This window comes from Phaseolus vulgaris, chromosome 7 (assembly GCF_051622355.1).
Source record: "Phaseolus vulgaris cultivar YP4 chromosome 7, ASM5162235v1, whole genome shotgun sequence".
NCBI lineage: Eukaryota > Viridiplantae > Streptophyta > Magnoliopsida > Fabales > Fabaceae > Phaseolus > Phaseolus vulgaris.
In genome coordinates this window covers 2,423,358-2,492,709 of record NC_143504.1, presented here as the reverse complement: position 1 = coordinate 2,492,709, position 69,352 = coordinate 2,423,358, and the positions used below count along the sequence as shown (strand labels likewise).

General features: G+C 28.0%; 3 protein-coding genes and 1 non-coding gene across 4 annotated transcripts; 2 read left to right on the top strand and 2 right to left on the bottom strand.

Moving 5' to 3' along the window:
- Window positions 1–6,577: 6,577 nt before the first annotated feature.
- LOC137828625 (uncharacterized) lies at window positions 6,578–7,633 on the top strand. Its single transcript, XM_068635272.2, has one exon. The coding sequence runs from the start codon at window positions 6,887–6,889 to the stop codon at window positions 7,343–7,345; it is 459 nt and encodes a 152-aa protein (XP_068491373.2). The 5' UTR covers window positions 6,578–6,886; the 3' UTR covers window positions 7,346–7,633.
- A 14,907-nt stretch (window positions 7,634–22,540) lies between these two features.
- On the top strand, window positions 22,541–22,612 carry TRNAC-GCA (transfer RNA cysteine (anticodon GCA)). Its single transcript has one exon. It is a non-coding gene; the product is annotated as a tRNA-Cys (tRNA).
- Window positions 22,613–34,255: 11,643 nt separating this feature from the next.
- Window positions 34,256–35,952, bottom strand: LOC137828821 (zinc finger protein CONSTANS-LIKE 16). Its single transcript, XM_068635543.2, has 2 exons — window positions 34,811–35,952; window positions 34,256–34,638 (listed from the first exon to the last, which is right to left on the bottom strand). The coding sequence occupies exons 1-2, from the start codon at window positions 35,795–35,797 to the stop codon at window positions 34,387–34,389; spliced, it is 1,239 nt and encodes a 412-aa protein (XP_068491644.2). The 5' UTR covers window positions 35,798–35,952; the 3' UTR covers window positions 34,256–34,386.
- A 13,438-nt stretch (window positions 35,953–49,390) lies between these two features.
- Window positions 49,391–51,436, bottom strand: LOC137827653 (3-ketoacyl-CoA synthase 6). The gene has a single exon (XM_068633871.2). It carries the CDS (start codon window positions 51,276–51,278, stop codon window positions 49,788–49,790), a length of 1,491 nt encoding a protein of 496 aa, XP_068489972.1. The 5' UTR covers window positions 51,279–51,436; the 3' UTR covers window positions 49,391–49,787.
- Between the last annotated feature and the right edge of the window lie 17,916 nt (window positions 51,437–69,352).

The following is a 69,352-nucleotide window of genomic DNA, read 5'->3' as shown; positions in this document are numbered from 1 at the left end:
ATTCAATAGATTTTTAAAACTGGAATAAAATTGTTTCATTCAATAGATTCTTTTTAACTGGAATAAACTTGTTTCATATCTTGTCTACTTTATCTTGTCTTCTTACAAAATAAAATGATTAAGCAGTTCTGAATAATAGTTTCCTGTTTGAAATTTGAAAATGCAACCATAAGTTGTGAAGTGTTATCAACCACAGTTTTAAAATAAATTCAGGCTAGTTGCAATACATTGCATAGTTACAGAATATTTTTAACAATCTTAACTTAAGCTTGAAGTTATTAGTTATTACCTAGGATTATGAATCCATGTGTAAATATTAAATATATAAATTTTTGTCAGATAATATTCTATTAGTGACTTTTTAAAGAGGTTAAATTATATCATTAATACTCTTTATAGATATATAAAATCTAAAAAGAATTTCTAAGTATTTTAACTCGAAGAACCTTTGCAAAATTTAAGCATAAGTATTATTACGGTGTAAGATGTCTTACAAAGTCTATTCCACTAAACTATACTTACATGTTTGACATGATGAGAAGTAAAGATGACTATAGTCAATTTATAATTTATAATTAAATTATAATTTTTTTATATAAATGAGTATATTTTTATTATATTATAATTATTTATTTTATAAATAATACTATTTTAAAAAATTATTAGATAATTTTTTTTAATATTTTTATTTTTAATATTTTTTATTACATTATATAATTAATTATATGATGTATATATACTTACAAATTTGACATATTAATGAGTATAATTTTTTTTATATTTAATAATTTTAATTATAAATTATTGAAATATAATAATAAATAAATAATTTATTTTAATTTAATTTCTTTAGATTTTAATTATTTTTTTGTTAATTTTATATTTTTAAAGTAGAAAGAAAGTATCTACCTTTGAACTAAATATGTACAAATATAAGTAGGGACATATATAGAAGACATCAATATCTGTGAGACATGAGTGATTATTTTTGTTTATTTTTTTTATTTTTATTTTTTATTTTTTCTTTCAAATGGAAAGTTAATTTTTCTTTTATTTGTAATTTTTTATCGAATTTTTAGGTTTTGATCAATAATTTTTTTAAATATTTTTATAACAATCAGGGTTTAGGTGAAAAAGAAGTTTTCTTATTATTTGGATATCTTGGTTCAAGTTGTGTGTTTCATTAGTAGTCGATAACTTAGTTTTCTGTTTGATTATGGGATAACACATTTGTGTCACATGCTTAGATGTGGAGGCTTTAAAATTGTTCTTAAGTTGTTGTGGTTCTTTAAAATTGATTTCGTTGTTTGCTAATAACACTCTTATATATTGCTATGAAAAGAAACCAATCTTTTGGATTTAAGCAAAATGTATTTGATTTCAACACAAGCTATTTGATATCTGTTTTTTTTTTTTATGTAAATACACAACATCATTCTCACACACATCAAAATACTATTTACAATAATAGTTATTCTATATATTTGTCAAACTATTGAAATTCATCATTGTACGTGATAAATAAAATTTAATGTAAATTAAAGTGTTAAAATATTTTATTCTAAACTGTATTTTGAAATAAAGGAAACATATATCTGAAATTTATCTAAGAATTATATTATTTTATTTATTTTCGAGAATTTAATTCTCTAAATCATCTAACAGAATACTTTTAACTCTACTAATTATAATTTGTATTCAACTTAATTATAATATTATATTACATAATATCAAAAACATATTTAATTCTCATAAGTTGAGATTTAATTTAACCACAAGTAATAATAATTGCAAAGTTATAACCTTTCTAAAATGCTTTTGAACAAGTGATGTACTGGCATCACATTGGTCCCCACTCGGAAGAAAATTGTACATAATGGGCCTAAACTAAATAAGGGTGTGACAAAGAGAAGCCCATAATCTGACAATGTTATTCGGTCCAACTCAAATTCATTATAAGCGTCCCTTTCTGTCTGAACTGTTTTGTCTGTAATAAATGTGGCCCACCTATGGCCCACCTCTGGCCCACCTACTGTTTCATCATTCATGGTTCTGAGGAACAGAGAGCACTATGATCTGTCAGAGCATCACACATACTATGATTACAACTTTGATACCATATTGTCACTGTTGAGTACCATAGAGCCATTTCCATTAATTTCTTAAGGGCAAGTGTCTGTGTCCAACTTTGCTCATTTATGGTGTTTTGATCATGGTGCCACCATGGTATAATAATGCTACTCTATAGTCATCAAATAAAAATGCTACCATTTCTTCAATATCATCATTAGTGGTCGATCTGTTCCATTTAACTCTCATAATTTCCAATCCCAAAAGGGCAATCATAAAGAATGCTAGCTACTTATTAAAAGGAAAAAGGGTAATCAAAATTTAAATTGTTTACTATTTGATTTTTGAAAAATTGAAAATGTTTAATGTTTTATTAGAATGTAAGATACTTATAAAGATTTTCGTCACAAAAATTATAAAAATACTCTATTTTTTGTTACGATTCTTCAAAGAATGGGAGATCAATGATGTTACAAAATGAGTAGAGTTCTTCAAGTAAAAAAAGACATTATTCTATGCAATACATATTACACATTAAGATTTTTTATGTTTTCACTTGCTTGATCGTTAGACTATTGTCAACTGGTGAAACTCTCATCATCTCACTGTGATTTCAAATCGTTCAAAGACTATGGTTACAAAGAAATCTTCTCATAAACTACCTCCAAGTTCCCGACTTCTAGTTCGACGAGAACAACCTATAAATTATCCTTAAAAATAATTATTTTATGATCAAACAAATCATACATTTTTTTGTTTGATAAAAATAATTAAGTTACACTAAAAGTTTGTACTCATTCGTTAACATGTTGAAGTAAATACGAATGAATGAAAATATAAATTACAGATTGAATAGGTGAAAGAGAGAGAAAAAAAAGAAGTGGGTTGTCGGAAGAAAAGTAGATTTGAAGATGTTGTAATTAGTTGAAATTATTTTATTATTGAATAACACATTGTTAGATCTTAATGTTAGGTTCAACTACTAATTATATACTAGTTATAATTATGTATCTAAAATGTTTTAAATATGTGCTTGAACAAGTTAGGAAAAAACTTATAACAGAAAATAAATAAGGATTCTCGTGAGTTACATGAAACATTTGGTTTGTGGAGACAAATGAGAAGATGTATTTTAGGTTATTGATGAATATAATTTTACTCATACTTTAAAACTTTAATAGTAGATTATTGGAATGTAATTATGTGTTTTTGGTTTTAACTATTTTTTTATGCTAATCTTGTGTTTTGTGTTTTTAGTTGCAGTAAAAAGTATAATATTTTATAAAGTGGACCGTCTAACTAGACGATCTAATAAAAGCTTCTAATAGATGACATGATGAGTAAGGCTCATCAAGCGAAAGTCCAAGTTATTTATTTGAATTAAAACAAGAAACAAAAATTGAGTTAAAGAATTAGAGAATAAAATTTACAATAAAGAAATAGGATTAGAAACAAATCATTTGCACATATATGAATAAACAAAATCGCAATTAAACTAGAAATAAAATTTGAGAATTTTGAAAAGTTAGAAACTATGAACAATATATAAGACATAATATATTTCCAAGATCCTTATACTATAAAAACCTACAAAAAGATACAACTTCAAAGAGAAATCAACCCGCCTCACAATATTCAAAGAATAAAGCATCATAGTTTTCTTATTTTCTTCTTTGTAATTATTTCATTTTGCCTGGGTTGATTCTCTTATGATTTTGTAATGAATTTTGAAGTTTTTGTTCAATAATTTTTTATTCTTAAATTCTTTGTAGCAGTGTTAGAATGTTTGATTTTTTGAACTTTGATTTTTGTTAAGGAATTGTCTTTTAACACTTGTTAAAAATTCAATTATTTTCTTTAATCAAAATTATTGATTCATTCACTTAGTTCTAATCAATCTCTTATTCGTTTAGTACAAAGAGTAAAAGTTAAACATCTCATAAGTAGACACTTAAAAATGAGTGAGATATTAAACACATTAGTAGTAAACATTTGTTTTATTAATAAAATTTTGTTAAATTTAATTTATGTTTGTTTGATTATGACAACTGTGTCACAATTAAAAAAAATAAAAATCTTAAGATATTCACTATTAAATTCACTAGTATCGTATTTTTATATTAATCGTTACAACACTGTTATTAAAGGATTTCTATATTAAAAGTGAAATATCTTTTAATTTAAATATAAAATGATTGTTATGAATTGTCTTTTTAAATTTGAGTCAACCCTAATTTCTTGTGTTGGATAAAGTGTTATTACTTTGCCATAATGTATCCCTCTACCCATGACAAATCATTTTAGCTAGAGGGTGTAATGAAAAGTTAAATAATTGTTTGGTAGTTAAAAAAAAACAATTTTTACAAAAAAAAATATAAATATAAAAAATGTATGACTTTTTGCACAATAAGTTTTATTCAATTTCTTCTGTTTATACACTAAGAGGAGAGTTGACAGAGAATAGTGCAAGTGAGTGTAGGGAATGCAAAAAAGTCCAAAATCCTTACAGCTGTATAATACTTTAATATCTATCTACCTATATAACCTTACTGTACATACATGTCGCGCGTTGAAAAATATTATTTATTATACAATGTCTCGTAAAATAAAATAAAAAATATCTCACATCAGTTCAAAGTTTAGAATATATCGCACGTTTATTGCAAGATTTTTGTTTTATTTTTTTACGAATTCGAAATTAAAAAGTTTTTCGTGTTTACTTTTTTACAAATGAATGTTTTCAAGAAACAATATTTTTTGGTGTAATATTTCTTCAATATCAGAATATTTATTAATTAATATTTGATATTGTGTGTTGTAAAAAAATATGGAGAAGAATCCATTGGTGTGTGCATGGTTGAGAGAGTAAGATGAGATTGAGAGAGTTGATAGCAGTAGTTATGAGAATGATAATAATGAAGTGTTTGTTGTGGAATATTAAGTAAGCATTAAAATATAGTAATGAAAAGACTGAGTTGAGAAGGAATTGATGGTTTCCATCTACTTTACAGCTGCTTTATGAGAGATGAGATGAGATGAGAAAGTTGGGAAGATTGTTTGGAAAATGGCCCACAATTGAATTTGGACTTTATGCCGACAGAGGAGCAAAGAGAGCATGCATGTAACAGTTGAAGTTGTAGGACTAGGCATGCTGTTGCACTGCTTCCTACCTACACTATACTTCTTATTCCAACACTAACCCTTTTGTATCTGCCACATTCACTCACCTAATCAAATGCTTCTGCTACCATTCCATATTCATTTCTGCTCCTCCTGCTTTTGCCGCTTCCCCAACATGCAAACCATCCTCACTTTGCATTAATCACACACCATCATCACCTACATCACACAAAGACCTTTATCCCTTCTCTTTTTCACTCTTTTTCCTCTTCAAAACTACTGCAACAGAGTAAAATGACGGATTAATAGTAATGTTCTTGTATAGAAAAACCAAATAGTCCATAAGAACAATTTTTTTTTCGACAGACGATAAATCATGATTAATCATAATTAAAACAGTAAGTCACAAATAGACTTTAGTCTAAATTCAAAAACAGATCCAGATAATTAAACTCAACACAAAGTTATAGGTATCAGAGGGGACAATATTAGAGATAATTTTTTCTGATCCTAACACTTACATATTTTACTTGGACTGACTTGAACGTCGGATGCCTTCACAGATACTCATTACACATTTTGGAGGACTAGAAAGTATCAAACACAGTAACCATCGAAAAAATAAGATGATATTATTAAAGTTACTATAAAAAGAATTCCAACCTTAAGAACAAGTTCTTTAAAAAAATTGATAAAATTAACTGAATTACAATTTTATTTGTCTTATTTTAGTTACTTACTTAATTACTTATATTGTTGTACAAGTTAGTTTTTTTTTAATCAGATATAAGAGTATTTTTTAAGTAAGCTTTACAATTTCAAATACTTAAAGTCATACTTTAAACGTTAAACTATTCTCTTCCCGATAGTTGCATAAGTTTTTTTTAATGAAATTAAGAAAATTTATTGTAGTTTTAAATGAATGATTTGCTAAATCTTTTGAAAATGTTATTTTCTTCTTCTGTTATTTAAATGATTTTTTCTCTGCATTGATAAAATCAACGGTATAATTTAAAAAAAAAAACAGATAAGAAAATTAAATTTTTGTGGAAACGGTGATTGTTTATTGAAACTTGAAACTTCCATCCGAACAAGATTTACCTTCCCGAGAAAAAAAAAATGACAGCTCCTTCGATTTCTTGAAAGTTTTAACAAAGTATCTTTAGAAAAAGGTAAAGAGAGGAATTTAATGAAAGAGAGAGGGGCAAGTTGCAACAACTTGCAACAGCGTCATGTGGATGCATGATTCCAACACGATTCGTAAGGCAAACAGTGATAACCGTAAAAAAAGAAGAAGTAAGAGAAGGTTTGGGTGATTAAAAAAGAAACAGGGACCTCATTTTCACCGAAAAATTCATTGCACTAGGCCTACCTATGAAAACAAATGGACCAGATCAAGAGTTTGACTTGCTTCTAACTTACTTACGGCACTTGGTACTTCACCCCTACGTTGTCTAAAAGGTGGGATTTTTTTGTCGTTATGTTCCAAATTAGAGCAAAAGGATGGTACCGGTAACCCAAATGAATATGCATTTTATCACCCCAAAAAATCCATGGGACTGCTCACATCACATCACACCACCACAACTTGATTACAAAATTGTCCACACTCTACATTTCCATACCCTCTATAAATACCATCAATTTCAATTCACTTTTCCATCGCTCCACCACTCCTTGTAATTTCTCTACCAACATGAAGAGGCAGAGAGGTGTGACTGTGAATGCTGTTGTTATGCCCACCAACAATCCCCCCAATGTTGAAGATGTGACGGCATTGGGGAAGAAGAAAGTGAAGAAAGAGGGTGAGCAAAAGGTGGGGAAGAGTGTGCTGGAGGAAGAGGAGAGAAGGGAAAGCTCTAGAGACATGGTGGGTGGGTTCTTGCAGCAGCAGCAGCAGCAACAAGGAGCAAGAGACGGTGGCGTGATGGGTTGGAATTGGGAGGAGAATAATCAGAATATCCCTTGGTTGAGAGGTGTGGTGGATGAGCAAATGTCATGGGGTTCCACCTGGGTCCCTGCTTGGGACATGGACTTCTTGGGGGGTGATGCTTTCACGGAGCTCTACAATGATGTTGTTTGGGATGATGATATCTGGAATCTCAACAATCAAATTCCAATTCCCCTCGATAGAAAGAGGTCTGATTGGGGGTAGAGATTGTAGTACTCTGCACTGTTTTCGAAGCCTCGTCGTCCTTATGTTTCCCTTAGTTAGGAATGAAATTTCAGTGTTTTCTTTCAATTATATATGTTTAGTTCTCTCTGTTTTCTCAATGCTAATTTGGCTGATCAAGGTTCGTGTCCACCTGCTGCAAATTTGTTAATTTGAGTTTGTAGATATTTTTATTCGCAAAATCTTGTAAGTGGGTGATGGTTTGAAGATAATCAGTTGGAAATGAAAAGTTCCCCAAATCTGATATGAACAGGGGAAAACGTTCACGAATATTGCTACCATCGGTTTCAAACATAAAAAGCGTGATCACCCAGATGTGAAATATCGGAAAGTATGTCAAAATGTTTCTGAAGAATATTTGATATGGCTTTTGTAAAAGTTGGCGTGTATGTGGGATAATAGAAAGTTACAGAAAGCATTAAAATTTGGAAAACGGTTCCTCATCACAGGAGGAATGTGGAAATAGAAAACTCTGGCATTTCTACTAGAGAAAACTTAGCTAGAAGAAGATTGTTTGTTGTTGGTTCAGATTGTCCTGTGTGTGGCTTCTCAACAAAACCAGTGTCCCATTCATTGCTCTCTGTCTCGGTGTTATTTTTACTATTCGGTGGTCATTTTGGTAAAAGCAGCAATGTTCTTTGTTCTAAAGGTGCATACGTCCAAATCCTATGCTGGCTCTTGAAAGAGCATAATACTGTAGCGAAGAATATCTAGCTTTAGCAGTAAACGAATCTCTAGAGAAGTCAAATCCTGGAAATGCTACTGGATGGAGTCAGACAACATGACCCTTGTTTTAGACGTATAGCAGAAACATAGCTTAGAGACATTATTCCTTATCTTGAAGAATCTTATCTTTAACACACGATCTCATGATTTTATTAAGCAAAACACTAAGTATAGGGCTCAAAGTCTACTTCTGATTATTTTAGTATCGTTGACGGAAGACCCGTAAGGAAACTCGTTGGAAGTTGGAATAATCCAAATTGCTAGTTTATTTATTGAGTTTTGCTTATTTTGTAGAATGAGTCAAAATTATGCCAGTTTGTCATTTCTATACTCGAGTTATTTCACCGGTGAAAAGAAAATGTCATTCCCTTCCAAACGAGTTATTTTTTACTCCCAAATTCGTGCTTCATTCATTCATCAATAACATAATAAGCAAGCATGCTAGTGATCACGAATCTAACTTTTCAGAAATAGCCTTTTCTTAGGGTGGAATCCAATGAATGAAACATACATCTAGAAGATAGCTAATGGATTCCACCAAAATGTAAGAGCTAATGGAACAAAAGCATGGTTGCACAACTTAAGAAACATTTGAAAACATTGACAAAAACATTACGGTACTCTGTCTAATTTTCTGTAATTTCAAAAAGTAGTCAAAGTAATACACATATCAGATTCACTAAGCAAGCCATTCAATTTCTTTAGCTAATGGATGATACAGGAAGGGAACAGAGGTACACACGTGACAGATGTGGCAAATAAAACAAGTTTTAGAATTGTATATAGAATAAAAAATTCAAGTTTCTCGATATTCTTCTGGTAATGGTTCAGGACTTCAGTGTGGCTGTACGAAATTTTCAATGTTTAGTGCCCTGTTTATTTGGCCAGTCTAGTGTGAATGTGAAACATCTGACAATTGATTTCATATTCTGCAGTAGTTATAAATTATTTTAATGTAATTGATGATTTGACATAATCATGTTTTGACATAGAAGGTGGAAAACCGATTACATTTAAAATGTTCCTCTAATGAAATCCAAAATCGTGGCTGTCCTCAGTTCCAAATGAAATCATCAAAGGACCATTGCCTTTGCAAGCTGCTGCTCATCGTATAATGTTTGTCTTTTGAGGGTGTGTTAATATGTGATGGAAGGCAGTGAAAGGAGTTTGTAGCCTTATCATCAAGCACTACTCGTAGTACCATACCATGTGGGAAGGGTCATTGTCTTATCTCATGTGTTGGATGGGAACATGAATGCGACTAGAATTGTTGGTTTATTCTTGTGTGTTCTCAGTTCTTGACCCTTCATTCTGAGATGCGGATTATTGGTCGGAAGCCTCGTATTGACAGAAACTCAATTATGAAATAAGCCACCAGTGACGAGACAATGATTGGATCAACCACCCTTCTGTCTGTAGCACGTCATGGGAAAATGATAGGTACAAGAATACAATCACCAAGCTACAATTTGATGGGTTATGTTTTTTGCCTCCAAATCTTTATACCATATCTGGCAAAAGCCAAGCGAACACTTAATACAGAAGCTAAATTCAAGGCCACAATTATTTGTCGGCAGAGATAGCCATGCAAGTAGAGCAACTTCTTTAGGAACTATTTATTCACTCACGCCGTTTTAATAACTAGGCAAGTAGTTGGGTGCGTAAGGTCGACGAAACTTAAATATATGGACTTCGTTTGCACACGTTTCAAAAGGTGTGCACTTTCTCAAGTGTGAAATTTCAAATGGCATAACTACATCTAGAATCTAAGATTAACACGGATCACCCATTATGCTGTGATCACTAGTGGACTTAATCACCACATCATGCACGCCACTTAACACATATTTCTTACTCCATCATGGACAATTTTTATCCAATATACTTTTCTTAAGATTTTTGTTTCTTTCGATGAAAACAAGGTTCATCTTACTGAAGAAAATCTGCCATATGAATAAGAAACAAAATGTGGTCATTGATTACCACTCCATTCGTACTCCTACCTCGGAACAACTTCCCAATATGTTGCTTTTCTGATCCTAAAAACAGTACCGATTCAAAATTATAACTATATATAACAGTACTCCTCTGACTCAGGCAAACTTCGAAAACCTTTTTTCTTTCTTAGATTTTCACACTTCCCTTCAAATGAAGGCTTGATAAAGATATCAGCTATTTGTTATCAGTTCTACAATAGTTTAGATGAACTTTCACTTTGGACTTTCCTGAGAAATAAATAATTATACACACACATATATATAAAAGTGCTTTGTTCTTCCTTAGATATTGCTTGATTTTCAAAATTGCAATAGTAGCTTCATAGTCTTGGTCTTTCTTTTACTCCGTTTGCAAATAAACCAATAATTGTCTGACACAAGCTGCTTGATAGCAGTCCTGCAATAGCTATAAATTGTACTTCTGTTGTTGATTATGCTACAACTTCTTGCTTATTTGAACTCTACAAATATTTCAGATCCTAGTGATAAGTAGTATCTATATGTACTTTTCAATATCTTCAATTGGACCTGCGCAATCAGTATCAGAAAATCCATGAAAGTTAATTTCTTGCAATCATTCGTACTTGACTCCATAATTTGCAATGCCTTTGATAATCTCAAACAATCTTTTAGTAGCTTTAAAATTCTCCGCATGAGCACAGTGTTGGTAATTGGTAAGCACCATGAAGAATTTCCACTCTGGTTGTAATATACTAGAAGACACATCCAATCAAACTTCTATAAAGTGACTCAACAACCTTCTTTGAACCACCATACTTGATTAGCTATTCTTTTATTCATATGGGGGTGGGTGTTGGCCTATAATCTGAAACCTTTAAAGAATTTCTTCAGCATAGTTCAGTTGACAAACAAAAATTCCTTAATCATGTTCCTTAATTTCCTTTCCAGTAAAGATTCCATCTCACTTCAAAAGATTTTATCTTCTTCATTTTGAACTGAGTAACAAGTTCATCGCTGCTGCATGTCACTGAAAAGATCATGACACAACAAGAACATAGGTATCTGATTTCTTCCCATACAATATATATTGGTATGTTCCCTGTATCTGTGTGTATTATGGTGGTGTCTATATTCCTCTGAGTCAAGCTTCGGAACTTCTCCTCAAAGACATTCTTGAATAAATACACTTTAATCTTTTTGACTTTTTCTAGAATACCTTGATTGTTCAACATCAATTTTTTTCTTATACATATCATTTAAGAAGGCAGCTTTTATTAGGATGCCTTTTCTTACTAAATTACTTAGTGGCATTTTGTCAACTAGTACAAATATTAATTTTAACACAACACGAAATCTAAACTAATATTTTTATTTTTTTAAATAATAAATGATTTTCCTGAGTATATAAATCTTAATTTTAACATATGTGTAAAAAATATATATTTTTAAAATAACAAGTTAATATGTTTTCTTGGAAGCCTTCCATTAATCTATCAAGACTATCTTTATGTGTTTTTAAGGAGATTTCACATCAATTAGAAATAAGATGAATTTGTGATATATTAGTGGGATAATCATTATCTTACAAGTTAGTTTTGTGAGGATGAATTAGGTTTAAACTCAATTCTTTAAAATGGTATCAAAGAGTCCATTTTAGTGAGGTTTTGTGGGCTCATTGTGTAATTTGCTATTGAATTACTATTTGACATCCTACGAAGGCATGAAGGAGATGTATTAAAGATCCTACATCGACTAAATATAAATTCAATTATATAATGGGGACAGTCCTCATCGGGGCAATTCTCACCTTCTAAGTTAATGTTCTACATCAACTAAAGATAAAGTTATTTTTTTATATATAATGGACAATCCTCACCTTATCCTATTTTCTCGTTATCTGACCTTGTTATTGGCTTAATTTAATAATAAATGTTGTCTCTTATTTAAGGTTGATTATAAGCCTTTGATTTGCGCCGATACGAAATTAATGTCTTTAAATATAAATATTGATAGGCGATCTGTTCATATGCGATATCGGGCTCCATGACGCTACAGCCTCCTAGCCTAAGCCAATGAGACTAAAAGTTAAGTTTATTTTGACAATCTCAAATCGATTCTCATATCTCTCAATATAAAATTCAGCTCATAATGTTACACTAAATAATTGTTACCTTGCAAAGTCCACCTTACAAATTCATGTTGTACATCAATTAAAGATAAAAATTCATGTTGTACATCAATTAAAGATAAAGTAAATCTATAATATATAATGAGAGCAGTTTTCATTTTCAAGAAGTCAAATTTGTAAGGGTTGATTACGCAAACTCACTTTTTTTTAAAGAGTTTCTTTTAAGAATCTGTGAAAAATTTAGTAATTAATTCAGGATGACCTCTTTATTAATTTTATAATGTTACGCCTGAATTTGAATTAAGATATTAGGAAAAAAAAGGAGGTGCGGTAGTACAATACTATCACATATGAACATTATAATCTGAGGCTTTTAGAAAAAGTTAATTATTTTGTTGAAGTTGGTATTAAATATATCGGATAATAACACTCCTTTAAAAAAAATAACATGAGGCATGAAACTTTGGAACCTAGTATAAGTTTGTCCAAATTATTTTGAGTTTATTATAATCAATAGATTAATTACAAGCAATTATTTTTTTACTTATATTAATCTATTTTTTTTAAAATGAGCAGTAAATTTTTTTAAAAGATATTAAGTTACTATTTAATACAGAAAAATTAAAATTTATTTATTTACAACTGATTATTTTCCTAAAAAAAAATTACGATTCATTTCATCAGATTTCGAACGTGGTTAATTAAACAATAATAAGCGATATACTACTTTCACTCGCTGAATGCGTGATATTTTTCAGAATTAGGGTTGAAATTACGTAAACAGTGTTGGACCTTCAAAATTTCATCTGCTTTCCAAAGAAATAGTGACATTTTTTCTTTCTTTCTAAGAGTTCCAAACTGTGGGCCTTACCTGTGGATGCTTAAAAGTTGGAGGATTACTTCGTGCAACCGATGTTTTTGAATCTGCACCGCATAAATTTTTTAAAATTTGAAAATTACTTTTCACTCTGGAATTGAAAATTGGAATATATTTTTTGCATTTCGAAAATAAAATTCTAAAGAATAAAATAAAAAAATTATATTCTAGAAAAGAAATTCTATAAAACAAAAAATACTTTTCATTTCGTTATCACCTATAAAACAAAAGATATAAATATATCATAAATAGTTAGCTTAATTTTTCTAACCTAAAAGCAAAATAATTAAGGATAACATTAACATAAGTGAGCAAAATTATAATTTCTTAATAATACACTACAAGAAATTATTTATTTATATAGCGATTATTATATACAAATCTAAGTTCGTGTGTAAAGTAAACATTACATACAGTTATTTACATACAAATTTAATTTAATATTTAAATAAACATTACATAAAAATGTTTTCATATATAATATCTATTTACATACTGAAATAAATTTGTATCTAAATATCCATATAAAATATTCACTTTACATACGAATTATATTCATATATAAAGTATTGCATACAAAATTAAAAAAAATAAAAATAATTACATATAAATTGTATTCGTATATAAAATATTACATATAAAATTAAAAAAATAAAGTGTTTTTTTAAATATGTGAAACAAGTTTTATATGTATAAAAAACACAACCGTTTGAGATGAACCCAAATCCATTGTATAATCAAAATCTATTTTGAAATGGAAACTCATTATGAAATCGAAATCCAAAGCTTGTTCTCAAAGCCAATCCAAAACCATTGTCAAAATTTCCTCTTATCTTTCTGAAATCGAAACGGTCAAAATCAAATCCCTAATATATTTTGAAAAATCTACACTGAAATTTAGAAATTGTGATTTTAATTTTTGAAAACAAACCCTAATATCTTGATCGAAGATAAAAACACAATTGAATACATACTGTTTTTTTATCTTCAATCACTCTTTTTCCTTTTTTTCTAGGTTTTTAGCTATATATTTCTATTGCTCGTGCGTGCGGCCAACAATAAAATTGTGATATTTCAGAAAAGTTCCTTACAATTTTGTCTATATCCCAAAATTTATGACTGTAAAATTTGGCCTCTTCTACCAGTAAATACAACTATAGTATGTACAATTATTATTATAATAATTAAGAAGACAAGGTAACGTTTTGTAATGAAATATGTTTTTTAGAGCAAGCAGATTTTATCCAGTTCATAATTTGCATAAATAGAAAGAGAGTAAGTCCAAGGAGAAAAGGTCGAACGTAGCTATGAGAAGCTATAAAACATAAAACTTACATTCATTAGTCTCTGCCTGAAGTTGCCGTGCAGCGTTCAGATTTTATGTATCTTTACTTCATCTCACTCAGATTTTTTTTATCAATAATAAATATAACAAAATTTTACTTTATCCCCCACTTACTAGACTGATAAAGTAAAGTCACAAATCATAATTATTATTTAATTTTTTTATTCTCTTTAGCGGTTTTTCTATACCTAACATAATCACATCCATTACTTTTTTTTCTTTCTAAAAGGGATTTTCTCTGTCTGTTTGTACAGTTAGTTCAATATATTCCATAATAAAGAGAGTTTTCTGATGGATAAAGAATACAAATTCACGTAAGAGTTTCTTTTACTTTTAAAATACAAACACTGTTTTTTTACATGGTAGAATCCTGTTATGATTTCGCTGCGTTTATCACCGTCAATCCTTCTATTTCTTTTTTGTGTATCTTTGTTCGTTCTTGTTTTTCCATGGCAAAATAAAATTTGCAATAAAGACATCAAGAAATCAACCTTATACAAGTTAAAGAATACCAACACCAGTTAAAATAAGATAAATAATCAAAACAACATTTTAAATAAATCTAAGATGAAAATCTTTACTTGAATCACGAGAAAACAATCATATAAGATGACATTATTATTTAAAGATGACTTGATCTTACTGAAATATCTAGCACAGATGGTTATTTAAATGATTAGGGTTATACTTAGTTTAATTAAGCATAAAAATAAAGTTATAAGTGATGGAGAATTGGAGGGAAGGATCTAGGGTTGGTTAGGGTTTGTACGTGAATGTATGTCAGTTAAATAGTGTTGTTGCTGTGCAGACTAGAGACAGTGAAAGTGAAGATGGTGTGCTTAGTCTAATCACAATCTCAATCAGAAGTGACGCATCCTATTTCGCCTGCTATACCTGCACCTTCTTTTCATCTTCCCTTCACTCTATTTTTTGCTACACATCTCACTTCTAACTATTCAACTTTACTTTCTCATTATCTTCTTTTTATTCTCACTTATGTCAGGGTTTATTTTTTATTTTTTATTTTAAATTAGAAAATTAATTTGAAGTTATTATTGTATTTTAATAGTTAATTATATTATGTAAAAAAAATTGAGATGAAATTGGAGTATTTTATAAAATATATACATTTTACTTGAAGATGAAGAGTATTGAAATTCATTTTATAACAAGATAATATTATACTGAAGTTGTTATGATATCAAAATATCAGAAACAAATATTTGTTTTTAAGTCGACTATTTCCATCTGCTATTTGACTTAAAATTGTATAATTTTTTTTTACAAGACTTTGAAAATAATAAATATTACAAAGTCTACTTTCATAAAACCGGTTCATAAAACTGGCTCGATTTGCACTTACTAATATACAATAAAATATGTTAATTCCTAATCGATGTGATCTCTAAAATAACATTATTTTTTTAATTATTTGTTATAATAACTAATTAGCAATTTTATATGAAATTGAATTTGTATGAATTTGAAGATATTAACTAATTATAGTTTATAATTATCTATATATTAGATTGTTAAGATTTTGTTTAAAACGTGTATTTAGTATGTAAGATATATAATGTAAGTAGAAAAATAAATATTATATAAAATTAAAAAAAATATATTTTTTATGACAATTATTTTTAAATTTATTGATTCCACGTAAAATATTGTAGAAAATAACGTATTATATAACAGTTAAAATATCATATATACATTAAAAAGTATATTTTATTATGATTATTAATATTTTAGAATCGATATAAAATGTGAAATTTTTATAACAGTTGTATAATCATTATTAAAGAAATTTATAATTTTTATGTCACTCAATCATGATGGTTGTAGAAATTAATATAAAAAGTTTATTTTAACAAAAAGTATTTTCTACATTAATATAATTGTTTTGCTTATATAATATATCTTTTGTTTTAAAAAAAATTACAAATATATATATAATTATGTATGTTTAAAGTCTATCAAGTACTAATTTATTATATCTTTTAATAATATTTTTTATTACACACAATTTTATAAGGGATCATTGAGGTTCTTTTGAATGGGATATGCATCGTCCATGAACTTGATGTAGTAGAAGAGTAATAATAATGAACACCAGTGAGAGAGAGAGAGAGTAACATGAACATGGTAGACGAATCTTAAGTTGTGGGTCCTTTGGCACCTTAGAATTGGTTCTGGTATGTTTATTATGATTACCAAGTGTTGTACTGTAGCCATATTTTTTTTTTCTTCTTTTTTCTCTAAAAACAGTGATCTTATGTTTTTGTGGTGCACCTCTCTTGACGTCTGCCAAATCTTAACATAGAAATCTCCCTTTCTAGAATCTACATTTAAACGACATGTAAGAAATATCCAGTAATCATTTCTTTGAGTCATATCACATATTTATAGTCTCACTCGCACCAAAAAAACAAACAGAAACAACAAGAATGTCATATTTTAACTATTTTGTATTGGATTAGTCATAGTAACGGTTAAATAAGGGTTTATGTGAAAAACATAATCATATGACTTTTTACTTATAAAACAATAATAGTTTTCGGATGTTGTTACGGGTTTTATGATGTGAAGTAATGATCTAGGAATGCTATGAAATGGTGAAATCATTTTATGATATTTTAGTGTTAAGAATTTGTATTTCTTTCTTATACTGGGTGGGAGATTTTATAATCATTTTTTCTAGTTTCTATTTATATTTTAGATTTTTCATTTTTACTGTGTTTTGCTTTATTTTTTCGATGGGCCAATCCCATCCCAGAGAACCATAGCGACGCAACTCGTCTTTGTACTAATTATAAATAGAAAAAATAGTCACATTAGACAAAAAATAGTAAATAAATAAAACCAAAAAGGTGATCATTCTCTTTTGCAAGTATTCAGTTTCTTTTTTCCTTTTCAGTATGTTGCATTTTTGTCTGCCGTCGTGCTTTGTTCTTGTCCGTTCATCATCTTTGCCTTTTCTTTTCATCATCTTTGGTTCTCACGCGAGTCTCTTAGCCATGTCTTTATCTATCATTGTGTGCTTGGGATTTTATAGACGTTGTTCTATCTCCTTTTTAGTCCACAATCACTCTTTATTTCCTTGGAATCAGTAATGTATGTTTCTTTTACTACATGTTCCTAGTAAAAATTCATTACCTTGATCGTGTTTGTTAACACCACTCAAATATTGAGTGAATCTGGACTTTAAGAAAAACTAATCGTAATATCAATAATTAAAAATATAATTAATCTTCATTATTACCCTGATTAGAAGCATTTTTTAACAAATTATAAGACCAAATTTCCTTTGATAAATTTGCACCACTCTAAAAGCTACATAAGTCTCATTTGCCCAAATTGAACCTTTAAACTAAAACTTATCTCTTTTCTAAGTTTTTTAATACTTCTTTGTCACCTCTTCTCTCTTTAACGGTCCATATATCAAAACGTGTAAATTTAGTTTTTTGTTAAGTATTTATGATATAGGTTGTAGTTTTTCTTACATTCAATTGTTTATTTTTTAAAAATATACTTTATATATATATACATATTATTTATTTGAATATTTATATATTTTTATGTTTGTATACCTGTTTATATGTAAGATTTTTGAATTACTTGCAAAAGAGTGTGAAAAAGTGAACAAGAGAGAGAACAAAATATTAATATGACGGCTTAAAAAGGAACCCAATATAGAAAGTGTATTCACGTGGATTCTTTAATCGGCATACAAAGTTCAAGAAAACGGATATAAAAAGGTTCTGTCGTGGAAGTGTGTTCTGCAAATCCTCTTTAATAAGGTGGATTATAAGGATTTATTCAATGGCCCGTTGTATAAGAGGATTTGTGCTTGAGAAAAGGATATGAACTAGGATGAAAAATAGTTACACAACCAAGGAAACTGGAAGCAGGTTTGGATGCTAAAAATAGTTTAAAAGGTTAAACTAATGCCTACACTCTTTTTAATTGAAAAATGTTATTTTTTTAATTGAAAAATATTATTTTGATAACGATAAATTGAAGGGCATTAGTTTACAACTATTATTTGATCAATACAATTTTAAATTGTTCATTTAAGTAAAAAGTTGTTTCTTTCTTCCACTGTAATCGGGTGAATGATTGTCAACATATCAACACTCTTTCCAAATAAGAAATGTTACATTGACAACTGCAGATTGAAAGACACTAGTTTACAACTGTGATTTGATCAATATAATTTTAAAATTGTTTCATTTTAGGAAAAAAAAATGTTTCTCTTTCCAATTGTAATATGATTAACGGTTGTCAACATATCAACACTCTTTCCAAATGAAAAATGTTACTTTGATAACTACAAATTGAAAGACACAAGTTTACAACTGTGATTTGATCAATATAATTTTAAAATGATTTCATTTTAGGAAAAAAAATGTTTCTCTTTCCAATTGTAATATGGTGCATGGTTGTTAACATATCAACCCTTTTTCCAAATGAAAAATGTTACTTTGACAACTGTAAATTGAAAGACACCAGTTTACAACTGTGATTTGATCAATATAATTTTAAAATTGTTTCATTTCAGGGAAAAACTGTCTCTTTCTAATTGTAATATGGTGCATGATTGTCAACATATCAACCCTCTTTCCAAATGAAAAATGTTACTTTGACAACTGTAAATTGAAAGACATCAGTTTACCACTGTGATTTAATCAATGTAATTTTAAAATTGTTTCATTGTAGGAAAAAAAATGTTTCTCTTTCCAATTGTAATATGGTGCATGGTTGTCAACATATCAACACTCTTTCAAATGAAAAATGTTACTTTGACAACTGCAAATTGAAAGATACCAGTTTACAACTATGATGTGATTAATATAATTTTAAAATTGTTTCATTTTAGGAAAAAATGTTTCACTTACCAATTGTAATATGGTGCATAGTTGTCAACATATCAACCCTCTTTCCAAATGAAAAATGTTACTTTGACAATTGCAAATTGAAAGACACCAGTTTACAACTGTGATTTGATCAATATAATTTTAAAATTGTTTTATTTTAAGAAAGAATGTTTCTCTTACCAATTGTAATATGGTGCATGGTTGTCAACATATCAACCTTCTTTCCAAATGAAAAATGTTACTTTGACAACTGCAAATTGAAAGACACCACTTTACAAGTGTGACTTGATCAATGTAATTTTAAAATTGTTTCATTTTAGAAAAAAATTGTTTCTCTTTCCAATTGTAATATGGAGCATGGTTGTCAACATATAAACTCTTTTTCCAAATGAAAATGTTACTTTGACAACTGCAAATTGAAAGACACCAGTTTAGAACTCTGATTTTATCAATATAATTTTAAAATTGTTGTTTCATTTTAGGAAAAAATTGTTGTTTCATTTTAGGAAAAAATTGTTTCTCTTTCCAATTGTAATATGGTGCATGGTTGTCAACATATCAGCGCTTTTTTCAAATGAAAAATGTTACTTTGACAACTATAAATTGAAAGACACAAGTTTACAATTGTGATTTGATCAATATAATTTTTAAATTGTTTCATTTTAGGAAAAAAATTGTTTCTATTTTCAATTGTAATATGGTGCATGGTTGTCTACATATCGGCCCTCGTTCCAAATGAAAAATGTTAGTTTGACAACTGCAAATTGAAATACATCAGTTTACAATTGTGATCTGATCAATATAATTTTAAAATTGTTTCATTTTAGGAAAAAATTGTTTCTCTTTCCAATTATAATATGATGCATGGTTGTCAACATATCAACACTCTTTCCAAATGAAAAATGTTACTTTGACAATTGCAAATTGAAATACACAGTTTACAATTTGATCAATGGAATTTCAAAATTGTTTCATTTTAAGAAAAAGTTGTTTCTCTTTCTAGTTATAATCTTGTGCATGATTGTCAATGTATCAACACATTTTTTAAATGAAAAATATTACGATAATTGCAAATTGAAAGACATCACTTTACAACTGTGATTTGATTAATATAATTTTAAAATAATTTTATTTTTTTTTAAAAAAGTTTCTCTTTCTGATTATAATATGGGCATGATTCCCAATGTATAAGCACTTTTTATAAATTGTTTATTCCTTTGTTTTGAGTCTTTATGATGGAAAAAGGGTTGGGGTATGAACTGTTGTTGACCTGTTTTTGGGTTGCGGATTAGGTAGGTGTGGTGGGAAAAAGGTGAAATGTGGATGGTATAAAGGACGCAATGGTTTCCTTCCCATCCCTGAACGTAATGGTTTTTCATTTGTTTGGCAGCATGAAGCAGGACAAGGAGGCCAAGTTTGATGTGATGTGGGCCCTGTAGAAAAAGAAAAAACAGTGGGAAGGGAAAACTACGTTGCTATGGAAACCTAGATTTTGTTTCACTCAAATCATGGTACACCAAAAAGTTTTTAGTTAACAGCTTCCCTACTTCTTCTCCTTCCCAAAATATACCCATTCAAATGTGCTTTTCACTATTCTTATTCACTTAAAAGTTCTTTGTTGATCATCAATGTATAAAAATACTTGGTCTAATATTGCTTGAAATTCGAAATATGTCAGATCTCAATTTGAAGTAATCTAATAATAATTTGAATCTATAAAAAAAACACGAAACCTTGCTACGCACGTCAAACCTCGACACAGACAAAACCGTGTGTCGCGATTCGCGGTCCAGCTTCCTCGCCTCTCTACCCCGTTTTTCTTCTGCCCGTTGTCTCCTTTTTTTTTTTTTTTTTTCCTTTATGCTTCTTTCTCATAAATATCTTCAATCTCTTAATTCTTTTTCTCATCTAATTCACATTCTACAACTTTATCTTGTTTGTTTTTCCTAATTGAAAGGGATGCTTTCTCATCCTACCAACTCCATTCTCATATATTAAACTCTACAAATAAAATTAATATTTTTCTATATCAAGTTGAAGCGTTTTTCAATATTTCAATTTTTTTATCGATAATAAATAAATAAAATAAAATGAGACATTTTAAAGGTGTTCTAACCCTTATACATGCACTTCAAAAATATTCAAACTCTTATTAAAAAATGTGACTAAAATTAACTTGTTTAACACCTGACCTACATATATTCTTCAGACTTTACAAACCACCAAACCAATGCTCAAAAAGGAATAGTAAGCCACATCAAAAGAAATCATCATCTACCCTAAATTTTAAATCCTAAACCCTAAATCTCAACTACTAAACACCATTCAATTTCTCCAATAATGATATCTTATTTATCTCTAATTAACCTTATTTTAATTACGAGACTTCATATAGTTGCATAAATAAAATTGATTTCATTCTAGAGGCATTTGCTCCTACTATACATGCATGCTTATCATTTTATACATCTCTTCAAAGTGAGGTCACACATGATTTTTCCTATAAGGTTAATCAAGAGCTAATGTACTTATTTAACAAGAAATATGTATTAAACAGTTCATAGCTTCTTGTGTTTTATCTTTCTCAATATTCATGTTGTGCTTAGTAATAAAAAATATATTTAAAAGAAGCATAATCCTAAATTTGAATACATAGTACAAATCATATCAATGTACTGCCAATCACGAAAATATTAATTATCAAACGATTTTTTTTTAATTTAGTGTGAAATTATATTGTACAAGCTTATTCATTAAACTCTTTCATGCATTCATATAAGCTTTCTGATATATACCTTGGCATATAATATGTGACAATAAAATATCATGCAAGTGTATTATGTCATCTCTCGATACACAAGGTTAGCGCATGATGTTATAAAAGTAATACATTTAAATATTTAATTTATTTTAATTGAATTTAGAAAACATACATAATTTAAAAAAAAATACAATTATTGCATAGTAAAAAATGTAAACTGGGCGTATGATGGTTTAAAAAAAAATTATATTAGGCACACATATAATTATATTTTGATAAATAATTGGATATGTTAACACCACCTCTTTTTCTTTTCACACCACATAACAAATTTTAATGTAATTATTGTAATATTTTTTTATATCATCTTATTACAAATAATACTTATATATTAAATATCATAAGAGATTTTTACAATTCCTTCACATAATTTTGCTTTGAGGAAATCCTATGAATTTATGAATTTAATATGAAATTAAAATTAGACTATTAACTTTCATAAAATGGGTCCATAGCTCAGTGGTAGAGCATTTGACTGCAGATCAAGAGGTCACCGGTTCGAACCCGGTTGGGCCCTTTTTTAATTAATAGTATTAGTTTAGGGTTTAGCCCTTTTTTAATTAATAGTTTTATTTGTTTGTTCTGATAAATGTAATTAGTGGGCACATCACTTATGTAAACGAAATTGTTTCTCCAAAAGTAGTATAGATCTCTAATTTTTTTTATAAAATAATACTGGATTTATATAATAAGTTTGAATTGATCAACCGACTAAAAAAATTTATAAATTAAATTAAGTCAGAATATTGTTAATTTTAATTGTACTAGAAATTTTAAATTAATCTTAGTCATAATCTTAAGGGTAGATTTAATTTATAAAGCAATAATTATATTTAATAAAATAAAAATAATATTATCTTCATAAATATATATTAATTTACATATTAGATAATTACATATAAGTTGACTAAATAGTTCTTTGACTTGTTGATATAAGTTCAATTTTAAATAAAAAATTATAATTTTTTTAAAGTATGAGTCACACTAATACAGATTTATTAATGGCTTGAATCCATTTAATAGCTCTGGCTATCTTTTAATAAAAATAAACTTCTTGATATGATTAAGTATGATACACAATTAATATAGAAAAATCATATAACCTTAGAGTGGTTTCATGTTATTTTGACATTAATGAACAAATTTCTCATTAAGATTTTTTTGTGAAACATAATATAATATAAGATGAGATATTATTGCGAAGTGGAATTGACGTGTGATGTGGGAATGGAGGTGTGAGTTTTGAAAGAATAAGAAAAGAGTTATGTTATCAATGAGAGAATTATAATTAAAACATTCAATTGGAGTCACGGACTGCTCAAATTCAATGCACAGTCTGCAACATCGTGTCCCTCCTCCCCAACTGTCTCTCACCGACATATACCTATTCTATCACTATTTCAAATCCCATCTATACCAAACCTAATCTTCTCATTCCCAATTAACACCTTATACCTCCTCTTCCAACCTTATGCCAAAAAACCTCTTTTAAGTTAATCAATAATCACATAAAATTTCAATTTAATAATCATTATACCCATCATAATTAAACTCATAGTTATCAATTTAATGATGATAATTGTTTCATAAAAAATATTGACGATATTTGAACATCTAAATGTAATAAAAAATATATGAATTATTAGCTGTTTCTTTCTCTTATATCCACTCATATATACTAAAATCTCTATCATTATTTCTTTGTATCTGATTTTGTTTTCGGCCTAATTCAATAATAAATGTTATCTTTCATTTAAATGGATCATCTGAGATTCTTGATTTATACTGATAATAATATATTTAATCATACGTATCAATCGACGACTATTTACCCACATAATCGGATTGGACCCATGATTTACACAACAACTTATTTAGACAATTATTATGTTTTGGAGTAGTTGTATGAATTTTAGAAAACAGTCTATTTTTAATTATTTGAAAGGGCTAAAATAAATGGCTGAAATAAAAAGTTTTGAAAGAAGTTAATTGTGCTTGAATGAGTTTCAAAAACATGTTGAAAACATCCTGAAAACACCTCATATGAGAAGTGGTTAAATTGTTTGATAATAAATGAATAAGCAGTGAAATTGTACGAGAAGAGCATGTGGCTAAGTGGGTAAATTAATAATATAGTAACTTGCATTAGCGGGCACTGCGGGTTTTTGTTTCACGTGGGCCACAGTGGCCCACTCTCGGATGCCCATGACATGAGACAGACAAACACCCGTTGTTTTAAGGAATACTCTCATTTTACATCAAATTTATATCAATTCATACATTTAAATCTCAACATAATTTTCATATTAATTGAAAAATAAAAAAAAATCATTATTCTTAATCACAAAACTTAAACTTTCCTTGAAGATAATTTATTTAAGAAGTGTTCCGCACTGAGAAGATTTTAATTTGACTTAATTATTATTATTATTAACTTTTTAAAGATTAAATAGTTAAAAAATAATATTATTTCAGTAAAATAGCACATCAGTGTAACGTTCTATATATTATGTATTATTTTTTATTGAAGTTTTCATAATCTTTTACAATTTCAATTCAATTTTTTATATTTATAAAATTTGTATAAAATGAAAATTTGTTGTTTAAAAATAAAAAAATTGCGTGTAAAAAATTATGAAAAAAATTACTGCAATTTATTGAATAAATGATAATTAATATAATAAAATGTTTGATTAATTTAAGAAATTGCTTAATAATTTGATTACTATAATGTATTAACAGTGAAAAATATGATGAGAATTAAAATATAGTGTAATTTTTAGAAAGAAATAATGTGTACAATTTATTAATAATGTTTTTTATTTATTTAATAAATAATCTAATAATGTGTTTGAATAATTTATTTGTTTATAATAAAATAGTAAGTAATATGAGTTGATAATTAAAAAATAAATGTAATAATATAATTTGGTGGATGATTTATTAATATGAATTAAAATTATGCAGTAAATTGTCGAATAATTTGGTTGTTTTATAAAATCATACATGATATGTTTGATTTTTTTTAAAATATAATAAAATACTAATTATTTTATATATAAACTTTTGTTATTTAAGTATCTCAATCACAAATTTCCTTATTATTTTTTTCAAATTTTTCCATTCTCATGAATTTGGTTCAAAATTGCAATATCTTAAAATACCGAGAAACACCATGCATCTCTCCCCTCAAATAACTAGCCCTCAATTCACTCCTTTCCTTTGCTTTTTTTTCTTCTCTGTTTCTCTCTCTCTCTCTCTCAAACTCACATAAACATTTTTCTCTTAATTCACAATAGTAACAAAACTCCAACTTCTCCTTTATCTTCTTTTCTTTTTTTTGTTTTCTTCACTACACCAAACACCACTTTCCTCCAGGTTTCAACAAAAGACTACTTAGCAACAAACAAGAAGAAAAACAAGAGTGTGTCTGGGAAATTGGGTTCCAAAAACGCCCAAAATTTATGTGTTTTACTCTCTTGCCATGTTGGTTGCCGGCGGCAGGAGAGTCTTCTATGCGTGTGTGATGCTGATGCTTGTGGCGTTGCATACGTGCCAGGTTCAGGGGATTCGTGTGCTCCCAGGAAATGCAGAGCCCAACGTCGAATTCAGCCATGGCAATATCAATGATAACAATAAGAAGAAGGAGGATCTGTTCAACAAGTACTTCAATGGAAGGACTCCTCTTGCTCCCACCAACACAATCCAAAAGGGCTTTGATGAAACCAAAAGAAGAGTACCAAGTTGCCCAGATCCTCTCCATAATTAACGAGTAGAATTCCCATCCAATTTTTCATCTCTGCCCTTTATTGTCTCTCTCCAGTATTAAATTTATTCTGGTTTACATATATATGTTCTTCCAAAATACCCACGTTTTTCTCATCATTTTCTATCGGGTAATGAGTGTTCTTGTTGTAGAATGTGAGGGAAAACCGGTGGTATTTTGGTATTATATTCAGATTTTTTTGTTTACCTTCATAACTTCTCATCCATGAAGTATTCAAAATGAATTATCATAATCACCAATGTTATGCTTGTATATAGAAGATGCTGAGGAATGTTAATTATAGAGTCTATTTTCGTTGGATACCTTTTCTAATCCTGTGTAGATTTTCTGTAATTTTGTTATTTACCATTTTTCTTCCTGGTGCCTGAGAAAGGGAAGCTGAAAAAACTTGCAGATATAGGCAGTAACAGAGGCAGAGATTCATGCCTTCAATCTGTAGTTATAAGCTTTGGCTATACTAATGTAAAACAATTACTTTCTCTCTTCTTCTCTCAGTGCAGAAACCAATAACACAGCTTCCTTCATTATCAAAGATAAAAGTGTTTGATGGTATATTAAAATAATCAGTCTAATAATTTGAAGGATTGAAATATTATTTTTAGGATTCCACATAGTTGTGCCTGGTAAAATATAGAAGTAGGAAAAGTTAATCGACCTTTATTGAAGTTGAGTACTTAGTGTGGGTGATGCTGCAACATGATCTGCTGCATTTGGTAAGTTTTTTTATCTTTATTTATTGTTTCTCTCACATGACTTCTTGCTTCCTTAGCAAATTTAGGATTGTTCACTTCTCTACTCTTCTCAGCTTTCTAAAAAGTTTTGTCAAAAGATCTGATTTGGAATCTGATGGGAAGGACTAACTTTCATCAGAAAATCTCACCCGTTGGTTTTCAGTGACTCAAGTTGGCTTATTCATTTGCTATCAATGCCTACTGAATAGTCTATTGTTCTGCTGCCTGCCTTATTGACAGTGTGGTCTGAAAAAGTTTACTCATATTTTATTTCAATTTAGTTTAGTTTATTATTTGGTGTGGAAAAGCTAGAATTGACCAAATATAAGCTAAAATTCACATCAACTAGATTCATTTTAAAGTGAGAAAAGTATCCTAACTTTTTGTTTTCAGAAACATGTTTGAAAGATCCATTTCAGTTTGACCATCATTAACTTTCTACAGATTTTACTGAAAAAAGTTATGTACAATCATTTTTGTTTGGTTTGACTTCTTTCTATTTTAACAACAGACATAAATTGTTTGTACAAATTAAAATAATTAAACTCTGTGTGTCTATAATAACTATGCTTGTAATATGATGCATGAATATAATCATCTATAAGCATAAGAAATTCATCACAGTTAATATGAGAGCAAATAATTTTAGTATTATCTAGTATGTCAAACAGTTCAATCCCCTTAAATTGCTCTGTTTCATGTTCAAATTTTAATTATATACTCATATTAAATACTAAAATAATAATTGTTGTGGTGTATAATTATTTTAGTAGACTGAAAGAAGAATTTTTTAAAGAATAAGGAGTTTTTTTGTTTTAAAACATAATATATTATTAATTTATCATAATTATAATAATTTATTTCTATGAATTTACATATCGATGAAACTGATACACGAGACAAATTGATCGAAAATGATTATTCATTTTTATCTTTTTGTAATTTTTGTAAGTTTAGTTACATGTACATTGTGGACTTAAATTTGTAGCTTTCTGTGTAAGCTTAAAATATTTTGAAAACATGCATGCTGGTGTATCTTTTGCAAATAAGCAGACATGAGATTGGATCACATAGAAAACTCTTAAAAAGAACTCAGATGTAGAGAAATTTGAAGAAGAACAGAAAGGAAAAAATAACCTAACTAATCTTGGTTGTTGCAGAGATATCACTACTATGTACAAACAAATACAGAACAGTTTTGAATTATGAGAAGTACTCAAACTAAGTAAATTATTGTTGGCAAAGCATCTTTTTTTGCTTGAATTATTGGTGGTGGTACACATTGTGAGGACAATATTATATTAATAGACTTCTCACTAATTTGCTAACATGATTAAACAATTTAATCAATGCGGCAATCTTGTCGAACTAGGAAAATGACAGCGTGAACAAAATTATAAACAAAACATAAACGCAAAGGTTTGACAACTGAATTTCATTAGTGTGAAGAAGAGAAAAACAGCAAAGACAGCAAAGGTTACCATAATAATATTAAATTAACTCCTTTTCTTATAGAAAGGGAATTTTCAAAACGTGGTGTTCTTGGAATGATAATACAGTATATATTTTTTTAGCTGAAAGATTGCTTTGCAGCTTTCAAATTGCTTTTAATGGCTTTATAGACTTTAGTTCTAATTTTTCTGCTTTAGATTGTTGTTCTATTTCTTCTGCTGTGTAGGTTATTAATGATATTGATAGCACTTAAATTTAAGATACACAATTAATTGTTTTCATTTATGTGATTTGAGGTATATGCAAGATTGATAAATTTCCAAAATGTTTGAAAATTTGATTTTGAAAACCTTACCATAGTAAAGGTTAAGATGACTTATAATCCCTCTATAGGTGTAATGAACAATAATATTGATGAGCTGGTTGTTTTAAAGCATTTTAATATATATGCTTCTTCTTCTTAAATTTTTATAATGGTTTAGAAACTACCCCCACATGATTATGTTAAAAGGAATGTGGATATGACATTTAATGGGAATATCAAGTTTACACAATGTGTAAAGGGAACTGAATATTTGATTTCTGTTAGTATCTAGATAAAAATTATGAGTATTATGCTTGCTATACAATTATTAAGTAATTTGGGATTGTTCTTCTTTAGGTTTGAAAGTATTCCGTGTTAATGCTTTGAAGAAAGATGAAATTGTAGTTTAATTAGGAGTGATTTTTTAAATTTTAAAATCTCTTAATAATTTTAGAAAAGGTAAAAAATGTGTTAATAATAGACTAACAAATTTAGGGTATATTTGAAACAAGAGTTTGTTTCATCTTTAAAATATACCTACTTGTCCAAAGCTATTTTTTTTTAAATAATTGTTGTTATCAATAGAGAGAAGCATATGATTGTTGAAGTATAATGTTGTAGCATACTTGTGATATTGATATCTTGAAAATAAACCATTTCTACAAAATTTGCCACAAGGTTTTTCTTAAGAGAGAAACAATTTCCGTTAAAATTAATTTGTATATTAATTAAAAAATACAATAATTATATGATCTTTTTATAAATCAGCTTGTAAACAATAATTTTAATTGTTTTAGAATGAACTTATATGAACTTTTTTTTATAAGTTAGCTTGTAAGAAAATAATTTTAATTCAACAGAATGAACTTATGAAAAAAAACTATTTTAAACAATCTTATGAATGAAAATTCATCTTCATTACTTATATTCAAGTATATGAATAGTGGATGCAAGTTATATCATACATCATATATGTACAGTGAAAGGTTAAAACTACAATACATTTGAAAAGGCATGTAACTGTATAAAATGTTTCTTTCACTGTTCATTAGGTTACATCCCTATATACATGCAACATATCAAGTAAGAGATCTCATCCCCGGAAATAAGAGTAATTGTTTTTTGAAGTGGTTGCATAATTATTAAATATTTTGAACTCCTAGCTTATGATTATATAAACCAAATTTAAAGCTTAATTAGGTGAAGTTTAATCCTTGGAAAGTAATGTATCTTTAGAAGAGTTGGTTTGTATTTTCTTATGATAACTTTTGTGTCTCATTCTAAGAAAAGTGTGTGAAGACAGCCACGCACTATTGAAAAGGGCAACACAGAGATAAAAAAAAAAAAGTGTAATGTGGTTGAATTCAAGGGAATTGATTAGTTTTTGTTGTTTTTATAGGGTGAGGTTTTGATTTATGTGTTGGTGGCATGTTGCAAAACCCAAAGAAGAGAAGAAAGGGTAAATTGGTGGTGATGAGAGGGACTAGAGGAAGAAAGTGAGAATTAGAGGAAGAAAGTGAGAATGGCAGAGACATTGATGAAGGAAAGCGCTACGTATTATGCGGCGAAGAAGAGGTTTTAATAAAAGTTGTCAGTGATTTGTAGTCTGCTCCTTTGTCACGTAGCATTTTGGATTTGGAATCAACTTTCACTCTCATTCACCCTTCTGCTTGTGAAGACAATTTTAGGTTTAGCCCTTCGATGCATTTTAATTTGCGCAGTGTCTTCGTGACCAATTCTCATCTTCTTCTATTTATTGGCTTTCTTCCTCATTGCTCTCTTACTCATTATTATTATTACACCAATATTCCTTGCCAAATACTACATACACCCTTCATTCAATTCAATGTTCCTGTTGCTGGGTGGGGTATACCTCGGTTATGCTGATCATCTATAGCTAATCGACAATAACTCGTGATCATTGTGGAATTGGGGATCCCAAAGACACACTTATTAAGCTCATTCTCAAATGTCATGGCCTAAACCATTCATCCTTATGCCATTCTTATGTTTATTCTGTTGTTCAGATGTTATTGTTGTGGTCACTTTGCTCAAATATGAATGTTGTTGTTTGGTCTAAAATGTGCTATGCCTTTTCCATGCACCAAGTCCTTCACTTAAGACAGAGGGCACCACTATATTACTAACTATTTTTAAGACACTTATGGTAGAAAAAACAATCAAATTTCTACTTTTAATTATATGTATTGCCAACCTGTACAGACATATTTATTCATAGCACTGTATATGCACTTAACTAAGATAACTGCAAGATGAGATATGAATCTCTGTTACTGTTATGGAATTAGTTGAAAGATAGGGCAACTTTAATTTCACTACTTTTTAAGAATATCTTAGATGAAAGGGAATAAAAGGAAAAGAAATTTAGATGATGGCTACACCTTGAAAAACAACTATGAGTTGGTTCCACAAAATTCGATGTGATTTTGGTGCATGGAGAAAGAGGAAAAGAGAATTAGAACATACCATCCTATAAGGGTATTAGAAGCCACATGATTTAACCTACTCCCATCTCATTCTACTAGCTTCTCATTCAATAAGATTCCTCACATAAAAAACAAAGAGTTGCACTCTTTGTGAGTATAACATCATCTTGTTTAGATCAGAATGTGTAAAGGTTCTACGGCCTCTGGATATACAGAGTCCAACCAATAATTTATACAAGATTTCCCACTACAGAAAACACTTTGTTAGTTATTACTATCCGTTTGACTTCTTTAAGTGAGATAAAGTACTTAACACGAGAAGTCCACATCTTTGAAATTGTATATAGAGGGAAAAGTTGTGACAGAAAGCAATTGTTGCAAGCCATGATTCAGATCACGCACTGAGTTCCCTATGAAGTAGGAAATAGTGACAATAATTACTGTGAAAAGTGTATGTTTTAATAGTTTTTAGATTGGACTAATTTTATATTTGACTTCATAAGAAAATAAGAAATGTTCTTGAAAACTAAAATTGCCTTACGGTGCATAATTGATGTTGGGATCATGGGAAGAAAAATATGGCAGACAGTATAAAATAATGGTTGCTTCTTCCTGAACCTCATACATTTTTTTTCCCATACTAAATATTAAAAAAAAACTTTTATCACAAAAAAATAAATTTATCTTTAAAATCTCACACCTTTTTCACCTTTTTCTCTTCCATTTTATCTCACCCTACTACTTCCAAGGTATTCTAGATTACATCATCATTTGAAAGTTTTTTTTATTTGAAAGTAGCTTATGAATTATGTAATCCAGATATAGTTCGGATTACATAATCCGAAAGTTAATCTCATATTAAGAAAAGATTTTCAGATTATATAATCCGTAAATTAATCACAATTATAAAAAAAAACTTATGAATTACATAGTTTGAAAACTAATCACGAATATAGAAAAATACTTTTGGACTATATAATTCAGAATATAAACTACGCTTTAATTTTTTATCGATAGATATTTTTAGAATAAAAAATTTATGGAATGACACAACAACGTATAACGTATGGAGGTGCAGGAAGAAGCAGCCCAATATAAGCTGGGATCTTGTATAGCCTACCCATAATCCATAGAGAGACGCTAGCTGGAGTGAAAGGATATTAGGCCCAGTAGTTAAAGAAATGGAAGCCCAATTTAGACTGGGTCATCATCTCAGGATTTTGGAGGATGAGTCACAAAGTGATGGAGAAAGAGAAGGGACAACAGAAGAAATTGGCTACAGCCCACACAAAATAAATAGTATATTAGTTGAAGGTATCTTACTGAATATTTAGGAGAGTCCATGAAACAAAGTTGGAGTTGGAACTCACTCTTGGCTTTTGTTGCCAATCAACCTATAGCAATAAAACTCATTATTAATTTTGGTTGTTGCTATTTTTCTTTTCGTCTTTTATTATATTTTTTAAGCTATATTCAACTTTGTTCACTAGACTCAATGCAAAGCTCATTTTTTCTCTAATTGTCAACAATAATATAACTCATATTTGTGTCAACAATAATATAACTCATATTTGTGTGTTCATATCATTTTAAACAAGAAGAAGTTACACAACATTTCATACAGTGGCTGGAAAAGACAATTCCTGTGGCTATGCAGAGGTTTTGCGAAGCACAACAGAATATCAAAACCTGATTCATTGAAGAAACATCCATCAGAGATGTCTTTTAAGTGTTATGGTCAAATGATACAAGACAGTTGAGTAATGAACTATGCAAAAGTTATAATGTTGCTGACAAAATCTTCATGATACAAATGTTGTTACGACAGTCAAAGTTTCTTTACATGTCTTGGTTTTCTTCTTGCTTTGGAAGAAAAACAAGACTAAAACTTAGAGATACAAACACTAATGAAGACAAAATTGTGACTTACTTTGAATATCTCAATTATATAGTAAAACTCAATTTTTTTGGAGCATGATTATGATGACATCCACTACAATAAAGTTTTATATGACTAGAAACAAGTTTATTGAGTTTTCATGCAGAGTTGGTCTTTAATCTGGTTTGGACCGTAGCAGGTGCTCATAGTTGTCCAAAATAGATCCTAACTAATACATCAATATAAGAAATATCCCTCACACGGATATAACATATAAGTGGTCCTTCTTTTTTTCTACACTTGCATATTGAGAACGCTTGTCTAAGCTATTATGCTAACGAAGTTTTGTATGATATTTAGTTTGATGCATATTTAATTTTGTATGATATTTGTTTGGTCTAACGTAGGAGAAGATATTTTTAGTAACACTTTTGTTTTTGTAATAACATGTCATATAGAAATGTTTTTATACAATTTAAACTTTTTTTTGCTGTTATTAAGTTTTAATTTAAGGGAGTGGATTTTTTTTTATATAGATTGGACTACCTCTATACTCTCATTAAAATTATTTACTACCATAAAAGAAATACACAGACACCTCATATAACTTTGTTTAAAAATTTGTACCATTAATTCGACTCAGAACGAAGCTGATTTTAGTTCCTTTTTCCTACTTTTTTTATTATTGTTTATATTATCGCCTGTCCAATAACAAGTGAATATATCATTCATCATATATTTGTCTGTAGCATCCTTCTGTCATTCTACTAGGTACGTAAGTGACAAAACTGTCAATTATAGAATATATATTTTTTCTAAGATATTTAATTATTTTTCCAGTAAAAGATGGATACACAAAGTGGTAAATGTAAATTTAGCGACGCTATTTCAAATATTTATCAGTTTTATAGAACAACATGAATAATTATAACATCAGTTTTGATTCCTGTCTTATACATTTTTTTATATGAAATTGTAATTTATTGCATGTTTTTACTTTAAAACAGTATTTCAGGTTTTCATAATTACATGATTCATACTAAGTGACAAAATAGGTTGTTTAGTTAATTTTCAATAATTAAAGTTGGATCGGTCCAATCGATCTAATTGATTTAACTTGAAAATCATATCAATGATTCCAGTCTTGACATTTGATCGAATTTACAAAAACGTTGTTAGTTTCCAATTTTACTCATATAGATTTAACAACTAAGTTTGTGTATAAAAAAAGTAAATAATTTGAAATTATGTCGTAATATATATATATATATATATATATATATATATATGTGATTATAATATCTCGAGACCCAGATATTATGAACCTTCCCAGATAAAAAGATATTTTAAAAGTTGAAAATATGTTTACGGTTATAAAGTTCACACATGAAGAACTCCATGAGAAACATTGTACAACATCGTAATTTCTAATTTTACTTTTGATTTCATCATCCTGATATTTGTGCAATTAAAAGTGAACTAAAACTGTAGTAGGGATAACTAATATAGAGTTTGGAGAACTCCATGAGAAACATTGTTACAGTAGTTATTGAGAAGACGTGATTAGAAATTTGGAGCATTCATTAACTTAACAAAATTGCTATATACAAAGAAATGAGAAAATAAGATGAAAAGGATTATGATGCAGTAAGAAAAAATATAATATTTAGGAAAGAAATAGTTACAAAAGTTTAGTGATTTAGCAAAGGAAATGTTGGTGGTGCAAAGGAAGCCCTCTTGACGAACCTCCCCTTCATTCTGGGTCTCTTCTCTGCATTCAATTTCCTAACCTCGTACCTTATTTTCTTAGAGAACAACCTTGTTCTTCGCTTTTCTCTGTACCTTGACACTCTCGCTTCTCTGCCGCCGTCATTTATCATTGGATGAATCCCAAATCCACCCACTTCACCATAAGGATCATCCATTCCCGTCCCACAACTTTCCTGTTAAATTAAACAACACAACACTTCATTAGTCACACGAAGACCAAAGCATCACCTACAAATTCTACGTTCAATTTCATCTTTCATAATTCTTACTACATTCAATGAGTCCCAAATCTAACAGTTGGTGGGAATTTAAGAAAAAGGAGAGAATAAATAAAGGAGAACAAACCATGCAATGGTGCCAGCACTCGTCGGGGTCCAAGTTTGGTTTGTGAGGAGTGGTCCAGGGAGACTTTTGGCTAGCCCAGGCGGTAATCACGGACTCGTAATCAAGCTGCAACGATATCTTCTTCTTTTTCATCATTTCTTCTTCCTTCTCCTCCTCCTTGCCAAATTCCAAATCACAAACATTCTCCTTAACCTCTTCACACGTCTCATAATCAAAGCTCAACTCAAATGATACATCTCTTCCCACCATCTCCATCTCCATCTCCATCTCAGGGCTCTCTTCTTCCACCTTCACCTTCCCACTACCCTCCGAACACTCCTCCTCCTTCGCATCAATGAGTCCCAAATCCTCCATCCCCACGCACTCGTTTTCAAGCCCCCTACCCAATAAACTCTCAACATCAGCAGCAAACTCGGCAAGTTCTGCATCCGAAGGAAGCATCCCATGCAAGTTTTCCATCTCATTATTACCGTGATAAAAAAAATTGCTCTGCACCCCTTTGTTTTCACCCTCGGCCACAGCAGCTGCCACTCCTTGATCAGTTGAAGTCACCGAAGAAGGAGAAGAACTATTAGTCCCACATAGCTCAGCAAGAAAAGGGTCGAATATGGGAACCCTATAAAGAAGCTGCTCCTCGTTCTCTTCATTGGAGTTCACCTCTTCCGACCCCACTTCAGGCACCAGATGGAAGGGGTTGCTGCTACGAGAGTGTTTCCCGTGTCTGGGCGTTCGAGCTTTCTTAGTGTGCCACGTGGGAGGTTGTTGTTGTTGTTGTTCGTCGGTGGACTTGTACGACGCCGTTTTCAAGCGGACTCGTTCGTGTCTGCGAGCCAAGGGATTGGCGGAGTGAACCGAAGAGTCACAAGCTTGGCAGAGAAAAGCATCGTCGGCAGCACAGTACCAACGCGCCCGTTTCGTTATACAGCTATCGCATGCTCTTGCCGTTTTGCCCCCAACAGCGATTGCGGCGTTCTTAGCTGTACTCATCACACCCGAACAAAATTTCAAAACCAATACCAAAAAGGGAGTTACAGTGTTGGTTTGGTAACAGGGGAGGGAATACAATGATTATTATTTTGATGAAAAAGGGGGTTGTGAGTGTGTAAGGTGACCCACAGGAAGCGCTTTTGCAGTCCATTTAACGGGGAGATATTGTTTGGGTATGCACTTTTGGACCTTGAACACTGAAAGGAGTGAACTTTGGGCTCCACAATGGAAGTCTTATCTGGTTTTTGATTGGTGGAACCTGAAAAGTTCATCCTATTCTCTGCTTTCTTATTGGGTGGATTTCTAATCAGAGCGATTTCGCGTGGTCACCCACTTGTCCTGTGGATGAGCATGGGCTTTTTAATCCCATATCAGAAAGAAAAAGAGTTAATCTACACCCTCTTGCTAGAAATATCTGAGTGAGATAGTTTTGGTGGTTTCTGTTGCTTCAGCCTCACAGCTACGTAAGAGGGTAAGACTTTTGTTCTGTGGTCCCCTTGATCCATTTCTCTTTCTTCCCCATTCACTTTTCTGGTTCCTTACCTTTTTCTTATATCTATTGGGTTCAGTGTGAGAGTGTAGCGAATGGAGCCCTGCCAGCTAATTCTACACCCAACTTCAATTTGTCCAAGTCATAAGACTTGGGTAGAGTCACATCTATCATAGTTTTTATCTTGAAATAACCACAGATATGAGGCATCCTAGTAGATCAGGTTATTAGGTCAAGTCAAATGATATAATGGAGTAGACAAAAACAATAATAATGTTTCTTCAAATTGGGGAGATACCAAACAAATTAAGATGACAGCCTCATTCAAACATTTCATTTAGAAATTATTAATGGATCATGTGACATAGTTCTTTTTCCATCTAAGAAAAACCTTATTTCTTAAATGAATTTCTTAATTAAAAATAAACATACTATTACCACTCAAATGTAATATTTGCACAAAAGATACAAGTGTTTGGACCCACCAATTTTTTTGAGTTTAATAAATATGTTTTTTAGTGTAAAATTTTGTGTGATAGCAAATTAGAAATTATCCTGATGTAATTTAGAGATCATTGTATTAGAACTAATAAATTTTTTATAAAAATATTTTACACTTATTTTTTTATAATAGTATGAAACATTTCTTTATATGTTGTATGAATTCATTATTTTAAACTCACTGTTTAATAAATAATTATTTATTGCAGAATATAGTTTAGTGTTTTAAATTATGATTGAGATATGGAAACAAAATTCAAATGATTAAGATGCTACTATTGTCTTCAAATAATGCTGAATAACATGTTTGTTGAAATTAAAAAGAGTATATTTTAATAAATTGAATTTTAACATTTATATATATACCATTAAATATAAAGAACTATTTTTAAATTTGTTATATTTTTACAAAATCAATGATGTATTAAATACTTTTGAAAGTTGTTGCTGATTTAAAAAAAGTACTTTTGAAAGATTACCCTCAGTATGAAAATATTGTGTAGTACAAGTAAAGATACTGTACTAGGAAGTTAAATAATATACTATATTTTCTATGAGACTCAAAATATTAATTATATTCCTTAATACATTTGAATGCATTCCTCATTTTTAAAACCATTTTTTAAAAGCATAATCTTTTTAACTTTTAAAAACTATATTTTCAAAAAAATTAAGAGTAATTAATATAGAACAACTTTTATTAAAGAGACATAAAAGTAATTAAAATATTAGAGTACTTCGTTTATTAAAATTTAATTATGAAATGTTTCTTAATTACTATATATAAAAATGTTAGAAGATTACTATTTTGGAATGAAAAATTACCATATATGGTGAGTGGATTAGAAGATATGAAGTGTTGTTTTTTTGAAAGATTTGTTTATCTTAATTCATGTAAAAAACTTAAACTTTAATCAAAATTAAACAAAGAGACTTTTGTGGGTGTTTGAAAAGAGTGACACACGAAGGATTTCTCCTTGTACACGGATAAACACGAAACCTACCCCAAAGAAAGATGTAAGGTCCAAAGCTGAAAAATCATTACAACTTGTATTTACTTGGTACGAATTAGGTGAGAAATATTCTTTAAAAAGGTTAGAGAAATACTATGATTATGAATATTTACTAACGTTATATTTTAAAAAGGAATTTTATGTTGTATTGTAAGAGAGAAACACGTAAAATAAATCAGCAAAGCATGCGTAAATAAGTAGGAATTTTATTATAATATCTTTTGTCTTTTTTAGAATATATCTTTTAGTCTTAGAACACGGTGTTACATTTTTGTGTGTGAAAAGAATCTTAATTTTTTAACAAGATATTTCTTATTCTCTAAAAGCGTGGAAAATATCGGAAGCATACCTTTTGTTTTTATTGGATGAATTACACATAAGTTTAATTGAATAAGTGAATCTATTAAAAGAAATCACAGGATATATAAAACAACATTTTTACTTATTCATGGTTTAATTGTATTTTTAAGAGGGGTTTAATTGTATTTTTAAGAGGGGTTTGAGATTTTGTAAGGTGTTTGAGACGAGTAAGATGAACATAAGATTAACATTTTGAGTTATTTTGAGTTGTTGGATTGAGTGTTAGAACATTTGGAGAAATGTTTTAGTAAGAGTTTAGAAAGATATAAAGTTAGTTAAGTGGGTATGAGATTAAATATTACTTATTGAATAATGATGTTATACTTATAGGTTATTAGATCTAGAGAAAGTGTCCCCGTTACTTACTTGTAATTGTTATGTAAAAACTTATTTGCATAACATTAAAATCTTACAAATTATGATTCTTACATTCCATACCTTCAATTGTAATAGGCATAGACACTTACATTTATCTATGAGATTCGTGAACTGTTTCTTCAAGCCTTTTCTCTCAATCTATCTCTTGATAATTCTTTACTTATCACACCCTTTCTTGGTGAACAACAGTTAAACAAACTTCTTTATAGAAACAGTATCCTATATTCTTAATGTTTTCCAATCTTCATGGGATTAAATTTCATCAGGTATCATAATATATATATAACCTCTTACATTAACCAATGAACCATTATTTTATTAAAACACATTTAGGTCCAAGACCCAAAATCTAATTCACACGAGTCACATTATAAAATTAATTTACATTATATAATTTTCTTACATGTTAGGCCACGTTGCATAACATGACCTACATATACGATACTTAACACAATCAGACCGAGTTATAAGATAATTTACATGTGATTTATATCCACTAACAAGCGATTTATATTCAGTATGCATAGTGGTTAATATTACTTAAATAATATATATAAAATACCTATTTTTTAGGTATTGGATAGTACATAAGCTCTCAAGCTCGAAAATCAAGTTCTTGGATTTTTTAGCCTTATCTGATAGAATATTGAGAAAATCCTAATTTGAAGAGAAATAAAATTGACATGATGGAGGAACTCGTCCTACTTTGGAATAGCTTAAATAACTTGTCATCTTGAGAGTGACTAATGATTATTCAAGTACTTATTTAAAATAATTAAGTAATAGATTTCAACATTAATATGGGTCATTAACGAGGAGTTCTAAAGTGCAATGATGAATTATTGTGTTGAAGTGTCACATTATCCTAGGAGACGCAATGATTTGAACTCCGTGACGATTTGATACACTTTTAAAAAAGAAAATCATTTGTCTTGATATTCATCTTCAATTTTACAAACTTGGGTTGAGTGTGTCATGCTCGTACTTCTTTTCTCTCTCTATTTATCTTACGTCTCTCATTTTAATGATGTTATCTCAACAGTTTTAGGATAAAATAAAATAGTAGTAAAAATAGTGATAGAAAAAATAACAAACAAACGAATGTAATTATATATAGTGAGATGCACACTAATATGGATAAGGATTTGAGTATTATGAAAAGGAGGAAGAAGGGACAATGATGTGGAGAGTTATGAATTGTGAAACATGAAAGATGAAAGGGTCCAAAGTAAAAATGGAGAGTGAAATGAAAAATTTGGAAGCATAGAAGAAGGAATTGGATGGAGAAACATATTCCTGGACGTAACAAGGACAATACCCATTCCCATCCACGTGTCAATTTGGAATCTTATTCTGTCAGATACTTCCACAGATTAAGATAAATAAACATTAACTAACTACATTTATATTCTTTTTTTACGTTGTAGTTTTTTTACAACATGCTTCGTAAATGTAAAATTCTGTCTTTTAGCAATAACTTACCAAAATATTTTTCAGTTATTGCAAATCGGTTAGTAAGATAGTTTTTTTTATTGCATAATAATATGCATTTTCATCTCACAGGCAAATTCCAAAATTCACTAACAAGTGCAAAAAATACAATAAAATAAATTTAAAAAATAATATTTGCCTTATAATTTATCTAAGGAGAGACAGAAAGAATCCCTAAAAAGAGACGGAAAGAGAGAAAGATATTTGTTTCGTTGTTTCAGTTTAAATTAAATATGGGAAGTGTAAAATCTCAAGGATTTTATGCCAATTTTTTTATTGGAGTCATTTTCTCAACGAATTTAATTAATAAAATTGTTAATAACACTTGATTTTAGAATTTAATTAAAAATTAGTCCCCTGCTCTTTTCCCATGAGATTTAAGCGAATTTACATTTCGGGGAATTGATTTTACGCAAAACCAGAAAATTATGTAGAATCAACAAGTATACATTCCATCTAAAATAATTAATTCTAATCATTTATCTAATATTAAATCTCAATTCTACAATATACCCAATTATATTACTTTAATAATTATACCATACAAATTAAAATTTATATATATTCAATTCAATTTTATAGCAAATAATCATTTAAAATGTTTTCATATCTCTTAATTTACATCATAACACATGAATCAACATTTTTCATTCATATTCAAGTAATAAACAACCAAGTGTCTATAAATATCTCATGTTCAATATCACTCGTGTTAGAAATCGATTGACACCAACAAATAGACATTCTAATTTTGAAATATCACTATGTTTTCATCACAACAAAGTCTCTCATTCAAGAAATACATCCTTATATAATAAGGTTAATCTATATGATATGCTTTGATAAGTTATTTTGATGTCATTTTAATTATATTACTTCTACATTGGAGGTCTCCACAATTGCATCACCACATCAACATAGTCAATTCAATTGTGTATTCATGGATGAGTGGTTTGAAAACAAGTGTATTATTTTTAGAGATTGAAATGTTAAGGTATGAGGGTTATGCGGTTTGACCCACCATGTCTATAACTAACTCGTGTAGGATGTAGGTTATGTAGACAAGATTATAGGAATCATCGAAAGTTAAAATAATCAATTTGTTCCACCTTTGTTTTTCTATCAGATTGCCCAGACCATTTCTTATTGTCATCCTTAAAAATCATTACATAAAATTATAGAAAAAGATAAAGTGAACTTTTAGAATAGAGAAAATAGAAAAAGATAAAGGAAACTTTTAGAATAGAGAAAATGCGAGGAGAAAGAAAATGCATGGATTTGTAAAAATAATTAAGTTACTGTTTTTATCTTTCAATTTAAAATCTATCGATTATAAAATATTTGTTAAAAAAGTTATAATCTCCCGTTGTTTCTGTTTCGATTTTTTATATCAGAAACATGTAAAGAAAAGTCTGGGTATTATGCTTCAGAGATATTATAGGAATTAGACTGTTATTTTCTAGACTGAGGGGATATTTTCAAAAAAATATTTTCATGAAAATGTAATTCATCGCTTAAGAAAATGTTGGATTTTTTATTCAACGGCATTAGTAAAAAAGATTAATAAAAGTATTAAGCTCGCAACATTGAAGTAATGGAACAAAGTAAAAAAATATTATATATAGATGAAAAAATAACCAGAAGATTCATTTTGTTTTGTCTTCTTATTGTATTGTGGTCACTATTTCTCATAATCATATTTGTTTGAGACTATTCTTTCTGCATCACCATCACTTCTTCGACCACTTCCATAAATTTTAAAATTTCTAAAATTACCCTTCACTAAAAAATAAAAATAGAAACAATAAAAACATTATGGATTACATAATTTTGAAAATACAAAACTACAATATGGATGGCATAATTCGGAAATAAAAAATTACATATTACATAATCCAAAACCTATTTAACAACTCACAATACTTGATTACGTAATTCATAATTTATTTAAGAAAATATACTTACCAGATTATATAATTTGAAAGTAAAAAAAACTATTACATCTGGAAAACGTAATCCAGAAGTAAAAAATTACCACTTCTGAAATATGTAATCCAGGATTGTTAGTTTTTAATTTTTGACTTTTAGATTACGTAATCCAGTTTTATGAGTTATTAAATATGTTATGGATTCTGTAATCTGAAAAATGTAATTTTTGACTTTTGGATCACGTAATCAATAGTGTAAAACATTTGTTTCTATTTTTATCTTTTTATTGAAAGGTAATTTTGGAAATTTAAAAAGTTATAGAGGTGGCTGAAGAAGTGATGGAGGTGCAGGAAGAAGCATTCTTAGTGTGATAGTATATTGTAGTTTATTCTCTTGGATTGATGTTATCACTAATGTCAAGCCTCCATGCCGTTTTTTAAAAATATAATTAGTTTCCAAATACCCAAATAGCCCAAAAATCTCAGAAAAAAAAGAGGTTCATTGGACACAATGTCTACTGAGCCCGAATGAGGTTGATTGGATATACGTTCGGCAGAGTTACCCAACGACAACAGTAATAAAATGCATAGGCTATTTCTTCCTGTACCTCCATAATTTTTCTTTGTACTCCCATAAAAGGCAAAAGACTATTTGGTTGTTAAAAAATACATTCTAATTCTACAATTTGAAAATTTAATTTTTTCTATTTACATATCCAAATTGTATATACAGGAACATATTTTCAGAAATAATTTTTCAATTATATAATCTAAATATATATATTTTAAAAAAATACATTCTAGATTATAAAATTTGAAAATATTTTCTAGATTTTGTAATCTTTTCGATTTTATAATTCAAAATTTTAAAGAAATTCATTATGGATTATAGAATCTAAAAAAGTTTTTTCAATTATCTATTTTGAAATGAAAAAACATAAAATAGAATAAAGAGTATTTTTATTTTTATTTTTATTTTTTTATCAGCAAAAGAGTATTAGTATTTTTAGTATTTTATGAAATATAGGAATATCACAATAAACTATGGAGATATTTTTATTATATTTAGTATTTTAAGAAGTATAGGAATATCACAAGAAACTATGGAGATACATGAAAGAAATAACTTTTTTGTATCTAACTTCATTAATCTCTGAAAATTTAATTTTATTTGCGATATTGATTATTTAATTGTGCACTGCCTCTGCATTGTTCTTTAAATCCTTTTTCATCCCTGTGTTTCCCCTATTTTCTTCTATATAAAAAATAATATAACTCATTATAATTTGTTTTCTATATTGAATCTGGTGTTTTCTATGAAATTTAAATTAATACTATGTACATGTTTTGTGCGAACTCTATCTGCGTATTATACAATATCATGAATATCATATTTAATAATTAGTTTTTTTTTTTTACCTGTATAGATAAAGAAGGTTTAGATAATATTTAGGATTAGTCGTATAGTTGCTAAAGTGTCGGTAATCTTTTAGTTTCTTCCTCTGAGTTTCCTCTCTCAAATATTGATGTTCGGTCGAAGTTGACCTGAAAAAATACTCTGACGATCAAGTAAGTAATCTATGTAAAAAATGTATATTGGTTATGGACTCTTACTATGATAGGTCGGATTCTAGTTGTGCATCATGATCCCTGATTAATAGGAAGGTATAATGGTATATAGGTATGTTGAAATATCTGAAAAATATTTACAACATCTTTTGGTTAATCAGTTGTAGCTGACAGAGATATTTCCCGTATGTTTTGATATACGAATTATGATTCATTAAGTGTTATTATAATAGTTGTTACTACCATTTATTGCATATCTTGATGTTTCCTTTAACTCGAATAATCGATCATCCCAATCGAGACTAACTCGGTACCGAACTTATTAAATCCTTTACTATTGGACTACTATCGAACCATTCATAATATATAGTCTCGTACGTAAGTTCACTGTACTAAAATATGTTGAGTTAAACTTAAAATTGACTTTTCTTAATGTGATAAAAAAAAAAAAATCTCCACGCAAGCTTTTGCTTTTGCTCTTATAGCTAGTAACTATGGAATGTGATTTCTTGAGGACATGGCTTTTTTCTTTCCATTCCAAGTCATCTCTACCAAAACAATGACGAGTTTGATGACCAAAAAAGTTGATGACAAGTTAGAACAAAGTAATGTAGAACTCCTTACTTCATTTTGATGTAACTAGTAAGCGCCACCTATTATGTCTTTTCTAACCATTACTAGTGACTGTTAAACATTCTTACCTATATATATGCCAGTTTACACGAAAATCCGTGTAACTTTCTAGCTTACCAGAAGATCTTAAATAAGTATTCACTCTATGCAAACTTTCATTCTTTAACGTCTCAACAATGACTGAATCTCTCAAATCTTTCTTATTATGTATGCAATGTTGTGAAGTCGTTATTTGATTTTAACTATTTTAACAGTTTAATAGATGTTTAGTTTGTCAACTCAAGTTAATCGCGATTTTATGATTTAAGTCCAAAATTTAAAAACTATTTAAGTCCAATTGCTGAATTGAGATTGAAAACAATGCAAGTTGAGTTTTCTTTTATCCTTTCTCTTTTATATTTTTTGTCTGTATTTTCTTCATCTCCAGCAAAATTGTCTTTTTATTCAGTTTAAAAGTGACTTCTAATGGAATATCTAATTTGGGTTATTAACTAATGAAATTTGGTTTCTTTCTTTTTGTGTTGTATGTATCCAATGCTTCTTTAAACTGAATCTAGAATGATTCCTTTTTATCTATACCATAAATGTAAATTTGCTTTATATATAGAAGTGTTCTGAGATATAAATTCTGTAATCTTTTATGAAGAAATAGTTATTGGATACTCACTTTCTTATAAATTAACTAAAGTTATTTTTTAAAACTCTGTAAGGTTCTTTAATAACTTAGCAAATTGATAAAATTCTTAATATAAACTGAATAAAATTCCTACCAGGGTGAATCTATGTCAGATAAAATAAGAAAGTGATCTAAAATGCATTGTGTGGTATTGCTATGCTTATTTCCCATACCTTGTTTGGTTAGGTCATGTGGATGTTGAATAGTATAACAGAGAGCCTTGTTTGGTAGTTAACTCCTAACTTGTTATATCTAGATTTGCTTAACTATTATTTTTCAAGTTTTTCATCATGAATATTTTTTAAAAAACTTAATGTTACACAATTTGTCAAAAATATCACTTAGTTTAATGAGTCTAATTAATAAAATTTGCATATTTTATTAAAGAATGTTTAAAAAAATGTTTGAATTATTCAAAAGTTGCATTTTACAATTAAACAATATATATAATATAAAAATATCTACATAAAAATATCATAAATATCTAATACATAAAATAGTGTAAATTAAATATCTACATTGAATGTTGGTGCATTTTTATTAAAGAATGTTTAAAAAAATGTTGAATTATTCAAAAGTTGCATTTTACAATTAAACAATATATATATATATATATATATATAATATAATATAAAAATATCTACATAAAAATATCATAAATATCTAACACATAAAATAGTGTAATTAAATATGTACATTGAATGTTGGTGCATTTTTATTAAAGTATTTGATTAAGTATTTAAAAAAGTTGTTGTCATATTGAATGATAAAATAAGTGGCTCTAAATATAAGTTGATACATGTGGTCATACATATACAATTTTTTTAATATGAGAAAATGTGTAAATTATACATTTACTAATTTAGGAAAAAAAGTTTTATATAATATATCTTAAGACATCTAATTTTTAAATATAAATTTTCAATATCATATTAAAAAAATTATGCTAAACAAAGTATTAAAAAAGAAGTTAAAAAAATAACACGATATTGATAAGAAACATGTTAACCATGGAATAAAATATTAACAATATCATAAAGAAAAATGTTAAGAAGTGGGCTTTAAGCCTAATTCAGAGGTTTACACACCCCCTCACGCCGAGGCTACAAATACTCGTTAGGATAGGCTCAAGATGGCTCTGATACCATGTTAAGAAGTGGGTTTTAAGCCTAACTCAACCTCATAAAACCGGCTCAATGAGGTGAGGTTTGCACCCACTTATATACTATGAAAAGTTCTAATATCTAGTCGATGTGGAATCTCCAACAAAAAAGGAAGATAAACAAAAACATAAAAACTTCAACATTGTCTGGAATGTAACATATCCAAACTATCAAGCAAGTCATCTCGTGAAAATAATGATAAGATGTTACTCACCAAATACAAGATTAAGCAAAAGAACTAAATTTTATTTACTAAACTATAGGATTAATTCAAATTAAGATTTTATAGAAATAATTTTGAACTTTCAAGTGACTCTTTAGAATATGGAAGCATTAATTTTTGTTTCCCTCCTCCCGAAGTGTAGATGAATAATGTTTCTTGTATAGCCTAACCTAAATAAGAAGATAAACAAATCACTCAATTTAAGTCCATGCTAGTAGAAAATCTAATTCAATGTACTACTAACATTTATCTTTTATAGATTATTTGGTTAAATATCATTGTACTAGACATAATGTTGTATGAATTATCGTAAATTCCATATTATTTTGTCTCAATGTACCTAGTAATAGTAGGTAAAATATTTTTTTAATGAAAAAAAATGCTTTGACACAGTGAATAGTACCAACATTAGTTCACCTCTTTTAATAATATAATGTCATTTTAAATAAAATAAATATAATTAAAATATTATTTTGTTGAGTTATTAGAAGGATGTGAAGTAAACACTTAGTAGTGTGAAAGTATCACCACCCTTTTTAATACAATTGCAGTATTCCTCAAATGGTCCCATTAATTCATTTATTTTTTCTAATAAAAAAATTTAAATTATTTTGAAAAAAATGAACTGATTTATTATATTAATTTAGTTTCTAAAAATTGAAATATTCCTAAATAAATTTATTAAACTAAACTAGACAATAACTCGCGGTATTGAGTGATTAATTTTTTAAAAATAATTAAATTAAATTAAACTGATGCAGTTTAATTTAATTTATTAAAATTATTCTACAATTTAAGTAAATTCTTAAATTAAATCTCAATTTATAGATTATTAACTTTTTATATACTATATAACTTTTATATAATGAATTTAAAAATAAATATAGAATAAAAAATAAATTTAAAATTAAATAATATTAAGAATTATAATATAATTATATAAAAATATGAGTTATCAATATATACCAAAGAATTGTGGTTTAAATAGGATTATTATTTATTATTACCGGTCCCGGAGAAAGAGAATAAAAGAAAGTAAGACGTAGCATAATTATTTTTTGTGCTCATTGTACTTTCTGGATCAATAAAATTCAAATTGGAGCTATTAATTTGGCACCAGCAGTCAATATCATGCATGGTAGCTGAATCTATACACAGCTGTTTCAATATCATTTCCCACTCATTTTATTCTGTATAAAAGGCAAAAAGAAAAGTCTAATCCACCAAAACGGCATTAATGGACATGAGAAACGACGTATCATGATTAGAAGATGAGTATGAACAAATCCCATACTTAAAATATATTAGATTGATACTTAAAATATATTAGATTGAAATTAAGAGAACGATTCTTAATTTTTTAAGTAGGTCTACAAGTCTGTCTCTCATTCTTACTTCTTGAATAGTCTTTATGCTTTCTTTTCACTTTTTTTCTTCTCATTTTCGTGAACTTCAAGTTCAGATGATATTTGTAAAAGACACTCTGACACTCTAGTGAGATTTCGATATTCAATACTTGGTGTTATCAGTACTTAATGATGACGACGTACCTGGTTCTCTAAATCTATGCATATTTATATGATTATCGTGATCGCTTTGTTATTGAGTCGGATTAAGCTTTTAGATCATGATTAAAAATGTATTACTTAATGTTTAACCATTAATTAGTTTGATTAATCTTCTATTTAGACGTAATAAATTTGATTGTGTGAATCAACCTTTATCGGATGTTTATCTTTCAGTTATCGTACGGACACTACGGTTACATCTATTATTATAAATTGATGTAATACTATGTTAAAGTATAGATTTTGAGTTTGAATGAAAATTGAAAAAGTAATTTGATGGAAAAAAGTAAAGGCAAGGTTGGTAATGAATGGTGCTGCCCCTTTGGAGCGAGACCTGCCAGTTCATATCCATAATGGCGTCAGTGAGATTCTTGAACTAACAAAGCTGTATTAATTTGAATCATGTTTTGTTTTGGCTTTCTTCTATTTCTGTTAGAGCACTTAGTAGCTTTTACCATCTTTTATGAGTCTTGAAAAGTTTGGTGGATGGATCGTCAACTTCACTTTTCACCATCTCTAATTTCCACAAAACTACGTGACTTACCCGCACTTTCTATTCTCGATCACCTTTTTCCCCCCACAAAGATAAAACAAAATACCCACCATAACACTCTAACAGATGCCTGCTTAATAAAAGCAAAAAGACAAACCATTCTGCTGCATTGCATGCTCCCTATTTTCTTACAAATACCTATACAATCTTTTACTTTAATTACTCATCATTCTCTCTTCCTTCCACTAAATTACCATAAAAAGGATCATCAAAAATCAATATCATTATATTTTACTCTTAAGAGTCAAAATATTTACCTAATTATGTAACTAATGTGAATAGTTTAAAAGATATATAGTTATTAGATATACCACTTTCTATAATATACAATGCTTTTAACAAAATTTGCTTATACATACAATTCCTCAATTTCTGTTTGACAATTATAGTACTAGTTATCTGTGCATGATATATTTCTTTTCAAAGTTGACTATTCACTATCTCCTGAAAGTCTCCAGAAACAAAAAGACCCTTTTGAAGTGCCAGTAGCAGCTGAGATTCTGTTGCTGGTTCAGTTATAGAGTCCACCGAAAAAAAATTAAATATTCAAACACTTTCACCATTTGCCGTTTTCTGCAGATTTATTACTAGTCCCATGTTGAACATCCAATGTGTGGTGTTCCCCCACTGGACTCTCACTACTTCAATTCTCATTTTCACGTAGAGTCGTAAATAAATGTTTCATGAGAATTTTCCCCAACTTTAACACTGTTGAGCCCAAAAGCTAAGAATAAACAGTTGTCAACAACTCCCATTGTTCAATAGTGACTGGCAAAAGCCAGTGAGCAAGGCAAGGGAACCATCAATTTATTGCATGCACACTACCAAACGCCAGAGCAATTGAAAACAACCACATCGGAAAAAAAGCATGACCTGCCAACTGCGTATCTGAAGGAAATTTTATGATTGGTAATGGTAGGTGTTACTAATCAATAGCAGGCGCCATTATTTTAGCGCACAATCACAACAACAACACAATTAATATAACATTCTTCACACACACCCTCACAGTCTTATTGCTACATACATTTTGCTCAATCTCGCGGATAACAACAAACCAAAGCACTTCTAATTACATCTCAAGTCCTCATTACAAGCTTCCAATAAACACAAACTTGAAATTTGAAACTTTGTTTCCCTTACATGTTGCACATATTGATGAATAAACAACACATGTAATTACCCCCGTTGGCCATGTCTATGCAAATTCACTAGAGGCCCTGTAACTGTTTGGAAAATAAACAGGAAAAAAAGGAGAACAAATATATAAATAAAAAGTGGGATTTGATATGATAAAAAGACCAATATGACTGAGAAATGTTGAGATCTGTGGTACGGCTACAGCAGAGAAGGGTTATTAGTACTCATCTATTTCATTACTGAAACCAAAGTAATAACTAATTTCCTTTTCTTTTGTTTTTCCTTCTTTGATTCAATTCTCCTCCTAGAGCTTAACGATCTCAGGAATGTGAACCGGATAACGATCAATGCAATCAGACCAAGCCCCATCAACCGGTGTCTTAATGTTTCTGTTGCACTTCCACACAGCACTGTTGCATTTAAACCCACTCCCAAACGCTATCTGCCACACCCTATCTCCTCTCTTCATCCTTCCCTTTGACTCAATGTAGTTCAGCTCATACCACAGAGAAGAGGAGGAAGTGTTTCCAAACCTGTGCAGGGTCATTCTAGAAGCCTCCACGTGTTCAGTAGAAAGCTGAAGATTCTTCTGCAGCTCATCAATCACAGCACGCCCACCGGCGTGGATGCAGAAGTGCTCAAACGCTTGTTTGAAGTCAGGAATATAAGGCTTCCATTTGGGGTTGAAGATTTTCCTCCCGATCAGAGTGAGAAGGAAGAGTAACTGCTCGGAAGCCGGAAGCACAAGAGGACCCATGGTGGTGATGTTGGACTTGAGAGCCTCACCTGCAATAGCCATGAGATCCTTCTGAAGCGAAATCCCAACTTTCCCCTCCTTGTCTTCCTCCTCAAACACACAACGGTAGGCTTTGTCGTCAGCACCTTTGTGTGTGCGAACAACGTGTACCAACCTGTACTTGGCTCTCCTACGTTCATTGCTACGGTTCGACAACAGAATAGCAGCACCCCCCATTCGGAAGAGGCAATTCGGAAGGAGCATGGCTCGCTCGTTGCCTTGGTAGTAGTTGGGAGTTATGATCTCCGTGCTCACAACGACGGCGTTTGAATTGGGGTGGACTTGGAGAAGGTCACGTGCCAAGTCAATGGATATTAGGCCAGCGCTGCAGCCCATGCCGGAGAGGTTGAAGCTCTTGATGTTGCTCCTGAGCTTGTACTTGTTGATCACCATAGCGGACAAAGAGGGAGTGGGAGAAAAGAGGCTGCAATTAACTATGAGGATGTCTATGTCCTTGGGCTTGAGGCCCGTTTTGGTGAACAAAGAGTCCATGGCGGAGAAAATGACAAGCTCGGCCTCTCCTCTGGCAGCCTCCATGGTGGGCTTGGGAGGGATGTAGTGAATGGAGGGAGGGAGACAGGTCTCTTCTCCGAGACCAGAACGTTCCAGAATCCTCATTTGGAACTCGACGCTCTTGGGGTTGTCCTTTAAGATGAGCCTGGAGTGTTCCATGAAGGTAGCAAAAGGAACACGGCATGTGACGGGGGGTTTGAAGCATGCATAGTCAACGAGGTAGATGGTGCGAGGCTTGGACATGAAGTAGACGGTGGCTATGAAGATGATGAGGAAGGCTGAGCAGAGGATTTGGAGGAGATCGAAGTGGAGGGAGTTCCAGAGGGAGAGGATCTCGGCGGGGCCTAAGCGCAGAACCTCGATGAAGATGGCGATGATGATGGGAATGAGAGTGAGGGTGAGAATGTGGTTGACGAGGTATTGGTAGCCTAGTTTGACATACTTGAGCTTGACAGAGGTGGAGAAATCCGGCAAGATTGGAGGCATGTTGATGATTAGAGAATTGGTTGAGAAAGAAAGAGAAGAAGAAGAAGAAGAAGAAGAAGGTTGGATGATAATAAGAGAGGGTAGGGGGGTGGTGAGGTTTTAAAGGCGAAGGGTCCATGAACTCTGAACGGGGGCAGATGAGAGTAGTTAATGAAAGACTTCACGTCACTCAACGCTCACTTAACTTGGTATTAATTTTCATAACTCCACCCTTCGACATCTAACTAAACCCTAACACCCGTAAAAACTTTTTCTCTCATTTACTTCTCTTCTCTTCTCTTCTCTTGCTTCTTTTCATCATCATCTTATCTTATCTCATTCTCTTAATCAAACACGAACCAAAACTTCACTACACCACAATCTCCCGGATCCAACCAATCAACTCATCATGGCCAAAGAATATAGCTAAGCCAGGTGTCAGAACGCCCAACTTTAACTAAACATAGATTTAGGTACATTTTAATACGGTCATATGTAGATACAACGAACTTCCAAATGAGTTCAACTATCACACTTTCCTGCTTTTCAGGGAAATATACATATTTTGCTGCACCTAAAACTCCGAACACTAGAACGATCCAAATTTTAAATCTTTTTTTTTAAATATATACAAAATTACAACAAAACTATGTCAGAGTTATTAACCTTTATTCCAGACAGTACTTGCAATGTCCTAATTTAAACTATGAATAAAATTACAGTTAAAACAATTTTTTTTTAAATATTGTTTCACGTCATTTTTTGTAAACAGTGTTACTTCTAGGGTAAGAATGGAGTTAGTTTGTCTAAAAAGATAAGATAAATTTTGAATATTTTATTTGTTAAATTAATTTTTTTATAAATAAAAAAATTTAAGTATTCAAACTTCATTTTATAAAAAACATTATATTTATGAAAATGTGTATTTTTATGGCTTCTCTTCAAGTTCCTAATAGATGAGTCTATTACTTTCAAGATTTGAGTCTCTCCTAGGATACTTACAGAGTGAGAAAGATAATTGAACAATCATAATGTTTAGAATAAGTTTCCTTTTGGTATTTTTTTTCTTTTGGATTGTTTGCATATAGAGTTTAATAGACAAAGATGAATAGGTTGTAATAATACCTTTAGCTTTATTATTAGGGTTTTTTAGGTTTGAGTTGCGTTAAATGTAGCACTTGTTGGATTCGAATAGCTGAATTTTTTTAGGTGATAGAAGTAGTTACTATTGAGAGCAACTTAGCATGGAAGATTTAGACTGTTTTGGTCATAATGATGTGTTATGTAGAAAGTTTGAATTTATGTGAAATTGTTGGATTGGTGTAGTTTTGAAATGTTGAATAATTGTGGTAGTGGTTTTTGGTTGATGGAAGGATTATAGTTGTATGGTTGATAGATGAAAGATTTATTTTGCTTGTTTTATAATTTGGATTGATTTAAAAAAATTATAAACTATATATATTTGATTGTATTATAATTATATTGGTTAGCTATCAGGGTTTTAGCTAATAACTTTATACTTTAATTGTTGGTAGTTAAATATCAATTTAAAAATTATTTATTAATAATAGAAATTAATTTAGATATTAATAATTTATTTAGTTTATAAAATCATATCTAATTTAGTTAATATAGTATTTGTGATCCCTAAAATTAATTTATATTTAATAATTTTTTTCATGTATAACTAACCAGAATTGATTTCATATTTTTTTCTTATATGTATTTATTAATTTCATTTGATGCATGTGTTCCAAGTATACTTTGACTCTCTTCAGAGTTGTTTATTCCTAATTCCACTAATTAGTAGTACAGTTTAACCTTAAATTCTCAATAGCTAATTTGAAAAATTCAATAGAATTAATTAAAAGTAATAATCATCTCAAATTAAAACTAATAAAAGCTCTCAACTTTTCCATTGTAACTATATTTTTATTATGTAAGTTTTTTATTACTATTTTACCATTTTGTTGGGTGATTTGCATTGCCATTGTGAGGAGAAAAAAATGTTTTATATGTTATATTTTTATTTAACTTGTAGTGATATACGTAAATTTTATTGAATTGTAACGTATATTTATTTGAATTTTTAAATTATTTATGTGAAAATAATACTGAAATGTTTTATGTTGTACATTTACTTTTTGTTTAATTTATGAAAAAAGATAAATATGAAAGAAAAAGGAAGAAAAGAAAGTGAAATGTGATTTTCTAATTGCTTATTAAGAGAAAATAAAGAAAGTTAGTAAGACAAATATCCCTAAATAAAAATAGATACAATAAAGGGACTAAAATTATTAAAAATTCACATCAAAATTTAACATAAATATTAAATATTTGCATGTACACATAATAAAAAAATATATTAATTGGAAAAGTAAAAGAAAACAGGATAAATTTTTAACTAATTTTTATGTTCATGATAAAAATTCAATTTATACATTTTATTGTCGTTAAGAATGAACTTTGGTTCTTTCGAAGTGTTTGAATGAACGGTTAAACACTTTAAATTATTAAATCGATTGAATGGTGATATATCTGTAAAGAAATTTCTGACATTAAGTTGATAAGAACTTTAAAAAATAATAATGTCATCTATATGTATATATAAAGAGATTTTCTATTATAATAATTTTTTTTAATTTTTTTTTTATATAATTTTTTTCAATTCTACCCTTATTTAATATATCTTATTTTATTAATGAAGTATTTTGTTATTTCATATAAATTATTTAAAAAATAATTTTTTTAATTTTTAAATTAATACTAATATACCGTTTTTATATGATTTCTCTATTATTTTCTTATAGTTCTTTATTTTAAATAAAAAAAAAACATAATCTTACACATTTTCATTCTAAATTTTACATATAAAATAAATAAATAAAATATTTTTAATCACTCTCGACACTTATTTTTTGTTTTTTAATGTTAACGTACAAAATTATATTTTATATGTATACTACATTTCTATCATCATAAAAATTAAATAAATAAAAAATTAGGCATGTGTTTGTATATAGAATTTGGACGCAATAACTAATTATCCCACGATACAAATAGGAACCTATATTCACGGTACATCGTGCAATAGTACAAGGACCCAATTTTTAAATCTGTTATAAATATACAGTTTTTAGTTATACAAAATTACAACAAACTCTGTCAGAGTCATTAACTTTTATTCCAGACGGTACTTGCAATGTCCTAATTTAAATAAACTATGCCAATAAACTTAAAGTTAAAACATTTTTTTTATCAAATATATTGTTTCATGGGATTTTTTTTCGTAAATAGTGTTACTTATAGGATTTGAATATTTTATTTCTTAAATAAAAAAATTTAACTATATATTCAAACTTCATTATCCTAATAGATGAGTGTATTACTTTCAAGATTAGAGTTTATCCTAGGATACTTTGAGAGAGAAAGATAATTTAACAATCATAATTTTGTTTAAAATAATTTATTTATTTTTGGTATTTCTTTAGGATTTTTTTCATCTAGAGTTTAATTCACGAAGATGAATATCTATTATAGAGTTGTAATAATATTTTTAGCTTGATTAATTAGGGTTTTTTAGATTTGAGTTTCATATGTTAAATGTTGCACTTGTTGGATTTGACTTCGAATAGCTGAATATTTTTTAGGTGAGGGAAGTAGTTAATATTGAGAGCAACTTAGCATGGAAGATTTGGAGTGTATAAAGTTTGTATTGTATAAAGTTTGTATTTATGTGAAATTGTTGGATTGGTGTAGTTTTGAAATGTTGAATAATTGTGGTAGTGGTTTTTGGTTGATGGAAGTATTATAGTTGTATGGTTGATAGATGAAAGATTTATTTTGCTTGTTTTTATAATTTGGATTGAGTTAAAAAATTTATAAACTATATTTGATTGTATTATGATTATATTGGTTTTCACCAAAAATATTATCCAAAGTTCAGAGCAAATAATTAAGAGAATAAAATTTCATTTCAACAAGGATAAACAATACAAGAATGTAACAATTATGTTAGCAAAGAAATAAGAAAAAAATTAATAAAAAGAATGTGATAATCACATGTTGTGATGATCATGATAAGACATTAAAAAAAAAACCATTAAATAAAAATAATTTTTATAAATAAAAAATAATTAGTTACTTTAAATTAATAAATTAGATATTAATTTTAGATATTAAAAAATTAGTTGTATGGAAAGTAGTTTTGATTATTAATAATTTTGTAGTTAAAATCTTTATATATAATTAGATATTAAATTAGAAATTACTTTATAAATTTTATTAATAATAAAAATTACTTCAAATACTAATAATTTTTTTATACAAAATAATATCTAATTTAGTCAATACAATCATTAATTATTGGTATAATGTTTTTTTAATGATTTTGTTACAGTGAGACTTTGTATGTTATATTTTAATTTAACTTTTAGTGATATATGTAAATTTATTAAACTACAATGTATATTTATTTGATTTTTAAATTATTTATTTGAAAATAATAGTCACGTGTTTTATTTTGTACATTTATGAATATATATATATATATATATATATATATATATATGAAAGAAAAAGGAAGAAGAGTTTGTAAGAAAAATATCCGTAAATAAAAATAGATACAATAAAGGGACTAAAATTATTAAAAAATCACATCAAAATTTAACATAAATGTTAACTATTTTTATGTATGCATAAAAAATATTAATGGGAAAAATAAAAGAAAACAGGATAAATTGATATTTAATTTTTAAGTTAATTATTATGGAATTTAAGTCTAACTCAACCCCATAAAACCGGCTCATAGGGTCGAGACTGCCAACTATTTTGGGTGGTCCGATAGCGGTCCGATAGCGGGTGGCACGATAGGCCCAACACAAACACTCGCTAGGATATGTTCGAAATGGCTCTGATACCATATTACGAAGTGGATTTTAAGCCTAACTCAACCCCATAAAATCGGTTCATAGGATTGAGGTTTGCACCCACTTATATACAATGAAAGACTCTAATCTCTAGTCGATGTGAAATCTCCAACATTAATCATGATAAAAGTTAAATCTATACATTAGAATATGTTAGTAAAAAATTGATTCTATGATTTTTTGTTTGTTTGAATTATATATATTAAAAAAATATTTTGTATAGAAAAACATATTACGTACGAACAAAATTTCAATGAAATAAATTTATTCATAATAATTATCTTTTTAAAATTAGTCATCTTTTGCAAGAAAATGTGTGCTATTACAATTTAGTTTTACTTCCCTTATTCGCATAGTTCATTGTTTTATAGAAACAAAAAAATGATGTTGACCAGAACATAATCATTCTTAATTTGTATATATTTTCCTTTTTTATAGGGACGGTCATTCTATTTTATATATATATATATATATATATATATATATTATTATTATTCTTACGTGATTTAACACAAAGTAAATAATTTTTTTATTATTGTTCTTACGTGATTTAACACAAAGTAAATAATTTATCGTCTTCTCATTCTCTCAATCATTCAGTATCTTCTAGTTAATGACTTGATTAATAAAATTTTGGTTTTTAAATAAGTTGACTTGTACTCTCGGGTTGATTTGGATTCTCTTTCAGTCAGATTAACTTGAACTCTCTTTCATACAAATGAATAATGTACTTATAAAATATTTCAATGATAAAGTCAAAATCAATAGATTAAATTATAATTTTTATATAAAATACTATACTTATCTATAAATCAAATCACTTATTTATTGTACTTATTATCCGATTTTATCATTTTTATTAGACCTTTTATTTTTTATACAAGTATTTTCAATATTTTGAACTTATAGATTGAAGTTTCATAAGACTATTTTATTTATTTTTAATTGTACTTGACTTTTTGTGAGATAGCAGTCTCTCCATCTCTCTAGCTTTCGATCTAATAATTTTTTTTCTGTAGTTTTTTCCTGAACAGTATATATATATATATATATATATATATATATATATATATATATATTTTTTATTTTTTTTTTTTATTATTATTATTATTATTATTATTATTATTATTTTTATTTTTTTTTTGGTTAGTATTAACATCAATGTTGCCAAAGTCCATGGCAAGGATAAATAGATGAAGTTGACTATTCAAAAAAGATAACATTGACTATTCAAAAGTTTTCAACAATAAGCATTGACCATATAAAGTTCATTTAATACATTATAGTAACGTCTAATATTTTATTTTACTGATTTAATGCACTCCCGTTAACTGCGTGTTCATTTTTTTTAATTTCTTTGTTTAAATTTACTGGAACATATGAATGACAACCATCACTCATGACTTCGAGTACAAAACCTCACATGTAATGTGGTCAGGCATTTAATTTATTTTCTATATAAAACAATCTATTTTCAGACATCAATTCCCTAAATAAATTTAAATATTTTTCAGGAATTAGCCTTACTTAGGGATAGACCTAAAAAGGAGGTTTCTGAGACTTGTGTTTAGAAATGAAAACAACCCTTTTGGCACGCTCCAATTATAATAGGCACTACATATAATTGCGAAAATTAACAGAAAGAGTTAAGCATATAGAAAAATATATAATTATATTGTCAATGACCAAACGGTCCCCAACATATAAGTGTGTATTTACAATTTAAGATTTAAGGTAATTAAACCATATAAAAAATTAAGTAATATGAATATTAATGATAATGCACGTCTTAATCAAAGTCAATGTTCAATCACAATTAAAATAACATTATTATTATAATATTTATTGAATATTAAACACTCACTTAACTGTCGGATAATATTTATAGAGAAAATAAAAGAAGGAAATTTAATTTTCAACCAATAGTAGTTCACAAAAAATTTATAATAAATGTGATGAATATAAAAATAATAATAATAATAAAAATAAAATTATATATATATATATATATATCAAAATGAGTAGGCATGAAATGAAACAAAAGCTGGATGTAGTTAAGTAGTATTGCTGCTATTACTTTATTCTCCTATTTCTCACCCTCTGTATAAATGATATTCTTTCAAATTATAAAAAAATTGCATTGTCAGATCATGATATTTAACTTGAAAATCTCTAATGTTTTTTAAATGCTCCTTTCATTGGTCTTTTTCATGAATTAAATTATTTTGGAAGTCCTTCATGGAATACTTTAAATTGTGATCCCTAACATAAATGATGGTTTACTAAAATAAGAAATATCTCCAGTGATATATATATATATATAGGATGACAAGTTAGATTTAGAAAATTAGGATGAAATTGAAGATCAAAACTATACAAATAATGTCTAATCATATTCGATAAGCTTACATAATATTTAATGGATCTTGAAACGTTTTAATTCAAGAGACTAAGGAAATTTGAATGTTTTAACAATTTAATATATATATATATATATATATATATATATAATAGTTGACAATCCAGTTATAATAATATTTTAATAAATAAAATAATTATTGACTTATTATTTAATATGAAGACTTATTAATAATATTTTAATCATAGTTTATTCGCTCATCAACTATTTATAGTGATCTTATTTTTAGCTTAAACAAAGTTATTTTTAACGAATAGAAGTAAATTATTAAAAAAATAAAATTACACGGTCACTTAAAACACTTTTTATGACTTTTTAAGAAAGAGAAATGGTTTATGTATTTTAATCTTGAACTATCTCTCACGAAGAAAAATTATTATTTGCATGCATGCACACATAAAAAGCCTCGTTATAAAAGAATTAATAACAAATTATTAATTGCAGTTTTAACAAATTTAGTTGGGATAACGATAAATAAGTTTTGATATGATGGATATACAGAAGATTGAATGTATTCTGAAGCAATACGTTGTTTTCTTTTGTCGTATAATTTCGTATATCATCAATCATGAATTAAGACTTTGATAACCGACAAAATATATTGTTATGCACAAAAATATATTTTGATTTATTTTTATATATTAAAACTCGATACATATTTTAGAAAAGTCACGTGTGTTATTATAAACTGCGTTATGCATAATGACAGTGACATGAACAGTAAATATCAAGAATACTAAGATTGAATGATTTAAAAATTATTATATATAATTGGAGTATCCAATTCTAAATACTATTAGTCGGTTTTGTAACAAAAGTGTTTTTTTTTCAGTTTACAATAGATTCTAAAGTTAAGAAGTTAAATACATTATAAGCATTATTTATATTTCAATTATTTAAAAAATTACTTTTACACATGTGTGAATTAAACAAAACGAGTGTGTTCAAGTGGCACGATCACCGAGGAAAAGAGCATTCATGAAGAAGGGACACGCAATGATCGTGAGTACTGTTCATAAGAGAAAACGGGAGAATCGTGGATACTGTTACGCGGTTACAACTAGTTATATAACTAATTATATGGACTAAACTTCATTTAACATTTAAAAATAAAATTAAAATAAATATTAGAGACAAAATATATATGCTATCAGAAGTTAATTGTAAAAATTGTGCTAATATAAATTAATATAATATAAAAATCTAATTTATCTCTATAAATAACTTAATCTATGTATTTATTGGTAGTTGGTACACTTAACTTTTAAAGATCAAATACTAATTTTTTTTATATAATTTTTTGTGTTATACCATTACACAACTTGATATTTCAGTTACACTAATATATGGAGATTAGATAAAAACTCATGTATTATGATTATAAAAATAAGAAACAAATATTTTTTAACCAGCCATAATAAAAAATTATCTTTACTTAAAAATAATTATATAATATATAAATTTGTGTTCCGTATCTATATTTTACAAATTATACATAAATATGTATTTCTGTCAGTCTATCAATATCTATATTACATATTGAACTTCTTATTCAAACATAACATATTATATATATATATAATAAACTTGTGAGTTATGGTTTTATCTAATTTTTGTTAGGTTAATTGAGTGTTGTTTTATATGTGATGATTGTCATAATTGTATTTGTTATCACAACACTTAATGAAATTAAACAACTATTAAACCTAAATAGTTTATACTTTTATAAAAATCCCATCTACTTTAGAGTTATAGAGTATGTATGTTCATATGTGTATCTGTATTATTGGAATCGAGTTATGTTTATCAATTTTAGTAGTCATAATGAAATTAAGTAGTATGGGGTGTTAGGTAGAAACGGCTTTATATGTGTAGATTTTGATTTAAAAAGGTGAATTTATTAGTTTTAAATTGAAGATGTTGTTGAAAATTGACTTCGTTAATCTTTTTTCCGGAAATGATAAAGAAAAAATTTAAAAGAGTATATTTTAATTTTCTATTATATATATATGGGGCCTTTAGAAAAAGATATTAAAAATCTTTAGTCTATTAATGCGCAATGAATATGACGGTGAATGAATGTTTGATTTCTCAAACTCAATTAATATATTAACTGTAGAAAACAGTATTATTTTTATGAAATTAATGGACAAACTTACACGAGGCCCAACATTTGTAGCTCACAAACAATTTCATAAAAAAATAAACTTTTGTTTTTTAAAAAGTACACTATTTGGTTCACAGCTAAACGATGCAACAAAGCGTATACTTATTTATTTATTTATTATTTATGACGAAAGGAGGGCAAATTGGTAAAACAAGTGGCAGGCTGGCAAATAAATGTCCTGAGTTTAGATGATAGTTGCCAATCACTTTCTCTCTCCATTTTTATTTATATTCTAGTATTTTCATTTACTTTTTATTTTTTATTTTTGTATGTCCATTTTAATAAATATCATTGTAAGATTGGATTGTACAAAAATTTAAGAAAGGCCTAAGTACAGGATAATATATATCAAAACTCACAATTATATCATATAAAAATATAAAATGAAATATTGTGTTTTATTTATAGTAACTTATATTTTTTTACCATATTTAAAAATATTTATGACTATATTATTTAACATATTATTGAGTGGAGCTTTTTGAAATTGGGGGTGTCAACAAATTTGTATGATTAGTCTCTATTCACATTATCGTTACTAGGAAAAAACACTAGTGTCATATAGTCTAGTATATTTTCTTATATTGTCTTATATTTTGATATAAATAAAAATATATATGCATTATAATTTATTATATGAAAATAAGATAATTAAATATAATATTTATTAGGAATAATAATATGGGGATGTATGAGCTGACCCAGAGTCCACTGCAAAGATATTTAAATCCATCAGTTTGCTTATAGCCGGAGTCTACACGGGTCAAAGTACACAACCTTATTCTTTTTTAAATATTTTACATAATATTGTTTCTATATTGAATATTATTAAATATTCTTATTTATTATTTTATCAGTATTATATATTTAGAAATATAAAATTAAATTATATTTCATGGTTTATGTTAATAGTTTTTTATAATATATTTTCTTATTTACTTGTACTAATCTTTAAACTTACATATAATTTGAAGTGAATTCTTATTTTTATAAGATATTAAACTTCTCATCTTCATGGAAGAATGGATACATTTGTACCCGCCTTCATACTATTTAAATATTAATTAATTCTTTTTATAAAAAAATAAAAATCACAATAAAAAATATATTATCAAGTATTTAATGTCAAAATAATACACATTTTTTTTCTATTATAAAAAAATTGAAGGTAAAAGACATAGAATGAATATTTCTTCTAATAACTTTTTTATATAGAATTAAAAGAAAGAGTCAATAAATGATAAAAAAAATAAATATTAGTTTCTTCTTCTATAAGTTTTGTATTCATATATATCATCTGTTATTTTCTCTAATGTCAGATATAAAGAAAAAAAATTATAATTATAACTATTAAAAAATCACTAATTAGAAACTAAGTTTAGAGAAAAAAAAATTATTAATTTTTATATTAACTAAAATAAATATTAATAAATTAAAATAAAAAATAGGTATTAAAACGAATATAAAGCCAGAATGATAATTTTTTTATTTATATATATGTATATATAAATTATCATATCCAATTTAAAAATTTAAATATTACTCGTTCTCATATTCAATTAATAATAAGAAGATTTCTCGTCAAAATTATAATATGAACAGAGATAAATTCATTTGTCATCCTTCATCCTTAGTTTTTATTATATTATATTATATTAAAATTATGATATAATACAATAAATTTATAGTATATAATCAAACCTTCTAAACAATTAAACTTAATTAAATTTTATATAGAATATAGGAAGTTTTTTTTAGTATAGGTGGGATTTCTTTTCAGTGTCTCGTATTTAGTTTCTTTCTTGTTTTCTTCTTATTTTGCTATACTATATTTTAATTTTTATTTATTTATTACATTGATACTTTTTACTGTTAATTTTATTTATGACTTTAAAATATTAATAAAAGTAAAATAGAAAAAAAATTACACACATAAAATAGGTTATCTCATATTATAAATATTAGTTTACAATAATCAACTTATAAAATTATATAATATATTTCTTATCCGAGAACTAACTTAGTTCTTCTTTCTTAGCTATATTTTTTATCAACAAAGTTTGAAACCCAAATTTTAATAAAAGGATTCACATTCAATACCAAAAACAACTGTTTATCTATAATAAAACTTGTGGCCATATTACTTGGACCAAAAACCTAGTTCTTTCAATTATTTATGACAAGATTAATGTCCCCAGAGAATTCTAAACCACTGATTTTTTAGGCGACCCCACTTATTTTGATGGGCAGTAATGTAATTAGGGACTCATCCTACAAATGGTAAATAATAAATATATACCAATTTGTCTGTACGTAGGAAATACTTATATTAAATATTAAACGGACATGTATATAAATAATATTCTATGAGCATAAATATTATATTTATTTCCATTTTAAATTATTAATATATTTTTAGTTTATTTAGTAGTCTATTTTTAATTTTATGTAATTATAATGTTATTTGGTATTGGAGAAAATAAAATTGTCATTTTAATATAATGATTTTTAAAATATTATTGTTCTCGACTGGAATTGGAACTAAGAGAACAATTCAGGCTCCTCCTCTTCTTTGTCTTCTCGGTCGATCGGTCGATCTGTACTCCTATTTCTCTCCAAACAAGTTCCTTACTCTCCTCTCCTCCCTTGGTTTCTCGATCTCCACAAAGTCCAGACTTGGACGCACTTGCAGAAGGCACTCTGACGCTCAAGTCAGATTTAATATTCGACACTTGGTATTCTGAGTACGGTATAATAACGTACCTGGTTCTTGGATTTTATGTCTATTTATATGATTGTGATGAACCTTTTTTATTGAATCAGGTTAAAGAGTTGAGTCATGTTTAAAAGTGTATTTACCTAGATCTTGATGGTTGATTAACCTCACTAATTCTGCTTAAACATAATTATCTTTGTGGTGTTGATCGACATAATGAACGGGTCAAGACATGGTCTCGGTAGTGTGGATCCTACCGATATAATTATATTTTATTTATTTTTAAAAATTATTTAGCAAATATTTGAACGGATAGCATGCAGATATAAATACACGTTATTTGGAGAGAATAAGAATATGATACCAATTTTCATGATATATTGATATTGATATTTCTCGTCCTGCATTATTAAGAGTGATAAATACCCTTAGTTAGTGATAATAAAAAATATTTTTGGTCTTTAATAGTCTTGAACCACACTAAAGATTTTGACTTTTAAATTGGATATTTTTTTTTATTGTTTTAATTTAGCTTGAGTTGTTTGAAAAGATAAATAAATTTATCATAATTCCCTTATTTGTCAAGAGAATATTTGGTATTAGAGTTTGTACGAGGATTTAAGTGTTTTTGTGTAATACAACTTAATTCATAATAAAAGTTTTTTTATAGAGAAATCTTAACTTCTTTTTTTTCTTAATTTAAGTGAGTCCTATTTTAAGTCACAACTTTTCTTTATTTAGTCTTATTGACTCTTATATAAGTAGGTGATATAATATTTTTTACTTTTTGCTTAATCTTAATAAATCATATTTAAATAGATTTTTCAAAGAATTCTTATTTTGACTTTGTAATGTTTAAAATTACATTCTAACATTTTCATTGTTTATTTTTAAGTATACATTGGCTTATCTCTATGTGATTTATAGGAATTTAGATTCAAAATTTAAGATTTTCTTATTTATTCAATAGAATTTGTGTTCTCTTTTACGCAACCTTATCCAATGTATTTTTTTTAATTATTCAACTAACGTTTGAACAGTCTATTCACATTCAAGATAAACCCCATTTGAATTTCCATCCTAATAAGATGACTTTTGAGTTCCTATCAAAATCAATCAAAAAATTTCAAAGAAGACAAATTTTAGACAATAGATTTTTATTCTTAAATTAGTGAATCCATATATATCTAATTGTTGAGGTGATGTTATCATTTAAAACTATTATTTATAGACTGTTTTCATTTTGTTAATAACTTGTAAATATATTATAAATAACAATATGAAGTTTCTAGTCTTTTAAAACTTTTTTTAGTAAAGTAATTGATTTTTAATTATAAGAACTAGTAATGAATAATAAAACAATAATCAATTTTAATTCAATAGAATGATTATAAACATACTAACAACGGAATATAATTGCATAAAATATTTTCTTTTTAATCATATAGACCTTTGTTTTGGTTCATTATTTATCAAGTTGATTTAATTTAAATTTAACTAGAAAAATTGTAGTCTCGATCAACCTAAGCCAAAATATTTTTATCCTTTCAATAACAAATTTAAGCAAACTTTACCCAACTATATTTTCGATAAATATGTTAATGGTGAACACTGGTAATATTATTAAAGTGACAATATTTATTTTCTTAAATTATAACTACGTTAAAATTAAATTTATGAATAGAATGACACTTTGTTAGTATAAATGTTATTAATACATGTTAGTGTTATTTTCATTATTAATTCCATATTTTTATTCTTTTTCAAGCTTTCTTTTTTATTGAGCTAGTGATTTTGGTTAGAGTACGATAATGAGTTTATGACTTGTAAAATTTATATCATCTAATATATGTGTCCTTTATGGTTTTTAAAATAGGGTGTAATTATAATTGTAATTTCACTATAACTTAATCAAATGTAGGATGATCTTCTTCGAAATCAACTCTAAAATATGGGTTGATCTCATTTTGTTATTTCAAATTTGGATTAACATGTATAAACTTATAATGTTATGAAATTTCTCAAGAGGTTTATCACTTTTGTTCGGGATATTGTCAAAAAAAATCATTACTCTAGTTTAGATTGACCCATTATCATGAGCCCTTTCAAAAATTAAGGAGCTAACTTTAAACTATGATTGTGACATTCTCATGTTGTTTTTGGGTTGAATTTTTTGTTATGATGGTTCCATTTTCTCCTTAAAAATGTCATTGTCATGTTTATTGTAAAGACAATAACACCAAGTTCATTAAGAGTCCTTCGTTTTATTAATAAATTGTAGGAGGTATCGACTTTCACAAGAATGTGTCAAACCATTATCTTTCAATGTGTCTCATTTGTTTTGAATGGAGTTAACAAGTCAATGTAACCACCTGTACAAACTTATTCCCTTGCAAATTCAAGTAGTGGACTAGGATAAGACTTAATAAGTGATTAGGAATGTAGAATGTCAAGAAAGTTTTGACCAATATAAGACATCAACTGAGTGTCCTTGGTCCATGAGCATTTTTTTAACTCTCCAATTGGCAATGGTAGGAGAAAAAAACAATTGAATCATCTTGATCAAACTCATTGTTCTAGAAGTCCTCAACAAAAAAAGTTATCTTTGAGAGAGAACTAGGTGGAAAATGACTAATTGTGTTGATACTTCAAAGATGTCTCTTTCTTGCAGAGCTCGAGCTTCTATCAGTAGCAAAACCACTTCTTATGGTAAAGGCTATCTTTGAGAGAGATATGGGTGGGAAAAGACTAATTGTTTTGATACTTTGGAGGTGTCTCTCTTTTGCACAAATTAAGCTTCCATCGCTAGCAAAATTGTCTGTTATGGAATAAAAACCCTTCTTACCTTTGCAAGGTGTTTTTAAATTTGAGCAATGTCTTGGTTTTGTTCTTGATTGATGTGTTAATCATTGATATCACCATGGTGATTTCCTCACCTTCTCATGTGTTATTGTTTTGGGACTGCTAAAATAGTTGGAGTAATGTTAATGGAGGATGAGGTTGTTGCACCTTTAACAAATAATTTTTGCATCTCAAGATTCTATACGATGGTAATATAATAGGTTTTTGCTAGCAAAGTTTGTCCATATTTTTGGTGGATTTGCAAACAAACTATTGAGAAAACAACTCCAGTGTAAGTCCATGAGACTTGTGTACATAGTCGTGATCGAAAAAAAAATATATTTAGTGATGTTTTAACAAAACGATCCATATATTGTCGAAATGACTCATTCACTCTTTGTTTTATATTATCTAGAGGCACGAAGCTAATAAGTGTATGTTTATTGGCTGAAAACCTTGGTTGAAAATGCATATGCAATTATGTGATTTTAATATTTTCTAATTGTTTTAAAATCTAAATTTATGTGTGATTGAATGGTTATTGATGTGTGATATGAATTATGAACCATGTGGAAGTGTGATTGAGATACAGTATTTCCAAATAATGAAATAATTGTGTTGAAATTGTTTAGGACATGCATTGAATTATAGATTTGTCTAAAAGGAAGTATCCTGGTTCTAATGATATATTGAAATCATATACACAAAAATTATGAAGTAGCAAGAGTCAATAGATGTTCATACGACTTAGTATATCATTTGAAATATAGTTGGTCTGACAGGTCATATGAATTTACTCTGTCACATGAGATAACTTATTCTTATGTTCATGTAACTGTGTGGAGAGACAATATAGTAAAGATAGTATGATAAGTGTAAATCTTTGAGTCAAATTCAACACATGTGTTTTTCATAAATAAAGTAAAGTCTCTATGTATGTCAATAAAATTTTAGAGTAAGTAATATTGAATATAAATTATTTATAGACACTTAATTGGTAAGTTGAAATGGATGAAGTATTGAAGTATGGAAGTAGAAGATGTTGCAAGTGATTTAACTCTACCTTAAACAAAAGAGATTTTATATTTCTTTTAGTCTTTTGTTTTCATATATATATATATATATATAAATGTAACTAGGATGTTAATAATATTATAAATTTACATTTTAATAAATATTTTATTTAATTGTTGATGTAAAGATATACTTATTAAATAAATCAAAATAATTATGAGAGGAAAGAAACGTAATTTGTGATTGGCAATTTACAAAGTTGCAGTAAATGAGAAGGTGGGCGTTGGCAGGAGCATGTCGCTAGCAGTACGAGCAGATGACAATCTTTTTATTAACTATTTCAAATGTTACAATCAAATCAAATTTAAGTTTTTATTGAATATTATATCAATATATTTGAACTTGTTTTCAGGTTGAGTTAGAAACAAATTTTTTATAATAAATTGCTTTTTTTTTTCAATCCAATTACAACTCAATATAATTTCGTAATTTCAATAGAACGACACACTTCACCAATTCCTTAAATTCAATCAAATTCAAATTAAATTGAAATACCTAATCCAACTTCATAACAAATATATAATATAAATATTATTTATTTAAAATTTTAAAAAATTATACTTTATATTTTATTTTGAATTATTCTTTTAATAGATTATTCTTTTTTTTTAAATTATTCAACCTGGTAATCAAACTTAACCCAATTAAAATTCAGTCGAAAATTAGATAAACTCAACCTAATCCTATTACAGTAAGGCATAAACAGTTTTAAGTAAAAAAAATTATTATTAATTAAAGTAACTTTTTTATTAGAAAGTTATTATGTTTCCGCTTCATCTTAAAATTAAAAGTGTTTTCTTTTCTATATAATAGTTATATTATGATGATAGTAAAAATAAATTTTAATTTGATACCTAAATTATTGTTATGTTATTTTCATATTACTATACACATTACCAGTTGTTTTAATATGTATCTTCGTTAAAATACATAATTAAATATTTAGCATTTCAATTATTTCTATGAAACTGTCACATTTAATAAGCATGTTCATTTTCAAACCTAACATCCCAAACCTTTCAATGCTTGTGATAAGTAGTATTTTGATTATTTATATAAAAATAATCTAAAACCAAGGCAAAACAATTAAATATATTATAATCATAATTTATTATTTATATATTCCTTAAAAAATAAAGATAGAGAAAAAACACACATTAAACCTTCTTTTCTAATTTTTTTTTATCCAAATATTGTTTAGAACATCTTTAATAGAGTTCATAGCTTTTTAAACTAGCATTGTTTTTATTACTTAAACTTATCTCAAAACAATACCATAAAAAATCTAAGTTATTATTTTAGCTCAAATCTTCTATCATTAATTTTGTTGGAGAAGAATTGTTATGTCGAGGTTGGTGTCAGGGACAACAGATATGGATATGGAAGGTATGATGTTGTGATATATAGAAAACATTAATATTTGTAGTTTGCAAGCATTTATTAATTATGTCTATTTAAAAGTGGACACTATTAAAATAATTAATTTGAAAAATATTTTATGATTGGTATTATTATCCAATTATCATTACTTCGTAATATATAATATATTTAACACTACAAAATATTTTAAAAATATAATAGAAAGTCAGTTCATAATATCTTAAGAATTGGAGACGAGTACACAAAAATAAAATTTTAATAATAAAATATTAAGAAAAATCTAAATATTGATTAATATTCCATTTATTTCGGGTATTATCATCTCGCATTATTAAGACCATGTGTGTTTGCCCTTTTTTTATTATTATTTTTGTCATTATCTTTCATTAATTCACCTTAATGATTTATTTTATTTTCATATGTATTTAAAATTTGAAGCGCAGATTACGGAAAACCGAAGAGTTATAGCCAACACTAAAATCGATTAAACTAATTTATTGAATTATAAGTATTTTGATATTTTTATTAAAATAATTTACTGTTGAAAATGGTATAAAACAACATGTTTAT

What these genes read in the sequence shown, in the direction of transcription:
- LOC137828625 (XM_068635272.2), top strand. Translation starts at nt 6,887, where the DNA reads ATGAAGAGGCAGAGAGGTGTGACTGTGAATGCTGTTGTTATGCCCACC.
- LOC137828821 (XM_068635543.2), bottom strand. Translation starts at nt 35,797, where the DNA reads ATGAGTACAGCTAAGAACGCCGCAATCGCTGTTGGGGGCAAAACGGCA. An exon ending in AGTGCTGGCACCATTGCATG is followed by an intron (nt 34,639 to 34,810) that starts GTTTGTTCTCCT and finishes TTAATTTAACAG; the next exon opens with GAAAGTTGTGGGACGGGAAT.
- LOC137827653 (XM_068633871.2), bottom strand. Translation starts at nt 51,278, where the DNA reads ATGCCTCCAATCTTGCCGGATTTCTCCACCTCTGTCAAGCTCAAGTAT.